The following is a 71,017-nucleotide window of genomic DNA, read 5'->3' on the forward strand; positions in this document are numbered from 1 at the left end:
AACGATGGCATCCAAAGGATAAAAACCTGTAAGTAAACAGCAGTACTACTTTATTTGTAAAAATAGAAACAAAAGTTGTGACTTATTGATTTTGGTCACAAAATGCAGCATTAAAATGCAGTTTGTTTACTTTAGAAGTGAATAATTTCCCCAATACTGCTGTATGGTAATGACTTTCCAAAAAAAAACTCCCATAGACACAGGCTCATTGTTTGGTCTAATCTTCTAAACAAAATAGGAAATACATCATGCAAACTGCTGTATCTTGGTTTTATGGGGCAAACCACGTGTTAACAGATGAAATTTTGTTTAACAAATATATTTGTTTTTAAATCAGCTGATAAAACATATCCATGTCGACAGCTCTTTTCAAAAAGACTGGCTCAATCGAAGATGAAGAGAACCATTTAGCAGGTATTAATAACATCATATTTTATATGTTTGCAAATTGAATTACTTGTTTTTTAAATTTTGAGATATATTTTATATAGCTGGCTATGCTCATATAGATAATAGATTAGAGGGGTTATTGTTAAAATGTCTTTACTTTGGACAATATACACAGTGTACTGTACTGTATATTTGATTACAATATTACAATACAATTAGAAACACTCAATTAGACAATTGTCTCATAATAAATATTTAGAATAAACAGCAATTATTTAAAATGTTGTATAATTTGTTTAAATTGTCTGTAACATTCATTTCCTAACACATAAAATGATTTAAAGGTTCTTCATGAAACCTTTATTTTTAAGAGCGTAAGCCATAGATGTCGCTACTATAACATTTAAATTTTTGGATTTTACGTCATGTTTTCTGATAACATTACCTGATTATGCTATTATGATACAGGATAAAATCAAGTTACACTTTATTTCGATGGTCCACTTTAGACATTCTACGAAATATAATTTTGATTAGAAATCATCAATTTTTTTTATTTTAGTAGACTGTTAGGTTAGGGATATGTTGTTAGGGTTCTGGTTAGTAGAATAAGTTAACATGTAGTAAAGATACTTATATTCAGTAGAATGTCTGTTTACCATCAAAATAAAGTGTTAGCATATATTAAGCAGACAGTTTACTAATACTCTAATGACTGCTAGTTGACATGTATAGTTGCAAAGTTACTTATAGTTAGTAGACTTATAGTCTAAAGTGGACCATCGAAATAAAGTATAACCTAAAATTATCATGTTACATATTGTTTGAATGAACCACACATATTATGGTCATAATTTGCATTCAGTTGCTTGTCTGCATAGTGTAAAATGTGTTAAAATGTTATAGATTAAATACAGTAGATTGATATTCTTATTAATTGAGAAAACAAGACAAAGCAATTAACGTTTTGTGTGAGGATTCAACATGAATAATATATAATTTCTATTATATTTCTAGACACTATGCTGTGGTTCATGCAATTCTTTCTGCTTCTGGGTAAGAGAACTCATAATACACACTGAAACAAATCTTGGTCACTGGTAAATTTTTTGCACAGTGAAAGCTTCAATTTCTCAGAACTATTAATTTTTTTTTTTTTAACAATTTAATAATCTATTGAAATTTGGATCTTTGACTCTTTAGCAGGTTATACAATTGCCACTAGTACAGATGAAATCAGGTTGGTGAATGGTGTCAACTCCTGTTCTGGACGAGTGGAGGTTCTCTATAATGGAACATGGGGAACAGTGTGTGATGATTACTGGGATCTGTCAGATGCTGCAGTGGTGTGTAGAGAGATGGGCTGTGGGAATGTGATAGAGGCAAAGAGTGTTGCTTATTTTGGACAAGGATCAGGACAGATATGGATGGATGATGTAAACTGCACTGGCACTGAGACTTCACTAAAGAACTGTAGGACAAGTGGATGGGGAAGACATAACTGTGTACATGGTGAAGATGCTGGAGTCATCTGCAACTGTGAGTTAAAAACATTTATAGTTGAAGGCAGCACAAATTTAATATTGTACATTTTCTTTTTTAAGAAATGACCCAAGAGAGTTAAATAGAAGAGATCCTAAACGTCTTTTTCTTTCGAATGCCATATGTCATTGCTCTTTTTCAAATAAAAGAATGCAAACAAATATGTGTGGGGGAAAAAACAACTTACTTGTGTCTTTATATTATTTGTGTGGATAGTAGCTATAAGGTTGGTGAATGGCAGTCACTCCTGTTCTGGAAGAGTGGAGGTTCTCTATAATGGAACATGGGGAACAGTGTGTGATGATGGCTGGGATCTGTCAGATGCTGCAGTGGTGTGTAGAGAGATGGGCTGTCGGGATGTGATAGAGGCAAAGAGTGTTGTTTATTTCGGACAAGGATCAGGACAGATATGGATGGATGATGTAAATTGCATTGGCACTGAGACCTCACTGAAGAACTGTAGGACAAGCGGATGGGGAATACATGACTGTGGACATCATGAAGATGCTGGAGTCATCTGCAACTGTGAGTTAAAAACATTTATAGTTGAAGGCAACACAAATTTAAAGGTGCTCTAAGCGATGTTGGGTGACGTCACATCTTGTTGACGTTCGAAGTATTGTCAAACAAAACGGAGGATAGCTCCACCCTCCCTCCTCCTCATCCCGTCCCCTCCTCCTCCCTTCCGTGCTTCCTGAAACAGTCATGAACATAAAAAAACAAAAACAAACTGGATTTACCTGTCCAGCAAAAACAGAGCCACCTGAATGTCGGATTGGAAGCCCTTCTGCCGGCAGAGTTCTCGCCACCTTTTGAACGCTTTTCCGATGTAAATTCGGGACTTCGCGTTCCTTCTCCTTTTCCCTATTCTTTGTTATTTGTTCATCGGAATGTCGTCTCTTTGGTCGTGTGTCGGCCATATAAAAATTCTCAAGACAATACAATTTTAACGTTAGTCGTTGTTAGGACATCTCTCCTCTAGCTAACTTCCCTCTTCATGCTTCTCTCTCCTCCACTCCCCACACACCCCCCTTCATGTGCATGCACACTAAACCCCCAACCCCCACCCCCAAATCATTCTTGTCAGTTATTGGCTGTTATGTTTGTTATGTTTCGTGGCCAAGGCTGGGGCAGTTTGTTTTTCTTGCCATTTGTGGAGCCTGGGCTGTCTACAGAGACCGCGTTTTTTTTTACAGTGTGTTCGGGGACAGGCAGGTAGCGGATAGTGAGGAGATGTTTGCTGGATGTGACAAAACATGTTTCATCCTAAAAAAGGTGTGACATCGCTTAGAGCACCTTTAATATTGTAAGTTTTCTTTTTTTACTTTAATATTGTAAGTTTTCTTTTTTTTTAAGAAATTAAAGAAATAGAAGAAATCCCAAAGGTCTTTTTCTTTCGAATGCCATATGTCATTGCTTTTTTTTTTCAAATAAAAGAATGCAAGCAAATATGTGCAGAAAAAAAACAACTTACTTGTGTCTTTATATTATTTGTGTGGATAACAGCTGTAAGGTTGGTGAATGGAGACAACTCCTGTTCTGGACGAGTGGAGGTTCTCTATAATGGAACATGGGGAACAGTGTGTGATGATGGCTGGGGTCTGTCAGATGCTGCAGTGGTGTGTAGAGAGATGGGCTGTGGGGATGTGATAGAAGCTAAAAGAGGTCCTTATTTTGGACAAGGATCAGGACAGATATGGATGGATGATGTTAAATGTGCTGGGAATGAATCCACACTGAAAAACTGTTCATCAAATGGATGGGGTGTAAACAACTGTAACCATCAAAAAGATGCTGGAGTCATCTGCCAATGTGAGTCAAAAACATTCTTACAATTAAAGTATATAATGATTATAATAATAAAAAAATTAAAAAAAAACTATTTTGTCTTATTTGCTTATTTGTGTGGATAACAGCTGTTAGATTGGTAATGGGTGACAACTCCTGTTCTGGAAGAGTGGAGGTTCTCTATAATGGAACATGGGGAACAGTGTGTGATGATTACTGGGATCTGTCAGATGCTGCAGTGGTGTGTAGAGAGATGGGCTGTGGGGATGTGATAGAGACAAAGAGTGTTGCTTATTTTGGACAAGGATCAGGACAGATATGGATGGATGATGTAAACTGCACTGGCACTGAGACTTCACTAAAGAACTGTAGGACAAGTGGATGGGGAAGACATGACTGTGGACATCATGAAGATGCTGGAGTCATCTGCAACTGTGAGTTAAAAACATTTATAGTTGAAGGCAGCACAAATTTAATATAGTACATTTTCTTTTTTAAGAAATAACCCAAGAGAGTTAAATAGAAGAAATCCTAAAGGTCTTTTTCTTTCGAATGCCATATGTCATTGCTCTATTTCAAATAAAAGAATGCAAACAAATATGTGCGGGAAAAAACAACTTACTTGTGTCTTTATATTATTTGTGTGGATAGTAGCTGTAAGGTTGGTGAATGGCAGACACTCCTGTTCTGGACGAGTGGAGGTTCTCTATAATGGAATATGGGGAACAGTGTGTGATGATGGCTGGGATCTGTCAGATGCTGCAGTGGTGTGTAGAGAGATGGGCTGTGGGGATGTGATAGAGGCAAAGAGTGGTGCTTATTTCGGACAAGGATCAGGACAGATATGGATGGATTATGTAAACTGCATTGGCACTGAGACTTCACTAAAGAACTGTATGACAAGTGGATGGGGAAGACATAACTGTAACCATCAAAAATATGCTGGTGTCATCTGCCAATGTGAGTCAAAAACATGAATAAAAATGAGACCACTTATGCCAGGTTCAGACTACACAATATCGTCCGATTTTGGCAGCCCGAGGGTGTCGTGGTAATTCGTAAACGACAATGGTCATCTTCTATACTCATGAAGTGATCATTTTAGAGGCGCTTCAGCAACCTGGTGAGCACTGGAACTAGCATTAAGCTAACATGATGCTTCAGTGGCTATTTCTGCATTCTCGATGACATCACACACATTGTTAAAGATGGCAAGCAATGATTGGTCGGGAAGCAACGTGTAGTTTGACATGTTTTTGTCTACGACACAACAAGAATTTAGGAGTCATAATTGCATAATCTGACACAGTGACTATCGTAATAGATAAAAATATTGTGTAGTCTGAAACTGGCATTACACTGTACCATCCAGAACATTACTAGTCCTTGTTTAAAAATCAAACTAATGTAACATTATCATTATTGTCTTTGAAAGATGACAATTTATCTTCAACAACTGCAAAAACAAGCCCAAAAACAAGCTCAACAACAGAAGTGAAGTCTGCAGCTGCTGTTTCTGCCACCAGTTCTCTAAGAAACAACTCTTTCGTCTCTTGTACGTGAAAATGTACCTCTTTTGAGCAATGTGCAAACCTTTCAACATTTTTCCAGCGATTTTTAAACATATTGCAACATGTTTTTACCATATTTGAGATGTGTGTTAAATTACTATAGAAACAAACAGAGCTTGACTTTAACACCCACCAACCCGGCAAATGCGGGTGATTTCAGCAGTGGCGTATAACGCAGTCACTATGGCGGGTTGAATTTTATATATAATATATACATTTTTCAATTGTAATTTGTAGTCTTTTAAAAAGGCATCTGAAATAATAAACTAAGTGCAATGTAGTGTTGTCAAAAATATAGATTTTTCGATACATAATCGATACTGAAATATCTGAAATCCTTCCTATACTAATTTTCCACAGAATAGATATACAATACCAGCTGAGATTTTTTGCCTCATCTCTCCGACAGCAAGTTGACACACAAACCCGCCTCCCTTCACTCACACGTTTAATTTGCTCCGGATGAAAATTGTTGGTGTTACAGAGCTTGAATTTCTGCACATAATTTTACTCACTCCTGCAGATTTTGTGCTCACACCTAAGTTCGCGCACATAAAGCCGCCTCTCAGTAAACTGAGTTCTTTTTCGCTGTTTACTGCACTTAAACAGTCAAATACACACAAAATAATGTCAAAATGCCGGTCTTGGCGAGTATTCGTGTAAACACAGTCAGTTATGTTAAGTGAACGTAAACAGTTGAGAAAGAAAACACATGTGTAACAGTATAATGGATTCGTGCATCAAGTCTTAAAGTGACAGCAGCCTAATATACCTACTGCCAAATTATGAGATAATATAAAACAAATATCTATATGGCAGTTTTCCCACATCGATGCCAAAATTGTGGCCAGTGAAAATGCTGAGTGGCTAGTAATTTTGGAAAACCATTTGCCACGGTGGCTGGTGAACAAAAAAGTTAATGTCAAGCCCTGGAAACAAATATATTCGGCTAAATAATTAGCAAAGAACAAAATATGAATATTTCCTTATTATAATATCATAATAAAATGACAGAGATTCAGTTTCATGTCTATTTCAGATCACTTTACCTATATCAACGAGTCAAAAAGCTGGATTGACGCACTAGGATACTGCAGAATTCACCACCAGACTTTGGTGCACATTTTAAATGCCACAGCACAAGAGTACATCACACAGATGCTGCAGGGTAAAGACATCCCCAATGGAGTGTGGATCGGGCTTGAACGGAGTATGCTCTTCACTTGTTCGCCCTGGCTGTGGACCGGTGGGCCATATGTGGACTATGCATCATGGCATCAAACCTTTCCAGTGGACCTAGGGAGCAGGTTTTGTGGAAAACTTCTTACAGACAAACAGAACACGTTTGGATGGGTGGATGCTTGCTGCCATGAGCAACTTCCTTTTATTTGTCAGGTCAGTAGTTATTGGCTTTTTCACTGCATGCATGCATTATTGTGCTTTTGATCATAAATAGCTGTGTGTACAGTTTTCATATTTTATGTTTTGTCCATCTTTAACTGAATGCTCAATACAGGTTAAATTCCACAAGACATGTCTTTAAGAGTGAACGGAGCCTAAAATAACTCTCTTTTGTCATGTCTCATCAGGGATGAAACACTAGGTGGAGCTGTTTCCAAGTTTGGAGTCGTTTGCTGATGATCACAGAAATTGAGTCATGATGCTTTGATAAGAAAATTTCGTTTTGATTTTAAACAAATTATATTAAAATGCAGCCCTGTTTGGTGGTGTGGACTTACATTTACATTACAAAATAATACATCTCTCTGTTTCTATTATCTCTTAAATCTTTAATAATGCATGCAATGACTTTTAAACCAGCCTTATGCATGGGTGATGGAAAGCTGCCTAAATATATATTAGAATCTACGTGAAAATGTGAATCTTCTTTCTTTGTTTTGTCATAGTTTATACAGTTTATGATCTATATCATTTTATTAAAGTAAAAGTTAGTTCTGTGTGCCATAAGTTTATTATTTGAGATTGTGCTTATTTCTTTCAAATGTTTTTCTTTTCCTTTGTTATCCATTTAAATGTATTTAATTGCAGTAAGATGTTAGTGTCATGCAGAATTCATAACTATTTAAATAATGGTTTTGAAATGTTTCTCTAAAGATTTTTGATTGGTACTATTAATTGGTGGTAACAAATTATTTGCATTACAAAATGTCTGCATTTGCGTATATGAATATTTTCATACAATTTTAATAGTTTATATTGAAATGAAAGCTAATAAACCTTTATTTCAAAATAAATCTTGAGCAGTTAGATTTTTTTATGTAAATAGCATAATTTGGTTAAGATGACTTTCTGAAAGTACTGTATATATATTTTGTAGAAGAAAAATATTATTTTAAGATTTGTCGTGATAATAGGCATATGAAGAGTTCAGATGCAAAAGCCTCTAAGTGCCATCTGAAATTTTCTTCTAGAATGATCATTTTATCAAGCTCGTATATTTAAGTTCAGTAATTTAACTTAAATGACAATTAATAGGTAATTTTCATTCCCATTTAAGTGAAATTACTGAACTTAAATATAAAAGCCGATACCATTCATCAACCTCGGACGGACGGGAGGTCCATTTCCAAAATCTGGATGAATTATAAAATGTATCACACAAACTCATAACATACGTCTTAACAATCATTTTAATCTTTCAAGAGTACCCTGAAAAAGAATGTGGTGTAGAAACAATTCACTTAAACAATTCACTTCTTCATACCTAGCATGAGAAGGAGCCACAAGGAATTTAACATTGTGCCTGAGAGAAATACAAAATTATTAATTAGACTGTTTTACCAAAAAAACAATTAAGCGAAAGTCTGTTCTATTGTTTAAAGGCACAATATGGGATTTTTTCTCCACTAGGGGTCGCTAACCTATTTACAATAACAAAGGCGTGGATTGATGACGCAACATTTGCTATGAATTATGGATTTTGTCGTCAACGTCAAGCCGACCGATCAAATAATGTATATGGATGACTGAATACATCGATGCTTTTATCATGACTGTGATATGAAGCAGTTCGGGATTGCTAAGAGACAGCTATCAGCTCCAAACGCGATGCGAGTCCCGCGGATATAAAAGGAATATGGACATTTCATTCTACCGAACTACACGCAGAATTACTACTCACAGGTCAGTTTATTAGACAAATTAAACTTGAGAGGTAACGCAGCGCTGTTTCACTCGGTCTAACATTACACTATCACACTAAACAGCATTTATTTTGAATGTGTTGAAATGTATGTGTTAACGTTAGTTTGTCTGTATTAGACTAGCAGTAAGCTAGCTAGATCAACATTAGAATAACATACAGATCATATTCTAACATTTTATCATTGTTGAACTATATAACCTTGATTAGTTTTATGTAAATGTGCTCACCTGTTTAATAAAGTACATGTAGGAGTTGTCGAAGTCTCGGACGTGGAGCTCTCGTTTATATAGTGTCCATGGGAGCTCTCGACATCTCGAAAACACCGCGCTGATATTGATTCTCGGTTTAGTTCTCCTTTTTTATCCAAAGTCTGCTTGCCATGGTCCATAATGTTTGAACGAAACAACAACAGCGTGCAAATAGACATTGCGAACTACACAGTTGTCCGCGTCAGTTTGGTTACTATCAGAGGGCTCTGGATCATAGCTCTGGTTGCCATGGCAGCACGAGCGGAAACCAGAGACAACACGGATATGACGCCATTGACGGCGACAAAACGGAAATAAAGACACGGTCCGTGTCTTCGAATTAAAATATTAATTTCTCTGGATTTAGAAGTTAATTGGAACTGTCGGGATAATGTAAATACACAACTTTAAAAAATATATAACATAGATATAGTGATTTTTTTATATTTTTAAATTAAAAAAAATAGATGCAAAATCCTAGATTATAACACAATACCATCATCATCACATTTATTTTTTAGGCAGCAAACCTATTTTATTGTGCTGTGATTTAGCATCTTAATAGCAGATTCAATATATAGACAGTTGAATAATTTAGTATTACAAAAAAAGATTGAGGGAAAGCGTTTTGGTAAACATTTGAGGCACATAAAATCAACTTTAATTACACAAATTGTCAGTATCTAATAAAAAGGCAATGGCTATTAGATGTCTTTAACCTGTTAAATTGTCAGACCTTTCGGAAGCGTCTTCGTCTCCGTGATGGTGTGAGATCAAGATAAGGATGTTTCCAGGTGATTGTATTTCTATGTGGAATCATCTGCCTTCTTGGCTCCTCCCTTCAGATGACATTACATGACAATGATGAGCATAAGAAAGAAAGCTCTTACTGTACAACAGTCCATCTTTCAGAGTCACTGAGAACACAACCCTATTAAATGCTCAGGAGGTGGATGATTCAATTAGCCATGAAACCAGGAGTGAATTTTTCATCTGCAATACATTGCAGAAACATGCACTGTTGGATGTAAGAACAACATGTATGTTGTTTTATTTCAATGCAAATCCACTCAAACGTGTGGGAATTATTGGAATGCTCTGCTTTGTAAATTCCCTTTCTTATATAGCTGTGAAGAGGAGATCTATCAGTATTCAAAAATCAAAATATCTTGATGATATCCTTTTGATGGGTTAGTTTCATGGAATTTCCTTTACAAAGACATGCAAAGCATATGGAAACAAAATGTCAACATTCTTGACAACTAGAACCCTAGATTTGTTTGTATTTCCATGGACACCCTTGTCAACCCATCATACCAGAGAAGTTCATATGCATGAGACAAAGTACTGAACTGGAATAAGTTTACCTATTAGATGCAACAAAAAAAGTTCCTTCACATTTCAGGCATGGAAAATTCTTAAAAACGCTTGGTTAAAAACACGCTCACAGAGCAAGCCAAAAAGTTCAGAGAGTCTGTAACTTACTAAGCTCATATTACATATATATGTCCCTATAAACAAATTACATCCTACAGAGTTTTCCTTAGAATGGGTTGTTTGCATATTGTTCAGGTTGAGTTGTGCGCAGGTATTGTGTTTATCAGGGCCGTGCACAGACAATTTGAGGGGCATGTGTTGAAACTCCCTCCCTTTGTTTTTTTGTTTTGTTTTTATATTAAGACTATTAAGTAAGCCTACATAAAAGGAAGAAATGGTCACATCTTCATGACAAATTCAACAACACAAAATAATACTCTCAAAAGCTTTAGATTTATTCACTATTAATAACAACCATAATAATAAAATAGATAATATAGATATACAGGGTTTCAAGGCTACTTTACTATATTTAATAGTAAATATTATTATTTTTTATAATTTTTTTCTTTCTTTTTTTTTCTTCTTTTTTTTCTTCTTTTTTTTCTTCTTATTATTTAACCTTAGCCAGTTGTCGAAGAGTTCTTTGAAACGTTGTTCTTCAGTAAAGTTACTTGATATAAAAAAAAGGTAGGCCGTAGATCTTTATTTACTGCTGGATCTCTCTACTGAGAGCTTATGCTCTACTGCATGCTTATGCTTCTCTGTAATGGACAGTCTGTATTCATATTTGTGGGCATAATTGTCGGTGGTGGTAGTTATGTTTTAGGCCTATAATACAATTTTACCTAGTAGCGTGTGTGTGTATGTGTGTGTGTCTAGCAGAGACAGAGCTTTTAAGTGATATTGATGTTGGTCTCGGGTCGGGTTTGGGCTGAAAAATTGCAGACGTTTTCGGGCTAGGGCCGGATTAGGGCTTGAACACCACGTGCCAGGTCTCGGTTAGGGCTGGTTGTTTTGCCCCGTGCAGGGCTCTAGGCAGTATGCTAGCTGGAGCCATTTACCTCCAGTCTTTGTGCTAAGCTAGGCTAACGGTGAGTGCGTCAGACAGAGTTACGGCACGCACGAAGATGAAAATGGTATGTATGGACTTATCTAACTCTGGGGGATACGGTGAATAAGCTAAAGTCCCAAAAAGTCGGCGTGTTCCTTTAACATTTTACAAAAGTCAAACTCAAATGCAGTTACGGGGTCTTTGACCAGCGAATGAGTGCAAATGTGCATTTTGTCCGTCATTAAAACGGCGCCGGCGGCATCACATTACATTTTCATCAACAAGTTACAAACTAGTTTGTTGTTGCTATATGGGCGCTCAGTTTTTCCTGTTGTAAAATACATTTGGCCAAAATCTCATTTTATAAAAGATGAAATGTTACTGTATGCACAGGCTATTTAAGGGTAGGCTATGTATTGACTATGACTAGATGGCAAATGCTACACCTCTCTCTCAGGTCCCACAATGTCAGTCAGACATCAAATAAATAAAATATGAGCCTTTATAGACATAGTGTTTAGTACTTATTAGTACTTAACTACAAGATCTTTGTTTTCCCTTGCAAAACTTCAGAATCAGCTGCTGTCTACTGTGCGGCTGCTGTGAAACTTCAATTCATTCGAGAATTCAGTCAAGATATAGGGGTCGGAGTTATCAGGCTTACTGACAGTTTGAGGATCAAACAAGATTTACACAAAGCTCTTTTTAAGAACTTTCATTGGCTAAATATTTCTAAAACAGACAGACAGACATAAAGGGTGACCAATAGCATTGATTTATAAAAAAAAAATTAAAAAAAACACCACCACCACACACACACACACAAAAAAAAGGCATGGAGTGTAAGAGCATGTGCTCTGCACAGGTTGAGCCTTACCTGTGCACGTGCCTGGTGTGTATTATGTAAAGCGGGTGCCAGTAACTCTGGACTACCAAAATTCCAAAAAGAGAAAGCAAAATTCTCTCCTGAGAATTTACATTTGATCTTTCTCTTGCATATGTAACAGCAACATTCGAGATGCATCACACAGTGCAGCTCACACCTTTCTTTTACAGTTTTATCATCTCCCCCTGCTCCCCCTCTTATTATCCTCCTCACCTAAAACTCACTAAAAACCTATGTTGCAATGTTAAATGTGTACAATAATAATTATACATGTTTGGTATCATTTGAAATGTCTCAGTGCGACTGGTACAAAGGTCTCATTCCCAAAGAAGTAAAACAAAAGATAATAAAGTTTTTAAGAGTTTAGAGATAACTTTCTTATATCTACCTCTACAACCATTCCTTGCAATATAAAATGTACAATATTAAATTTGTTCTTCAGTTATGAATGTTTTTGACTCATAGTCACAGATGACTCCAGCATATTCATGATGTCAACAGTTGTGCATTATCCTACAGTTCTTTAGTGAGGACTCAGTGCCAGTGCAGTTTACATTATCCATCCATATCTGTCCTGATCCTTATCCAAAATAAGCTTCATTCTTTGCTTCTATCACATCCCCACATCCCATCTCTCTACACACCACTGCAGCATCTGACAGATCCCAGCCATCATCACACACTGTTCCCCATGTTCCATTATAGAGAACCTCCACTCGTCCAGAACAGGAGCTGGAACCATTCACTAGTCTGATGTCACTGCCAATAGTGACAGTTGTGCAGCGTGTACGTGTTAGTCACAGATGCAGATGAGTTTTTCTATTAGCTCTTAATGAGGCTATGTTTTTTATGTCAGTATGTTGGTCTCCTTACCCAGAAGCAGAAAGAGTTGCACAGACCACAACATTGCTGTAAATATATTTCACATTGGGTAATGTGGTTCTTAAATATCAGCAATAATGAATGAAAGCATGAAAGAATCTGAATGTTTAAGCATCTTGTAATACTATAAATAATAATAATGTATCACACAAATGCAATGTTTACAGTTACATTTAGTGGTTACACTTTATTTTAAAGTGCCTTTATTGTTACAGTGTAATTCATTTAAGTACTCCGAGTAATATTAATTAACAACATGTACTTAGGCCCGGTTTCACAGAAAGGGCTTAGATTAAGCCAGGATTAGGCCTTAGTTCAATTAGGACATTCAAGTAGCTTTTATAAATGTGCCTTAGAAAAAAACATTACTGATATGCATCTTGAGACAAAACAATGGCACTGACATATTTTAAGATATGCCAGTGGAAGTTGCTTTCAGTTAAAACAGCTCAAACATGCATTTTAGTCTCGGACTACCTTAAACCTTATCTGTGAAAACAGGGGATAGGGTTAAGATTAGGGTTTGGTTTAGGGTTAGTTTATTATGCATAATTGACTGTTATTACTGGAGCAAGCACATGCAACCTGTAACAAAGACACTGTGAAATGACACTGTAGCCAATCTATTTTTTGAATTTCATATGATGGACAGTAATTATGTGTGGACTGTCAGTATACATGTAAGACAAAAAATATTGAAACAGCCCATTACATGAATGCAAAAGTACATGAAAAACACTGATGATAAGGTAGTACCTGGTTAGATGGCCGTCTGTGATTTTCCTCTTTATCTAGGATTGAGTTAGTCTGTTTGAAAAGTGAAGATGACGTGTGACAGTTATACTGACTGCGTACTGTCATCCGAAACAGATTCATATAAATGTGAATTTACATTTAATTGTGTGCATTTTTTTCTGCACCCAGTAAATGACACTGGCATCCACATTTGATAAACAAAACATCTAAGCCCGTTTATCGGTCCAAATGGGGGTTTCCGCCAGAACGGGTGAAGGTCTCTGCGTGTTACAGTCTTTCCGCGTGGCAAAGTAATTTAAATATAAGAAGGTACACAAATATATGGTTAAAAAATTATATAATTTATATGGATAATAGCTGTCAGGTTGGTGAATGGCAGTCACTCCTATTCTGGAAGAGAGGAGGTTTTCCACCATAGACAGTGGGGAACAGTGTGTGATGATGGCTGGGATCTGTCAGATGCTGCAGTGGTGTGTAGAGAGATGCATTATACTATGCATTATATCATAAATAAATATATGGCAAAAAGTATGTGTTGTATTGCTTCAATATTTTATTTGCTTTTTATCACCAATCAGTTATGGCGGTATTGTCAAGGTTTGAGGATAATGGATAAGACTTCAGGAGGCAATGTTGGTCAGACATGAGCTAAAGAAGTGTCACGGGTAGTTGAGGTAAACAGATCAAAATGATGGACTTTACATACAATAGTCCAAATAACAGGCGAACAGGATGACACACACACACACACACACACACACACACACACACACACACACACACACACACACACACACACACACACACACACACAGTGCTCATTTCATCATCGATACACAACGATATTGTATTTTATACAAAACCATTAACAAATCTATAAATTATAAAGCAACTCATTCTCCTCTTGACAACATACACTTCCTTTTTGAACACACAGTTGATTGACAACTGCATTCTACAACCAATTAAAATTCTGAAAAATTCAGGTGGTGACATCACATTTACATTTAATCTGTATAGTGGTATTTATTTAAATTGAGTCTCTTTCTTAATAATTAATTTAAAGATAAATGTTCAACATCAACTTTGTTAGCTCCATCAACTGAAATAGTCTGAAATACAACTGCTATTTCAAAGCTTTCGGCAAAACATTTTCTGCTAAACACCAATAAATCTTACAATGATTCTCCATTTCTTCATTGGGTGATGAAATAAAACGATGGCATCCAAAGGATAAAAACCTGTAAGTAAACAGCAGTACTACTTTATTTGTAAAAATAGAAACAAAAGTTTTGACTTGTTGATTTTGGTCACAAAATGCAGCATTAAAATGCAGTTTGTTTACTTTAGAAGTGAATCATTTCCCCAATACTGCTGTATGGTAATGACTTTCCAAAGTAAAAAAAACTCCCATAGACACAGGCTCATTGTTTGATCTTATCTTCTAAACAAAATAGGAAATACATCATGCAAACTGCTGTATCTTGATTTTATGGGGTGCGTTTCAATGGATACAATTTTGTTTAACAAATTTTTTGTTTTTTTAAATCAGCTGATAAAACATATCCATGTCGACAGCACTTTTCAAAAAGACCGGCTCAATCTAAGATGAAGAAGAGAACCATTTAGCAGGTATTAATAACATCATATTTGATATGTTTGCACATTTAATTACTTGTTTTTTTTATTTTGTGATATATTTAATATAGCTGGCTATGCTCATATAGATAATATATTAGAGGGGTTATTGTTAAAATGTCTTTACTTTGGACAATATACACAGTGTACTGTACTGTATATTCGATTACAATATGACAATACAATTAGAAACACTCAATTAGACAATTGTCTCATAATAAATATTTAGAATAAACAGCAATTATTTAAAATGTATCATTTTTTTGTCTGTAACATTCATTTCCTAACTCACAAATTAGTTAAAGGTTCTTCATGAAACCTTTATTTTTAAGAGCATAAGTCATAGATTTAACTTTTTGGATTTGACGTCATGTTTTCTGATATTCAACATTACCTGATTATGCTATTATTGATACAGGATAAAATCAAGTTACACTTTATTTTGATGGTCCACTTTAGACATTCTACAAACTATAATTTTGATTAGAAATCATAAAAAAAAAATTTGAGTAGACTGTTAGTTTAGGGATATGTTGTTAGGGTTCTGGTTAGTAGAATAAGTTAACATGTAGTAAAGATACTTATATTCAGTAGAATGTCTGTTGGTGACCATCAAAATAAAGTGTTAGCATATATTAAGCAGACAGTCTACTAATACTCTAATGACTGCTAGTTGACATAGTTGCAAAGTTACTTATAGTTAGTAGACTGTCTAACGTTGACCATCAGAATAAAGTATAACCTAAAATCATCATGTTACATATTTACATGTATGACTGTTTGAATGAACCACACATATTATGGTCTTAATTTGCATTCAGTTGCTTGTCTACACAGTGTAAAATGTGTGTTAAAATGTTATAGATTAAATACAGTAGATTGATATTCTTATTAATTGAGAAAGCAGTTTAGAAAACAAGACAAAGCAATAACGTTTTGTGTGATGATTCAACATGAATAATATATCATTTCTATTATATTTCTAGACACTATGCTGTGGTTCATGCAATTCTTTCTGCTTCTGGGTAAGAGAACTCATAATACACATTGCTAAAAATGTACCAGTGACCAAGATTTGTTTCAAAGTGAAAGCTTAAATTTCCCAGAACTATGAATTCTAGTTTTTTTTAAACTATTTAATAGCCTATTGAAAAAATAACAATTTGGAACTTTGACTCTTTAGCATGTATAGGTTATACAATTGCCAATAGTACAGATGAAATCAGGTTGGTGAATGGTTCCAGCTCCTGTTCTGGAAGAGTGGAGGTTCTCTATAATGGAACATGGGGAACAGTGTGTGATGATTACTGGGATCTGTCAGATGCTGCAGTGGTGTGTAGAGAGATGGGATGTGGGGATGTGATAGAGGCAAAGAGTGAAGCTTATTTTGGACAAGGATCAGGACAGATATGGATGGATGATGTTCAATGTGCTGGGAATGAATCCACACTGAAAAACTGTTCATCAAATGGATGGGGAGTAAACAACTGTAGCCATCAACAAGATGCTGGAGTCATCTGCCAATGTGAGTCAAAAACATTCTTACAATTTAATGATTATAATAATTTTAGGGGAAAAAAACAATTTTGTCTCATTTGCTTATTTGTGTGGATAACAGCTGTTAGATTGGTAATGGGTGACAACTCCTGTTCTGGACGAGTGGAGGTTCTCTATAATGGAACATGGGGAACAGTGTGTGATGATGGCTGGGATCTGTCAGATGCTGCAGTGGTGTGTAGAGAGATGGGCTGTGGGGATGTGATAGAGGCAAAGAGTGGTGCTTATTTTGGACAAGGATCAGGACAGATATGGATGGATGATGTAAACTGCATTGGCACTGAGACTTCACTAAAGAACTGTAGGACAAATGGATGGGGAATACATAACTGTGGACATCATGACGATGCTGGAGTCATCTGCAACTGTGAGTTAAAAACATTCTTACAATTTAATGATTATAATAATTTTAGGGGGAAAAAACTATTTTGTCTTATTTGCTTATTTGTGTGGATAACAGCTGTTAGATTGGTAATGGGTGACAACTCCTGTTCTGGACGAGTGGAGGTTCTCTATAATGGAACATGGGGAACAGTGTGTGATGATTACTGGGGTCTGTCAGATGCTGCAGTGGTGTGTAGAGAGATGGGCTGTGGGGATGTGATAGAGGCAAAGAGTGGTGCTTATTTCGGACAAGGATCAGGACAGATATGGATGGATGATGTAAATTGCACTGGCACTGAGACCTCACTGAAGAACTGTAGGACAAGTGGATGGGGAATACATAACTGTGGACATTTCAAGGATGCTGGAGTCATCTGCACTGGTGAGTCAAAAACAATCACTGAACTTAAATGTATAGTTTTTATAGTTTTAATATTGTACATTTTCCTTTTTTAAGGAATGACCCAAGAGAGATAAACAGAACCAGTCTTGTTCTTCCAAACACTATGTGTGATTGTTCTTTTTCAAATAAGATAATATTAAGGCAAATGCACAAAAACTAACTTGTGTCTTTATATTATTTGTATGGATAGTATCTGTCAGGTTGGTGAATGGAGACAACTCCTGTTCTGGACGAGTGGAGGTTCTCTATAATGGAACATGGGGAACAGTGTGTGATGATGGCTGGGATCGGTCAGATGCTGCAGTGGTGTGTAGAGAACTGGGCTGTGGGAGTGTTATAGATGCAAGTCATGCTTATTTTGGCCAGGGATCAGGGCCAATGTGGTTGAATAAAGTACAATGTATTGGGAGTGAATCTACTTTAAAAAGATGCAGATCAAATGCAATTGACTCCTGCAGAAATGATAAAGGTGCTGGAGTCATCTGTCAATGTGAGTCATAAAACTTTAAACAATGATTTTAATATGACATTGTCTAATCAACCCATCTTAATAGACATAAAAATAAATTTATTTTCTTTAGCTCCTGTCTTATTGAGAAATGGCAGTCATCCGTGTTCTGGAAGAGTGGAGGTGCGCCACAATGGAATATGGGGAACAGTGTGTGATGATGGCTGGGATCTGTCAGATGCTGCAGTGGTGTGTAGAGAACTGGGCTGTGGGAATGCAACAGAGGCAAAGAGTGGTGCTTATTTCGGACAAGGATCAGGGCCAGTGTGGATGAATAACGTGAGATGTAATGGAACAGAGTCTACACTGAAGAGCTGTGTATTAAGTGGAAGAGTTCAACAGAACTGCAGCCATGAAAAAGATGCTGGTGTTATCTGTGGAGGTGAGTGAATAATGTCTTATAATATCTTCTGACTAATATAAAACTTAAATAACAATGCTGCATTTCTTAACATAACAGTTGATATTAATGACATACAAACAAATGAATAAAAACAAAATCATGTCTGTCTTATTAAAGCCCATACACACCAAGAACGACAGCTATAATGATAACTATTAACAGAACGATAACATTCTGTTTACTATAAGCGTGCGCTGCAGTGCTCTTTAAAGTCAGCATGAAACGGAAGTTGCGATTTCTTCCATATTGTGATGAATATCTGAGTGAAACGACTTCTCAAACAAGAAAAAATTACTTGATTTTGTCCATGGGGAATTGATTGGATGATTGGATGTTTAGGGTTATGGATGCTATTGGTCGATCTCATGTGAGTGACAGGTTGCCCCGCCCTCGTGCCAGTAAACGTCATTAGAGAAGAGAAAATGTCTCTTGATGTTTCTGCTAGAGGGAGGAGAAGTTATTTTGATTAAAGATTACGAGGCCACATGAATAAAAAAAAAATATGCATGGATAAATCATTTCTAATAAATACTGCAATGTTCATTACAAAAAAAGAAATGTCAATTTTTATTCATTCATTCTGATTGGCTTTTCTGAAAGTTTTTCCAACAATATTGTTTCTCTGTGCCGTTATTGTTAGTTGCGGTGTGGACTCTGCTATTCTTTTATATTTAAAATGATATTCAAGATCGTCCTATGATGAGACTATAGTCAACTCTGTTTCTGACTTGCTTGTTTGTTAGCCAAAATTAAATTGCAGAATGGTTCCAGCTCCTGTTCTGGAAGAGTGGAGGTTTTCCATAATGGAACATGGGGAACAGTGTGTGATAATGGCTGGGATCTGTTAGATGCTGCAGTGGTGTGTAGAGAGATGGGATGTGGGGATGCTACAGAGGCAAAAAAAGGTGCTTTTTTTGGGAGCGGCTCAGGACCAATATGGATGAATAATGTAAATTGTTATGGGAATGAGCTTACTCTAAAGAAATGTAGATCACATGGATGGGACATAGAGAACTGTACTCATCATAAAGATGCTGGTGTCATCTGCCAATGTGAGTCAAAAACATGAATAAAAATGAGACCACTTATGCCAGGTTCAGACTACACGATATCGTCCGATTTTGGCAGCCCGAGGGTGTCGTGGTAATTCGTAAATGACAATGGTCATCTATACTCATGAAGTGATCGTTTTAGAGGCGCTTCAGCAACCTGGTGAGCACTGGAACTAGCATTAAGCTAACATGACGTTTCAGTGGCTATTTCCACATTCTCAATGACATCACACACATTGTTAAAGATGGCAAGCGATGACTGGTCAGCAAGCAACGTGTAGTTTGACATGTTTTTGTCTACGACACAAGAATTTAGGAGTCAAAATTGCATAATCTGACACAGTGACTATCGTAATAGATAAAAAATATTGTGTAGTCTGAACCCGGTATTACACTGTACCATCCAGAACATTACTAGTCCTTGTTTAAAAATCAAACTAATGTAACATTAATCATTATTGTCTTTGAAAGATGACAATTTATCTTCAACAACTGCAAAAACAAGCCCAAAAACAAGCTCAACAACAGAAGTGAAGTCTGCAGCTGCTGTTTCTGCCACCAGTTCTCTAAGAAACAACTCTTTCGTCTCTTGTACGTGAAAGTTTACCTCTTTTGAGCAATGTGCAAACCTTTCAACATTTTTCCAGCAATTTTTAAACATCTTGCAACATGTTTTTACCATATTTGAGATGTGTGTTAAACTAAGCAGTTACTATAGAAACAAACAGAGCTTGACTTTAACACCCACCAACCAGGCAAATGCGGGTGATTTCAGCAGTGCGTATAACACATGTCACTCCTACTAGCCACTATGGCGGGTTGAATTTTATGTATAATATGTACATTTTTCAATTGTAATTTGTAGTCTTTTAAAAAGGCATCTGAAATAATAAACTAAGTGCAATGTAGTGTTGTCAAAAATATAGATTTTTCGATACTGAAATATCTGAAATGCTTCCTATACTCATTTTTTGCAGAATAGATATACAACCAATATTGACACACAAACCCGCCTCCCTTCACTCACACGTTTAATTTGCTCCGGATGAAAATTGTTGGTGTTACAGAGCTTGAATTTCTGCACATAATTTTACTCACTCCTGCAGATTTTGTGCTCACACCTAAGTGTGCGCACATAAAGCCGCCTCTCAGTAAACTGAGTTCTTTTTCGCTGATTATTGCGCTTAAATACACACAAAATAATGTCAAAATGCCGGTCTTGGCGAGTATTCGTGTAAACAAAGTCAGTTATGTTAAGTGAACGTAAACAGTTGAGAAAGAAAACACATGTGTAACAGTATAATGGATTCGTGCATCAAGTCTTAAAGTGACAGCAGCCTAATATACCTACTGCCAAATTATGAGATAATATAAAACAAATATCTATATGGCAGTTTTCCCACATCGATGCCAAAATTGTGGCCAGTGAAAATGCAGAGTGGCTAGTAATTTTGGAAAACCATTTGCCACAGTGGCTGGTGAACAAAAAAGTTAATGTCAAGCCCTGGAAACAAATATATTCGGCTAAATAATTAGCAAAGAACAAAATATGAATTTTTCCTTATTATAATATCATAATAAAATGACAGAGATTCAGTTTCATGTCTATTTCAGATCACTTTACCTATATCAACGAGTCAAAAAGCTGGATTGACGCACTAGGATACTGCAGAATTCACCACCAGACTTTGGTGCACATTTTAAATGCCACAGCACAAGAGTACATCACACAGATGCTGCAGGGTAAAGACATCCCCAATGGAGTGTGGATCGGGCTTGAACGGAGTATGCTCTTCACTTGTTCGCCCTGGCTGTGGACCGGTGGGCCATATGTGGACTATGCATCATGGCATCAAACCTTTCCAGTGGACCTAGGGAGCAGGTTTTGTGGAAAACTTCTTACAGACAAACAGAACACGTTTGGATGGGTGGATGCTTGCTGCCATGAGCAACTTCCTTTTATTTGTCAGGTCAGTAGTTATTGGCTTTTTCACTGCATGCATGCATTATTGTGCTTTTGATCATAAATAGCTGTGTGTACAGTTTTCATATTTTATGTTTTGTCCATCTTTAACTGAATGCTCAATACAGGTTAAATTCTACAAGACATGTCTTTAAGAGTGAACGGAGCCTAAAATAACTCTCTTTTGTCATGTCTCATCAGGGATGAAACACTAGGCGGAGCTGTTTCCAAGTTTGGAGTCGTTTGCTGATGATCACAGAAATTGAGTCATGATGCTTTGATAAGCAAATTTCGTTTTGATTTTAAACAAATTATATTAAAATGCAGCCCTGTTTGGTGGTGTGGACTTACATTTACATTACAAAATAATACATTTATCTATTTGTATTATCTCTTAAATCTTTTATTAATGCATGCAATGATTTTTAAACCAGCCTTATGCATGGGTGATGGAAAGCTGCCTAAATATATATTAGAATCTACGTGGAAATGTGAATCTTCTTTCTTCGTTTTGTCATGGTTTATACAGTTTATGATCTATATTGCTTATTAAAGTAAAAGTTAGTTCTGTGTGCCCATAAGTTTATTATTTGGGATTGTGCTTATTTCTTTCAAAGGTTTTTCATTTATGTGTTTTCTTTCCCTTTGTTAAATGTATTTAATTGCAGTAAGATTTTAGTGTCATGCATAATTCATAACTATTTAAATAATGTTTTTGAAATGTTTCTCTAACGATTTTTGATTGGTACTATTAACTATCAAATTATTTGCATTACAAAATGTCTGTATTTGCATTATGAATATATTCATACAATTGTAATAGTTTATATTGAGATGAAAGCTAATAAACCTTTATTTCAAAATAAGTCTTGAGCAGTTTTTATGTAAATAGCATAATTTGGTTAAGATGACTTTCTGAAAGTAGTGTATATATTTTGTAGAAGTAAAAGATTATTTTAAGATTTGTTGTGATAATAGGCATATTTGTTATGTATTATTATTATTATAATAATTAATAATAATAATAATAGGCAAATAATAATAATTATAATAGCCTAGTAAGTTTTTTTTTAATAACAATAATGGTTTCCCCATCTCTCTCTCTCTCTCTCTCTCTCTCTCTCTCTCTCTCTCTCTCTCTCTCTCTCTCTCTCTCTCACACACTCACACTCACACTCACACACACACACACACACACACACACACACACACACACAGAGCGACACGCATCACAGACGGTTCCTCCCATTTCTGGCAAGTAGATGAATAGGAACTAAAGCCGGCTGCCTCCACACATAGGCATATCTCCCATGCGGATGCGTTAATATTTTTCCCGACAGTTTTGCAATAAAGAGCGTCTTTTCAAACGGAAAATATGTCGACAAGACCGGGATTCTACCGGCAAGAACTAAACAAGACTGTCTGGGAGGTGCCAGAGCGATACCAGAATCTCACACCGGTTGGATCGGGGGCATATGGCTCCGTATGGTGAGTCCAGCAGGCGAGTTTACAAACACTACTATGAGTAAGGTTTGGCTAATGAATATTAACGACGCAACCGATGATTGGCTGAAACGACTTCAGACCGCTGTCGAAGGCGTGGTTTGTGAATATTACCTCTGGGCGCTCCAGGAAAGTTAGCAAGCAACGTCAGCGTGGAGAAATTAATATTCATTAGCTTAGCCTTCGTCATAGTAAGATTCGTAATTCAGCGTCCAAGAAGAGGAGAGGGTGAGGCAGGAATAAAGCCTGAAAAAACAACATCCGGCATGCATCTTAAGAGAAAACAATAATCTTACTTTTCCCACAATGATAATTAACCACTGGCAGGAAAATATTGAAAATGATATTTGTTAACATTGCTGTTTATATTATTTTGATTATAATGTGATGAAGGCTGCTGCTCCTTTTGTTTACTGACATGTGTCAATCATTCCTGGAGCTGTAATGTCTGTCTGACTTGTGTGGCGTGTCTGTAGATAAGTAAAAAAAGGAGTGATGCTGAACTGACACTTGAATTATGTATCTGGCAATCCATCAAGAACAAAAAGGCAGATCTGAAAGAAAACAGGTGTTCGCAGGTAGTCACATCAATTGTATTTATATACAGACTGAGCACATTACTAAGGCTTCAGATTCTGTTTAGTTAGGTTATAAACAACCTTCCAACATGCCCATCTGATATGACGATATTGCTCTAGTTAGACAACATGCTAGGCCTATTCAGTTCCGGTAAAGTGAGACCATCGAGTTTTGCCCGTGCCACACCCCCATCTGCATCTGATGTCCATCTGCATGGGAAAACATCCAGATATTTCATCCTGCCATAATGCACTCATTCCGAGAGATCAACATTGCACTCTGTATCATCTCAACTGCAACATTAGAGCCCTCCAGCCTCTCTCGTGCTGTGACTGACTGAAACGGTTGCCATGGTGACGCAGCTTCTGGCTTCAGTATCTTCCCATTTTCACCATACTAATTGCAAATATTGTGAACATGTCAGTCAGTTTATACTCAAGTCAGCCATGTCATTTTTGAAGTTCCAACAATAGTTGCATAGTCATCCGCATAATATGCTAAATTAAGTTTGCAAGTGAACATGTTTCTCTTCCTCTTCCCAACTTTTCTATTTTTTTAATCAAACCAAGTTTCACAATTGTTGTGTAATCAGGCATTGCCGTTTCCGCTCAGCATTACATCTGCAGGCTACTGTTGCGACAAGAGCTCAGTTAGTCAAATCAGTTATGGTATTCTTCAATAGTTATCACAGAAAGAAAATCCACAATGGCTTAAAGAGGCACAATATCACAAATATTGTACATATGAATTCTATCTATACAGCAAAATTTCTCAACTAAACTTGCAATGACTATATATCACATTAAGAGTTGCTTCATCTGTTTTGGGCTTTTTTAAGCTGCTGGCTTTCAGGTCCTGTTTGCTTCAGGCAGATGCTGAAATTAGTGTACTGAAAGACATTGCGGTTGACAATGTTAAATGGAAGCTAACTAACAAATATACCAAACCTAAAGGCATCTGGAAGAAAAAAATAGCAGAGGAGAACACTGCTTGAGGGCATCACATGGCATCCTGTTTCAGAAGCTATTACCAGGTTTTTTTTCCCATTTGTTTGGGAGATTTGCCAGCTCTGAAAAATGACGGGATGCAGCTCATTTCATTGTCAGTGATGCAGATGCCCCACAACATCCTGAGACCACCTGAGACCTAATTATTTCATTATCGTATTAAAAGATGCACAACACTAACAATGGATTTTACACAGAGGATTTAATTGTTGCTGATTGGATCCCATGTCGACTTGAGGTTCAGTTATTTCTAACAGCCTGGGGATATGATTATAGAGACATTTCAGTGTATCATCTGACATGAGAGGCTTGATTAAGCTATTGTTATGTATTTTATTAATAATAAGCCTTGTCCCATTGTGCTTTAATAAAGTATGCAAAACCAACAGTGCAATATTCAGACCTGTCCGCACAAATCCTTATTTAAATGTCTGTCATTTTATACCCCAAGAAACTCTGTCACACGCACTAACGCTTTCTTACTCAAATGAGCTGTGAATTTGCATTGTTCACGTTAAGCCTCTATCTATTGTGTGATTATTTGACTTCTTCACAGCAGAGCTGATTTATTTTAAAGGAAGGGGGCAGGGCAGACCTGGTGTGTGGAAGGGTTGAATCAAGGGATGGGAGCGTCCCAAATGGGGGTTGGGTGCTTTTGTCTTTAACAGAGTCAGAGACTTTAGTGTGGCCATAAAACAAAATAATGAAATTAAATAAAAATACATAGCCTATATTGCACGATTCATTTGTAGATGCATGATTCTGTTTTTAAAAGAGACTTTAGTGTGGCACTAAAATAATTAAATAAAACAAATTAAAATAAAATAAAATATACATTGTATGACTTATTCGTAGATGCATGATTCAGTTTTTAAAAGAGACTTTAGTGTGGCACTTAAATAATAAAAGAAAACAAAAAAATAAAAAATAAATATATATACATTGTATGACTTCGTAGATGCATGATTCAGTTTTTAAAAGAGACTTTAGTGTGGCACTAAAATAATAAAATAAATTTGATAAATAAAATAATAAAAATAAAATGCATATTGCATGATTCATTTGTATATATAAAACTCAGGGACTGCATTTCACATCTTGATTAATGAATATTGAAGAATTCCATCAAGCTCTATAGACCTGCCAGATGTTTTGATTTATTTTATTTAATATACTAAAGTACATTAAAAAATACTGAGTTTCAGCAGGAATTTTTTACTTTATTCACTGACGCAATTACTTTTGCTTCCCTTTCACCTAATGTCTCAGCTGCCCTTCTGAAACATTAAAATAATTAGCATGTCTAATCAGTCTCAACTGATATGACTCTAGAGCCTCTGAAAGGTGAGACAAATGTCCATTTTACTATGTACTTAATTACTTCTGAGTCTTGCACTCATGTTCGACATGTTTCTCTAGAGCATGTGGTTAAATAAAGAACATATGAGTGCTTTCATAAAGAGCCAGCCTAATAAGGGCCTCTGCTATGAGGAAGTAATATTTTGAATGAAAGGTCAAATTACAAATCATGTTGTCATAACAAAAATCCTGTTATCATGGCAATTGTCTCAGCAAAAACATTCGTTCTAAATTTGATCAAATAATTGTCTAACTCTTTTTCATTCTCTAGCTCAGCATATGATGTGCGTCTTCGTCAGAAAGTGGCTGTTAAGAAGCTCTCCAGACCCTTCCAGTCTCTCATCCACAGCAGAAGAACGTACAGAGAACTGAGACTGCTCAAACAAATGAAGCACGAGAATGTAAGTCCTCCGAAAACACATGCAAACACATGGGCAGAAGGGAGCAAGCAAATCCCAAATGTCCATTCCTGCAAACCACACCATTCTGAGATCCTCTTTAAGTCTAGAGCCACGTGTGTCACTCATTGAAATGTTCTTGTCATCCAGGTTATTGGACTGCTGGATGTTTTCACCCCAGCAGCTTCTCTTGAAGAATTCAATGAGGTGTGAGTGTCTGCCCAGTGACAATTATCTGCATTTGAGAGCACATAAACTAGCGATCAGATGTCAGTGGAGCTAAAAAGGCCTATTTGATTAGATTAACCATCTGCACTTGCAGCTGACCAGTTATCAAACAATATTCTTTTGCATTTGCAAGTGATTTAAAAAGACTCTGTCTCTCTAGCTATCTTGTGACCAACCTGATGGGAGCGGATCTCAACAACATTGTCAAATTTCAAAGACTGTCAGATGAACACGTACAGTTCCTCATCTACCAGCTTCTCCGGGGCCTTAAGGCAAGCACATTTTGCGTTCTTTTTTTAACAAACACACATATAAACTGAAGCAAACAGATGTTATGATCAGTTATGAATTGCAGCGTTAAACTCTCTCTTTATCTCTCCTATCTTCTCATGGCTTGACTTTTTTCCCTCCTCACAAACAGTACATCCATTCAGCTGGCCTGATCCACAGAGTGAGTACTTTTCCTTTACTCCTCCACAGTTTTTGTTTAGCATCCACTTTACAGGCCGCTGGGGTCTTTACAAAAAAGTATGCCATAGTAACTGTATAATAGAAAATATTTGGTTTTAGTAGTTTTAACAACGTGCAATGGCATAATTCATATTTTAACAATATGCAATTTCACAATTGTAATTTGTATGCATGTCTGCAGGACTTAAAGCCCAGCAATGTAGCGGTGAATGAAGATTGTGAACTCAGGGTAAGAAAAACTCAGTCTACAAGCACCATGCTCCTGCATTACCACAATGCATTTCCCTGGTTCTAATTTATTTTAATCAAAACTGTCAGATCCTGGATTTTGGATTAGCCAGGCAGACAGATGACGAAATGACGGGTTACGTGGCGACTCGCTGGTATAGAGCACCCGAGATCATGCTCAACTGGATGCATTACAACCAGACAGGTAAAACGGGCTTACCTAGATAGGCGGTGATAGATAGATAGATAGATAGATAGATAGATAGATAGATAGATAGATAGATAGATAGATAGATAGATAGATAGATAGATAGATAGATAGATAGATAGATAGATAGATAGATAGATAGATAGATAGATAGATAGATAGATCTGTCTTTATGTTCTGTGCAACTGGTTGATTAAGTACGGTCATATCTGTTTTACAGTGGATATCTGGTCCGTTGGATGCATCATGGGTGAACTTCTGAAGGGGAAGGTTTTGTTTCCTGGCAACGATTGTATCCTTCGTCCATGAGCGCCACTTAAACCGTCTCTTAGTGTGTATGTGTGTGGTTTTTGAGTGAGTCTTGCTTCCTGTAAGGCAGGTGAGGAAAGCGCAGCCTAAGTGGTTCAAATTACATTATAAGCTGACTGTAAGGAACTAGAAATCCGGTTTCTATTCCAGACTTCACTTTCAGTTGGGCAACTTGGGATGAAGACTTTTTTAGGCCTGGTTTCACTGTTAACATCCAATGCATTCATACAAATACATCTAGGTGGATCTAAATCAGGATATGATGCTGATCTGTATAATCTTTAACATAATTTCTTCAGATATTGATCAGTTAAAGAGAATCATGGAGATGGTAGGCACTCCCACAGCTGACGTTTTGAAGAAGATTTCCTCCGAACATGTGAGAAGAGACCAATAGTTTGGTTATTGGTTTCATTTATAAATACTAAAAATGCATTCATGTTCTTGATGGATGATAGATGAACTGAAATTCAAAGCAGAGTTTAACCTCTTGATTTTTTTGTATTATGCATCCAGGCTCAGAAGTACATCCAGTCTCTTCCGCACATGCCCCAGCAGGACCTGGGGAAGATATTTAGGGGGGCAAATCCACTGGGTGAGACTAACACGTTATTTTACGATCGAGTCTGTAATAAAGTAAAAAAACAAAAGTGGTTACACTTTATTTTAAGGTGACGTAGTTACTTTGTACTTACTCAAATAAGTACTGAGTAATATTAATTAAGTGCATGTACTTACTATAGAGATGCGGTTATGGTTAGGTTTAGGGTTAGTTACTGTTATTACTATAGTAAGTACATTTAGTAACGTGTAATTACGTCACCTTAAAATAAAATGTTACCAAAGATGTGAATTAGTAAGTTCTAATTGTTTTACTCCTTTAGCGGTTGATCTGCTGAAAAAAATGCTGGTATTAGACTGTGACGGGAGGATCTCAGCCAGTGAAGCACTGTGCCATCCATACTTTTCCCAATACCACGATCCTGAAGATGAACCGGAGGCACCTCCGTACGATCAGACCCCTGAGAGCAAGGATCGCACACTTGAGGAGTGGAAAGGTGAGAGGGAGTCTTACATTACATGTTGTTACACTAAACACCGCCACGCTGAAGCGATTTGTTCACTCAGAAAATCAATGTAAACACGATCTGCTGAAATTGACACATTGTAATCTACAATCAACACAATTTTTAAAAAATTGTCACATTTTAACTTAAATTTTAGAGCTGTCCAGTGACAATGGTATTCAGTGTCTTTTTCTCCCTCCACAGAGCTGGTGTTTGAAGAAGTAAACAATTTCAAAGATCCTCCCAAAAAAACTGAAAGTCTTCAGGTTGAACAATAAAACTGAGCGGAACTACAATCCAGGAAGATACCAACCTCGCAACTGTCCGTCCTTCAAACATACCAACTATAGATGGACAAATGAACAGACTGCAGTCCAAACAGAGACAATGACCATGTATTTCCAAGGCATGATGCCCTTCTTGTATGTGGGTGTGTGTTCATACACCCATTTAATTAAGAGCAAAACATGACTGGTATTGTTGGAACATAAAAAAAAGTATTAATATTACAAGGTGCATGTTGTGTGTGTGTGTGTGTGTGTGTGTGTGTGTGTGTGTGTGTGTGTGTGTGTGTGTGTGTGTGTGTGTGTGTGTGTGTGTGTGTGTGCAGAGTTGTGAGTTTTGAGTGTTTTTTATATTTGATGTGAGACAGGTGTTTAGGTGAAAGCAGGGTACCTTTCGTACAAGACCAAAATAAATTAAGTAGAAGGAGGAGAAGGCCACACTGGAGAAAAATATGTTTACAATATTGGACGGAGTGGGATGTGTGTCTTAAAAAGTTTATATATGCATCAGTGTACAAAAGTCTCTGCATAAAATCAAATCAGTTACACAATCTGTCTTAACTCATTTTGCATTTGCAAGGCTATTTGAATATAACATACCTCAAACGCATCATGTGTTTTCGCACTGATTTACATGTTAGGTAAAAATATGAATGAGTTGTTTTGTTTAAAAAAAATTAATATATGCTGTACAAACAACGTTTCAAACTGTTTGTCTATTTTCAAGTTTTTTTAAAGTGCCAGTAGGCAGTTTCATGCTATTTATGGTAATATTTAATAGGCTTCCACAAGTCAGTTGTCAATATTCATATACTGTATGTTTGGGTCAATCTCACAAAACCCACCAAGAACTGTCAAGGGGTCATATTTCATCCCAAAATGAAAAAGATAGAAGTAATACAATTTGCATAAAGAACATTATTTCTAGGCTCATTCAAGATTTTTTATGTATTTATTTATTTTTGCATTTGTGACATTATCATATTGGGAACTGAGAGAAATGTGCTTGATTGCCATGAAAACAAAAAAAGCACATTTCTAAAGTGAAAAAAAAAAAAACATGAATATATATTGTTTTGTATATATATATATATATATATATATATATATATATATATATTTAATATATATATATAAATTCAGGAATTTTAAACTATAATAATTTATATATGAACATAATGACAAATAAACGGAGCAATTCCAAGAGGGTCCTCACACCATCGGTGCTCGGGCCCTAAAAAGTTTGAAATGACCCGGGTCAACAGCTCTTTATGTAGGCCAAAATATAATTTATATAATATAATATAGCCTAATATACGTTTTTTTTTTTTTTTGAAAACAATTTTAAGCCAGTCTTCTGGACGTTTTTTTTCTTTTTTTTCTGTCTATTAAAATTAATTACACAATATTTGAAAAGCATTTGGGTAAACGTAGCAGATGTTTACTCAGAATGAATGTGTCTTGTTTTTTGGAAAATAAGAAACTGCATTTTAGGAAGTGGTCAAACAAGTTGGCGTCACACTTATTTCTCAATGTGTTCTCAACATGTTTCGGAAGATCCTGAATGACAACAACTAGTTGATGTCATGAAACTAGTTAATTACCATCATCTATAGTTAAATGGGTAAAATGGGTGTGGATTCTCGCATTTACATTTTGTGCAAATGGCCATTAGCCTATCAACAACTACCCTGCCTTCAGCACAGAACAGTGTATTAGTTTAAAATACAGCTACTAAAGTACTTGGGACAAACCGACAAAGTACTTGTCACTTTTGTAATGTTGTTCAGATGTTCTGATCCTATTAGCACTTTGCCCTTACTATCCCTACCCTCCTCCTGGTCTCATGTATGCCTTTTAAACAAAGTTACTGCCTTCAACGGTTTCAGTGGGACTGGATGTGTCTTTCTCCCATTGTGAGTCCGAAAAGTCCCACCAGCATGTCCTGCCCCTCACCCAACTCTCTTAATAAAAACTAACTCTTTTCCCGAAACCCATCAACGTGTTGGTTATTTTAAAACTAAAGGGCGTCCGTTAAACCTCATTTACAAATCTGATAACATGCCGAAAAAGCAGCTTTACATTGTTCTAGTGTGGATTCAGCGTGTCTCCAGTGCGTAATTGTGGAAACTTTGAACCGCCCCCAAATCTGCCACCGCTCTACCAAGTTGCCTTCCGTTTGCGCTCTTTCTGTGAGAGCTTCTTAAATCAAAATTCTCGGCTAAAAATGAGAACGTAAAAACGGCAGAAAGATATACTTTCAACAACCTCTGAGAATGTCACTGCGAACCAGGGCAGGATTTTATCGCCAGGACATTAACAGAACCGTTTGGGACGTGCCGGAGAGATACAGAGATCTTAATCAGATAGGAACCGGAGCATACGGAACGGTCTGGTAAGTATATTGTTAGTATTTATAAGTTCATAATTCTTTAAAGTGTCAGAATTATTAAATTCACGTCAGGGGGTCGGCTTTAAAAATAATTTCTGTTTCGTAGTTTTCGGAATTTAGGGCAAAGATTCGTCTTGCGCTATAAAGCTGTCTTAAAGATTGTGGTAACCTAGCCTATATTCTACAAATATTTTACAAATCCATAAATAATATCCATATTCTAAAAGGAATGCGTTCGAGCGGCGTATTGTTGCTATGGTTACTTCAGGCGAACGCAACTTCTGTTGCACTCCGACTAACTTATAAAGTTAACTTTTGTAGCTGCAGAAAGTTTTATGAAAATGCATAGATTTAACACCCCCAAAACTTTTATTTGGAGCCCCTAAACTCCCCATAAATCAAGCGTTTTTGTTTAATTATAGGCTGTTAAAATGACTTTACATGCTGAAAGAATGCAGTAGGCTACTAACTCTGTAACTTCATTAGAAAAGAGGATATGTCTAAAGGAAGCGGTGCAATGAACGAAAGCTGATAGATTGGCCTTGTTTTTTTAATTATGTCATACAATTCCAACCGTTTTCTTCATTTTCCTGGCCTCATGGCTTATCTGGGCGAAACTGTGAAACCTCTATAAACTTTTCTCTCTTTGCAAGACAAGAGGTTGCGTAACAAAGCCTCCCTGCTGATGCCATTGTCTGCGTTTAACAAGCAGAAGTTGCCGAATTAAAGACATTGTGTTGGTCTTCAGAAGGCTCTCCACTTTAATAGATTCTTCACTTGTCTAAGTTGCTCAAGTTTCAGATTGAGTAATGAACCTGTTGCGCACTACACTCAATCCACAACCTCTTTGCTGACCACATTTTAGGGTCCAGACGTAGACGTAGAAAAATGCCCACATAATGTCCATGGATGTCTACTTCACTGCACTTTAACGCCACAGTAATCTTATGTAAAGTGTTATAAGAACATGTGTCAAAGACTGATCTTCCTACTTTCAATCTATCCAAAGTTCCGCCATTGACCGTAAGACAGGAGTGCGTGTGGCCATCAAGAAACTCCACCGGCCGTTCCAGTCCAGACTGTTCGCCAAACGCGCTTACAGAGAGCTACGACTCCTCAAGCACATGAAACATGAGAATGTAGGTTAACTATTTTCCTTAGCCCTGTTTTTGCCTCTATCTCTATGAGAAGTCCGATTTTTATATTCACTTTGTTAACGTTGTTCATGCTCCCTAATATCTAATTCTAACCAACTGTACAGGTTATTGGGCTTCTGGATGTCTTTACCTCGGAAATCTTGTTGGACAGATTTCAGGATTTGTGAGTCGATTCTTTAAGCTCTTAAGTAGACATTATAAATGTACTAGATTTTTAAGCTACACTCAGAAAAAAAAACAAGGTACAAAAGTTGTCTCTGGGGTGGTAAGCTTTAAAAAGGTACACCTTTGTGCCTAAAGAGTGCACATCAAAGGTATTGGTGCCAAAAGTACATATTAGTACCTAAATGGTACATATTAGAACCTTTTTAAAGGGTACCATCCCAGTGACAGCTTTTGTACCTTTTTTATGAAAGTGCACCATTAACAATAATAACTAACATAATATAGATCATTAGCAAACGTTTATTAAAGTACTTATACGGTTCAGTCATTACAGACCAACAGTGGAACAGCAGGTAATGCCTATTTTCTCTCAGTTACCTGGTGATGCCGTTTATGGGAACTGATCTGGGAAAGCTGATGAAAATGGAGAGACTATCCGAGGACAGGGTGCAGTTTCTGGTCTATCAGATACTGAGGGGTCTCAAGGTTAGACACAGACATACACACCATCACATTTGTGAAACACTCTGTGCTTCTTTATAGTTTTGAGGTAACTATAAATCTCTCTGTCTTGGTCTTTTCCCACAGTATATTCATTCAGCCGGGATCATTCACAGGGTATGTGACCTCTGAGAGTTTAATAAGATGCACAGAGGGGGTTGGGTGACCACTTCATTCAACCCTGGCATTCTTTCATCCTCTGTCCATCCCTTCTCTTTTCTCCTCTCTGAGAAAATGTATGGAGGCGTGTATTGATGTTTCTTTATATGTACTAAATAGGAGCTATTTATTTTCTTATTAGATGTATTATTAGTCTTGTGTTTTTTGTAAATGTGTACTTTGGTTGTCGTTCCTCAGGATCTCAAACCAGGAAATCTGGCAGTGAACCAGGACTGTGAGCTGAAGGTATTAAACCAACTCGGTCTATGGTGCAATATAAATGAAGAATGTCTACAGCAACTTTCCTCAAAAGCTGGAGTTTTTAATGTAAGATTACAAATATTGGTCCCCTCAAAAATCTTGAAATGTGTAAAAAAATATGTGTTCAGATCCTGGACTTTGGACTCGCACGTCAGGCAGATTCAGAAATGACGGGTTATGTGGTGACTCGTTGGTACAGAGCACCTGAGGTTATCCTCAACTGGATGCACTACTCACAAACAGGTGTAGTTATTACATCCCTAACCACTAGATGGCACTGTAGGTCATCACAATGGCACACTAGAGTCCTGGGCTGCATCCAAAATCGCATACTTCCCTACTATATAGTAGGCGAAAAAAGTGTGTGACTAAATAAATGTCCGATTTTGGACGCAACAGACATTCATTATTGATAAGAGATGTACGTACTTTTATTGACTGATGTGATCAAACATTTTTTTTCTGTTTTAGTTGATATCTGGTCAGTGGGCTGCATCATGGCGGAGATGTTGCTTGGAAGGCCACTTTTTAAAGGAAATGACCGTATCTTTTTCCTCATTATGTAACTGAAACAATTTCTGCTTTCACATGTGCTAGTGTTTTGATGATTAGCCGAATGCTTTAACTTAATGGAAAAATGATGTTGTTTTTTCACGGCACATTTCCATTTACAAACAACTGAATTGATATAGCTTTCACCCAAAATGCTTTACTACTATCCACAATAGAGATTACACAGGTTTAACAACAGAAAAGGACTTGTACTGTCTCTATTCTTTCGCTTAATCCTTGACATAGACTTGTAGACTTGGACCAGCTAAGAGAGATCATGAAAATCACAGGAACGCCAGCACCAGATTTCATAATGAAGCTACAAAGCCAAGATGTGAGTGTATTACAGATCAAAAGAAACACTACTTTACATACATTTACACATGGAAATGCACAATCGATGCTTGTTTTTTTAAAAATCCATCCATACAGGCCAAAAACTACATCAGAGGTCTACCTAAAGTCCCAAAGAAAGACTTAAACACTTTTTTCTTCAAAGCCAGCACAGAGGGTAAGCTATTTAATTTCCTTGCAATGTTTCCATCTACCCTTTTTTGTGCACATTTTGGGACATCACATAAAAAACCCCACTACATAGTAGTTGGTTTTTTGCACATTTTTAGGAATATGCAGTCAGTTGAGGCAGACAGTTGTTGTATCTGACAAGAAGACGTGCATTAACTTCAATGGAAATACATTTACCGAATAAATTCCTCAAAACACCCACACAAAAAACGTACTTGACTTTGCCTCAACTGTGGTTGTGACTAACCAGTGGACCAATTTCATGGCACAGCATTTCAAATGTTGGTTTGACCATTCTATGGAAACATAGCTAGTCTTATGGGTGAATTGTAAGGTTTATCTAAGAGTTATTTGTCAAATGTGTGTGTTTTTCAGCGGTGAGTGCTCTGGAGCAGATGCTTGTTCTGGATCCAGAGAAACGTGTGAGCGCTGCAGAAGCGCTTGAGCTCCCCCTGTTTACGGAGTTCAGAGAACCTGAGGAAGAAACGGAGGCCCTGCCGTATGACCACTCCATGGACAACACAGAACTGCCTCTGGAGCAATGGAAACGTATGAGATCTTGACAGTTAAAGGGATAGTTCACTTTGAAATAAATTTTTGGTATGTTTTAGCTTACCTCAAGGGCATCCAAGATGTAGGTGTCTTTTTTTCCGCAGTAGTTTCAATTTTGATATTTTTAGGTCAAACCGTTCTTGTCTGTCAGTCATATAATGCAGGTCTATGGTCACTGTCTCAAAGAGCATGCACAGAGTCCAAATTAAAACAATTCCCCGTCGTCCAAATTAAACAATTCCCCATCGTAAGTACACATTGATGGCCTAAGACACGAAACGAGCGGTTTGTGTGAGAAAACGAACAGTATTTATATCGTTTTTACCTCTTATACACAGCCATGTCCAAGTGATCTGATCTGACGTGTGCGCAGACTGGTGCATAGATATATACACTAGATGTCGCCTTGTCTACGGCAGTTCATTGGAACGAATGTCTTTATATGACTGCAAGAACGGTTTGACCTAAAAATATCAAAATTGAAACTACTGCGGAAAAAAAGACACCTACATCTTGGATGCCCTTGAGGTAAGCTAAAACATACCAAAAATTAATTTCAAAGTGAACTATCCCTTTAATAACTAAAATAAGAGAATTGCTAGGTTTCATTTCTTTGCGTTGAGATTAAGGAAGAATAATCCCAACTAAGTCATCTCTCAAAGTTATGAACAAACGTTCTTCCAGTAACGTTAATAGAATGTTTTTTTTTGTTTGTTTTTTAAGTTACCTGATCATTAATAATGTTCTCAAAATGTTAGCACAAAAATGTCATTTATTCATTGTTCATGGAATGTTTTCTTTTTTTTTTTATCTGAAGCATTTTAGTTGGATAATTTTAAGTGTAACTACTTGTTTCAGAATGTTTAGAAAAGGTTCAAAAGTAACATTCCTATGTTTGCAAAATGATGAATTGGAATGTTCCCTTAACGTTCGCATAATCAAGAAAAAACATTTAATTTTTTTGTTTTACAGTGTTTGTTTTACACAGTTTTGAACGTTTAGAAATAACATTTTCATAACTGAACAGGAACATTACCAAAACATATTTAGAACATATGGTTGTTAGCTGGGGGAGGTGACCAGCAGAACCACAACTCAATTCTTCATTCCGATTCATTGTCGTTTCTGTCTCTCACTTTGCAGGTCACACTTTTACAGAGATCCTATCATTCCAGCCACCCGTCACAGAGATCAGAGACCCTAAAGAAACATCCCTCTGAGAGATATCGCAGATACACACACTACACATTTCTCATGTCATTGATATGCATAAATGTGTGACAGAGAGAGAGAGAGAGAGAGAGAGAGAGAGAGAGAGAGAGAGAGAGAGAACAGAAAATGGAATGAATGTAAACTGTATGACTTTGTAAGTAAATGTTAGTGAGTTTGTCACAATGTTGCTCAGCTCATAAGGTTGTGTGAATTATCTTTCTTAAACGCCTTGAATATGCAAAATCCATTTTTCCTGCAACCAAAAGCCCCCCAAAAACATTGTATCTGAGTGCTTAATGATTTCAGTGTACCAGTAGACAACATATTTACTTTACCGATCACTTATTTAACTTATTAATGCAATAGTTCACACAGAATATGCCACGATTAGCACATTTAACACCACACTTCTTTTTTTTTATTAATGAATAAATCCATCTTAACGAATGTCTCATTATTTGTTATTAACAAAACTGATTATTTGATTATTTTTCAATAAATAATGTGAGGTAATATATTTATCTTCTCTCAGTGCAACAACCCTTAGCCTTTCCTGAGGAAACATACATAAGTTTAGCTTTTCAAATCAAGCACCCAACACAAAACTAAAATAATAATATTTGCTTTTCTGCTTATATAAAATAGTCATATTTAACAGAGCTCTACTTATCTATGTTTACTGCTAAAGGCGGATTATGTACAATTTCTCCACAGGCGATAAAATGTCCTAATACTGGCTGATCAAAATGAACAAATCAACACAGTTATGCAAGTCACTTTGGCTGAACTATGTAAAGGATGCTCCAGTTTCAATAACATAAGTTTAATTTGACTGGCATAAATTGTAAGATATTTTGGAGCAGAAATGGCAGGGAGGTTTGTGCTTTAGCTGTAACCAAGCTTTGTATTTGTTCGATCACGTGGTTGCACCCATATTGTATTATGGATCTGAGATATGGGGCTTTGAGCCAGTGGAGTGTATTGAAAATGTTCAGTTATCTTTTTGTAAAAAACTACTGTGTATCAGTACAAGTGTGAGCAATGTAGCTCTTTTGGGCAATCTAAGCAGATTTGTATATTTTATCCAAGAAAATGTTATAACATGCTTTTCAATTAGATAAAGTAGGTATAAAACATGGGTTTCCTGCATTAGAGTTCTGTTACATTTTTATGTTTTTTCAATCAGCGATTGAGAGAAAAAGCACAATGCATGGTATACATCAGTTCTAAAAATAAAAAAAAGTTGAATAAATATTCACAATGCAAGTCCTTGATGGTAGAAGAGAGCTACATTGCATCTGTATAACATACAGCTGGTACGATCATTGTTCCTGTTCAGATGCTCAGGTCATCATTTAGCTATAGAAACAGGCAGATGGAGTAATACTCCAGTGACAGAGAAGAAGTTAACTTTGAATACATTTTGTGATGGAAGACGAGAAGCATTTGTTGTATGATTGTTCCTTGTATGTGGATCTGTGTAAGAAATATTTGGGTGACCTCGCTCTTGTTAGTAATGTTTGTATTGATGTGTCACATGTTTGTGATTCGGAGTATGCATGGAGATTGGCACTGTATATGGAATGAAGAAAAGAGCATCTGCCATGCTATTGTGATTCTGTGGAACAATGGGCCAAGTATTCCCAAAATCAACTTGAACTTGAGGTTTGTGTTTTATATATGTAAAACTCAAAATTAAATGGTAATCCTTTTTTAAAGACTTACTTTCTGTGCTTTTATACTGGCTCTCAAATATGACAAGTGCTGGCAAATAAAAACAACTACAAATTTCTGCTAAGTAAGGTAAAGATTATTTTTTAAGGACAGCAGGAGAAATCCCCCTAAAAAGGTCAAATCAGTCCCACCTGTTCAAACATGACTGGATCCCACTTGTTAAGTAACAAACTGACCTTACATTACGTATGTGACCAAAAGTCCTGGGGTCTTTATAAAAGCTGTAGGTTTGTCTTAAGTTGTCTTGTAATTTGACAACACCATGAAGAGATCGGCTTTATTTCTACTGCTGACGGGTCTCTTGGCCAATGGACAAGGTAAGAAACTTTAAGAAAGACTGTTTGTTTTTATAAATTAATAGATTAGCTTGTTGTTAAGTGTTTGGTCTGAATCAAACTCTACAGAGTTACTCTGGGAAAACAGCTATGATCAGCCTCTAGATTTTAAGTGCCCTCCAGGAAAGTCGATATCATACATAAAGAGGTGAGTAGAAAGCAGATTTTACTTCGGAATAGGTATAGATCTGTGTCAAAATATTACTAAATTTAAGTGTCAAAATATCATGGGCCACTCTGGTCCACAAAAATACAGATTAATGAATATAGTCGTGCCCAAACGCAGTTTACACTAAAATCATGGATGTTATTGGCCATAAAATATAATTTATGTATAATTTATTTAGCTTGTAACCCCAGAAAAAGTGGGCAAAACATTAATCTGTAAGGATTAAAAGTATCATATTTGGTTTGGAAAGGAATAAGAGTTAATATTTCATTTTAACAGTAACATTGTCATAATGAAATACAATACTTTAGTACTTATTTATAATCAGAACAATTAATAATTAATTTGTCCCTCACTGTTTCCGTGCCTAATGAAATCGAAGCCAACATCATAATCACCACGAGGACAGGTTGTGGGAGTTTGGCTGTAAAGACACCTTTAACTCTGCTTCCGACTGTTTCTTGTCACCTTACGCCAATGATTTTGACCAAGTGCTAAATTTTGAGTGTCCACCACACCACATCATTACAGGAATGAGCAGCTACCACAACAACAAGCACGAGGACAGACGGTGAGCTCTGATTTGTGACTGGTTTTGACTTTTTGCCCGAGTTCTCCTGAGCTGACGTCATTACCATTTTTTCCACACAGGTGGCAGTTTCACTGCTGTAGAAGTAACGGCCACTGTACTGCTAACTGCGAGTGGACTACTTATGTGAACTGGTTTGATGAGGCCTTTCACTGGACCGTGCCAAACCCAAACTTCTTGGTGGGTGCTCAAAGCTACCATGAAAATAAACACGAGTAAGTACAGCTCCTCAAAATAATACAACATGAATATTGTTAATGTTAAGTAAGGAGCAATAGTGATTATCAATAAATAAACCTCAACAGGAAGCATCTGAAAGAGTTTATTTTACGCTAATGACCGGCTAGCTGAGCATTTTGAGGCTGCTTATCAAATAAATACAAGGGCATGGTCAACTGAAATGACTGTGGTCATTATATAGTGCAGAATGCCATGATTGACCAATCAGAATTAAGGATTTTAGATGACACAATGAAGATGAATAGTTAAAAAATTCAAAAAGCAGATTTATAATATTTTCAGAGAGAATAAAACCTTCTCTTTTTTTCCTCTCTTAAATATTCGGTTAATTCGAATATTGATAAAGGTTTTAAGTAGACAGTGTAAAGGGTGATGGAAATATGATGTGTGAAACTGCATATTCCAATACTTAAAGGAATTTTTTTCTGAATGTTTTTTCAGAGACCGGCGCTGGATGTACAAGTATTGTGCCAAAGTGCAATGCTGAGACTCTCACAAATCCCTCCAAATGCAAATACACTTAAATCTGAAATAAACAAAGATGGAAAGATAATGTCATTATTGACCAACACATTTGAGAATAAAAATGATTATAAGACTGCAAATATTCAAGTGTCATTTTTTACAATTATCAATAAAATTGTGCTCCAGATGTTTTTAATAAATCCAATTCATAAAATGATTATTGTTTGAACAGTACTAATATATACAGCATGACTACTTTTGTCTGAAAAGGACTGTGGGCCCTATCTTGCACCCAGCGCAATTGAGTTTGTACACCGACGCATGTATCATTCCTATTTTGCACCCGCGCACAGCGGACTTTTCCCTCCACAGACGCACGTTGGTAAACTAGCAAATGCATTTGCGCTCCCGGGGGAGGTTCAGCGCAAAGAGGCGGCGTGTTCCGGCGCAAACGTATTTTGCAGGTTTAGAAAACAATTCCGCCACTAACCAGGAAAAACCTAGTCAAAAGTCAGTGGCGCGTTGCGCATGTTATTCATATGCTATTTAAGGGCGCATGCTTGGCCATAATCATTGCGTGTGCACTTTGCTTATCTCATCTTCACACAGACGCAGCAGTTCTCATTTTTAGAAAACCATATATTATTACAAGGAAAAATATTACACGAGGGAAATCATTGTTGTGTCCATGAAGATGTGAAAAAATAGGCAGAAATCTAGCTTACACATTTACCCAAATTTTTATATGCCTGTTTAACCGAAGCTGATTTGGGTGGGTTTCTCCTATCCCCATACAATATCACTTTTCTGTCTTTAACGACCCTGACAAGAACGTCGATCTCCTCGGCTGTGAAGCGCTCCTGGCGTGTGCCTGGCAAATCCGCCGTTATAATAACAATCCGCTATGGAACAAGCGCGCCTGCTCTTAAAGGGAATGTGAGATGTCGCTCTGATTGGTTTATTTCACGTTACGCCCAAACCACACCTATGAATAATGAAGCTACTTCAGACCAACCCATTTTAGATTTGCTTCGGGCGCAAGAGTCATTTATCCCGCCGGTATAATAGCAACAGCGCCGAGACCCGCCCACAAAGTTACTTGCGTTTTGCGCTTGATACTTGCATTTCAGATCGTTAAAATAGGGCCCATAGATACAGACGGTTGGTCTGGGAAAGCCCCCGGGAACGCCCCGTCACGTGATGTGAATTTAGCCCGTGGGGGAAAACATTGCCTTGGCGCTCATTGAAATACACGGGACAATCATGCCGAAGAGTTGCTGTGTCGTTTTCTGTACCGCCAATAAACAAACAAATTATGAATTGATGTTCATAACTGCACAAACCTATGGCGAGTGAGCAGGAGCACGCAATCCAATGGGAGCGCTTGACGCCCTGCCAGACTCGAGCGCGCCAATTTGGACGTGACAGAGTATAAATTCAGAGAAAACTCGCCATATGACAGGTCTATATCGACTGAAGCGAAACACCTGATATGAGCGAAATAGCACGGCAAGGCAACGCAGTACTCGTTCCCTTATCTCTAAGGTAACCGAGGTTACGCAAGTAATCAAGTACGTTCCCTTACGAGAACGTTCTCTCGTACTGCGTTGCAAACGCTGTGGGAACCCAATTTAAAACGCCGTGCTTTTCGCCCTGACTACTCTAAGAATCCGGGGAGCCCCGGGACTATGACAGAGTAGTCTAAATATCACAGACCAGAGCGTCGGGTCTAAAATGATATGCAAGTATAAAGTGAAGCACAAAGCCACTCAGAAATATGTATAGGGCTGGGTCAAAAGAGCCAGGGACCTAGAATATTATTCCCACATAGAAAATGAAGTCACAACAGTGTGTCTGAGTTCCACACCGGCCTGGGTCCATAGAGCCAGGGCCTAGATGGAGAGAACTCGTGCCTGCAGAGCAGGGACCTCTAGGTTATAAAACCTTGCAAATGTGGATGGAGCGGACCAGCCGGCCGCCGCACAAATGTCTTCAATAGGGACTCCACTGGACCACGCCCAAGAGGAAGCCATGCCTCTTGTGGAGTGAGCTCTTACACCTATGGGGCACGGGAGGCCCAGTGAGGTGTATGCCAGAGCAATAGCATCCACTATCCACCTGGATAGCGTGAGTTTTGTGACCGGCAGCCCTTTGGTGCGGCCCCCGAAACAGATAAAGAGCTGTTCAGACTGTCTGAAAGAGGCCGAACGCTCCAAATATATTCTCAGAGCTCTGACGGGGCAAAGCGTGTGAGCATCACTATCTTCTCCCGAAACTGGGAGGGCAGATAGCGAAATAACCTGGGCTCTGAACAGTGTTGAGAGCACCTTTGGTACATATCCGTGTCTTGGCTTAAGGAAGACTTTAGAGTCGTTAGGCCCAAACTCAAGACAGGAGGCGCTTGTGGAGAGCGCTTGTAAGTCCCCCACTCTTTTTACTGATGCCAGTGCCAACAGCAGGGCGGTTTTAAGAGAGAGGAGTCTTAGATCAGCCGACTGAAGTGGCTCAAAGGGGGGTCCCTTAAGAGCCCGTAGAACCAGAGAAAGGTCCCAAGCCGGCACTGAAGGTGGCCGAGGCGGGTTAAGCCTTCTGGCTCCTTTAAGGAAGCGAACTATGAGGTTGCTTTTTCCTAAAGAAGAGCCGGCCACCAGCACGTGGAAGGCTGTGATAGCTGCCACATATACTTTGAGCGTGGAGGGGGAACGTTCCGCGTCCAGCAGCTCTTGGAGAAAGGAAAGTACCATTGGTACTTCACAAGTGTGTGGGTCAAGGTTCCGAGCTAAACACCAGCTGGAGAACACTGACCATTTAAGGTGGTAAAGGCGTCTAGTAGACGGAGCTCTAGCCTCCATAATGGTATTCAGCACACCTTCTGGGAGGTCCCGGGGTACCTGTTGAGTGGCCATGCATGGAGGGCCCACAAGTCGGGACAGGGGTGCCAGATAGTCCTGTTTGCCTGCGCAAGGAGGTCGCTCCTCAGCGGGATTGGCCACGGAGCTATCACAGACAGTTGCATTAGCTCTGGGAACCAAATCTGGGTTCGCCAGAGGGGGGCTACAAGTAGGACTGCGCAATTGGTGTTCCTGATCCGTTCGATGACCTGGGGGAGCATCGAGACCGGGGGAAACGCATAAAGGGGGAGGCTGGGCCACTCGTGGGCCAGCGCGTCCCTGCTCTTTGAGAAAAAGATTGGGCAGTGACAGTTGTCTTCTGAGGCGAAGAGGTCTACCTCTGCCTTCCCGAAGACCTCCCATAACAGGAGAACTGTCTGGGGGTGGAGTGACCATTCTTCTGGGGGAACATTGCCCCGAGAAAGCATGTCTGCTCCTGTGTTCATCGTGCCCGGCACATGAGCTGCCCTGAGTGAGCGCAGGTTGGTTTGAGCCCATAGCAGTAGCTGTGTGTCTATGGCGAACAGGTTGCGGGACCTGAGGCCGCCCTGGCGATTTATGTAGGAGACACTGACATGTTGTCCGTGCGGACCAAGACGTGGTGTCCCGCCAGATACGGGAGATAGAAAAACCACTCTCATCTCGAGGCAGTTAATGTGTAGGCGTTTCTCCGAGCTCGGCCAGAGGTACAGGGCTCCCCAACCAAGGTTGGAAGCGTCTGTCGAAATGACCCTCCTCTCTGAGACCAAACCCATGCTCACACCCTGCTGGTACCAGCTGGTGTTTTTCCAGGAGTCCAGAGCTCTGATACAGCGCTGGTCCACCCTGATATTCAAGAGATCCGAGCGCCATGCATGGGGTGGTACTTGAGGTGCTAGCCACAGCTGAAGAGGACGCATACGCAGTAGGCCTAGTTGGAGTACTGATGATGCTGAAGCCATAAGGCCCAAAATCCCCTGAAACGTTCGGAGGGGTACATAGGAGCCCTCTTTGAACGACGCGGCAAGCCGCTGAATTGACAGAGCCCGGTCCGTGGTGGGCCATGCTCTCATAAGTACGGAGTCGAGAACTGTACCCAGGAACGTGATACGTTGGCTGGGAGACAGTATACTCTTGGAAAAGTTTACCCTGAGCCCAAGACATTCTAGATGGCTGAGGAGCCAGGTTTTGTGAGTCAGTATGAGCCAGTCGTCAAGGTAGTTCAGAATGCGCATTCCCCGCTGTCTCAGGGGGGAGAGAGCTGCATCCATGCACTTCGTGAATATACAAGGCGCCAGTGCCAGTCCAAATGGAAGGACTGTGTACTGATATGTCTGCCCCTCGAAGGCGAATCTCAAGAATGGCCTGTGGTGGGGGTTCACTTGGATGTGAAAGTATCTTTTAGATCCACTGAAAAGAACCAGTCTCCTGGGCGAATTTCCGCTAGGATGTGTCTGGTTGTAAGTATTCTGAATGGCCATGACATGAGGGCCTTGTTCAGATGTCTGAGATCTAAAATGGGTCTCAAGCCGCCGTCTTTCTTCAGAACGAGAAAATAACGGCTGTAAAACCCCGACTCGCTTTGTGATGCGGGTACTATCTCGATAGCCCCTTTCGCCAGCAGACATGAAACCTCGGTGCGGAGGACATGAGCTTTGGTGCTCCTTACCATGGTTTGAATAATAGCGCGAAAGCGCGGTGGTCTGCGGGCGAACTGAAGCGAGTAGCCGCGCTTTCTAATGTTCATCACCCAATCTGAGACTCCGGGGATGGCCTGCCAAGCCAGAGCCCGATGAGCCAGAAGTAAAATCATATCTGACGGTGGAACGCCCAGACTTGGGGGCCCGAACCGCCGTTGGTTTATGTGGGAGAATTTGCTCGATTTGTGCTTTGTGTGGGTCGCTGTTAAAACAGCGTTTGGGTGCAGGGGTGCGTGACAGATGACGGGCCCATGTTCTGCATTTAATACTGCTCCAGCCGCCTGAGATGAAGAGGGGGCTGTGAGAAGCACTCGAGCAGTCTTCGGGGTTGGTCCGGCCGCGGCGGGACATAGACCCCTCTTTCTGCCGGCTAGGACGGCTTTTTGGGCTCGTGGTCGAGCGTGAGCTTCGGCCGGGGGCCCTGGCGCTTGGGGAACAGGTACCGTTCCGCTGGCTTCAGATGCTGGCTGGTTTCAGCCGCTGGGCAGGGCTGATGAACCTGCGGTGCTGTCTTTTCTGGCTGTGGCGTGCTCCTGGGGCGCCGTGAAGCCGAACTGGAGCGCTTCGGGAGGAAGTGCGTCATGGGACTGGAAGCCTTTTGGGCTTTGGTGAAGCGCTCTGCAAAGCTGCTGACTGATGGGCCAAAGAGACCAGTTTTGAAGACCGGTGAGTCGAGGAAGGCGGTCTTGTCCGCGTCCCTGATCTCAGTCAGATTCAGCCATAAGTGGCGCTCCATACTACTAGGCTGGCCATGTTGTGGCCGATGGCCTGAGCAGTGGTCTTTGTTGCCTGTAGCGCCAAGTCTGTAGCACTTCTGAGGTCTTTGAAGGCGTCCGGATCAGGGCCTGACTCATCCATAGTGCGGAGGAGCTTAGCCTGGAACACCTGAAGGGTCGCCATGGCCTGTAGTGCAGAGACGGCTTGACCGGCGGTGGAATAAGCGCGGCTGGCCATAGCCGAAGTAGTCCTGCACGGCTTGGACGGGTGCACCACTTTTGAACTCCAACTTCCTGCAGTGGGAGGGCACAAATGCGCGGCGACCGCTTCCTCAGGTGGCGGGAGCGTCACGTAGCCCTTTTCCTCAGCGCCGTCAACAGTGGAGAGCGTGGTAGAGGAAGAAGAGCGCAAACGCGCTGAACAGGGCGCGCGCCAGCTCTTAGTGAGCTCTTCGTGGACCTCAGGGAGAAATGGAACGGCGCGCTGCCAAGGGGCCGTTTGGCGCCCCGGCAGGTACCACTCGTCGAGGCGGCTTCTGGCGGGTTCAGCTGGTGAAAGCCAGTCGAGACCCAGTTCGTCGACAGCGCAAGACATGACACGGAGAAGCTCGGCGTCTATGTTCGCTCTGGTGTCGAGACGATCACTCTGAGAGGAGGGGCGGGGTCCGCGAAGCCCGACCAATCCTCACTCTCAGATGCCGCCACTGAAAGTGCGTCATCCAGTTCCTCAGCAGATCTGCCAAAGGAAACGAGTCCCGCCGCAGCAACAGAGGGGCGTTGGTCGCTTCTGACGAACTGAACTGGAGAAGGAGGTGTAGGCGAGGCACGTGGGGAAGGACCCGGCGTGCACACGCTGAAATCACCGAGTTCAGGGATCCTCTGATCGCGCCGCTTCTTCCTACGGGGCTTGCGGGGCGCCGAAGACGGAAGGTGGGCGGGCTCACTCTCTGAAGTAGCGAGAGCGAGTCTGGATCGGAGGACAGCCACAGGCATGCTGTCACAGTGATGACAGCCGCCTTTAGTGAGCACAGATTGCGCACTGGGTGTGTCGGTCTGACACATGCAGGGGAACCCCGCAGGAATCGCAGATGGGAAGCGGCATTTGTAACAACGCGCTTCCACTGTTAAAACCGCGATTTGCTCTTTTAGAAAGCTTGCAAAGGATATTCGCCGGATGCCACAGGGAAACGCTTGCTGGCGAAGTCTGCCGACGGCGCGAAGTTGTTCTGCTGAGAGGCTGTTCTACGGCGAGGCGGCTTCCAATCCGGAGAAATCAGCGACAAGGTGTGTCTCAGAGCTGAAGGAGAATAGATCTGTCATATGGCGAGTTTTCTCTGAATTTATACTCTCCTGTCACGTCCAAATTGGCGCGCTCGAGTCTGGCAGGGCCCCAAGCGCTCCCATTGGATCACGCGCTCCTGCTCACTCGCCATAGGTTTGTGCAGTTGCCGCAGCACAGCCAATCAGCTCACTCGCTCTCACTGTGCAGCTGCAATGCGTTTTAAAATAAAGGCTTCAATATTCTCGAGAAAAGGAGTTTTCCCACAGCGTTTGCAACGCAGTACGAGAGAACGTTCTCGTAAGGGAACCAAAACACTCGCCTGAGCGACGATCAAAACCGAGGACATGCATTTTTGTCTGTCTTGAGCCAAGGATTCCAACGATATAAGACACTTGAGCCTAATTAAAAAAAAAATTACAATTACAATAGGGTTTCAGCACTACGCGCTTGAACCCTTAATAAAAGAGAGGAGATTTGACATGGTGCAGGAGTCACACTTTACAAAACAGTGTCTAAACTACTAAAACATCATTCTCCAATCATTTTATCATCTGTGATGTTGCATTTCGCTTGCCCTCCTTGTTGATACAAAGACTCAATACTCTCTCTAAGTTCAATTGACCACTGAAATAAATTAGATGAAAACAAAGATGAAAACAAAAACTGTGGCTGATCTCTGAAACCACAGAAACAGTACGAGGATTTTGCACTTTCTTTGAGATTAGTATGTGGCGGTACAAAACATGACAAGTTCTGTCGTTATGACTGTATTTACATATCAAAAGTTGCATTCTAAAAGAAATCAATACCACCACCAGACACATTCTATGGAAGTATAATGTTCTTAACATACAAACAAAGGGAAAAAACCCTCTTTTTCTTGCGTAGGACATCGAATCAGAACCAAGTCACAGTAAAGAATCCAAAATGTACCTGATGAGTGATGCTCAATCCTGATGAAACAGTTTTGCCCCTGGATCCAGAGAATTCAGCAGTGACGGGAGACTATGAGGAACATTAGGAGACACTGTGAGGAACATTAATTGCTTTTTGATCTGAAGAAAAGTTTCAATAAGAATTGAACACAAAAAGAAAAAACAGTTGTCAAGTATTTTAAGTTGGTCTTTTCATAAAAAACTAAACAAAAAACAAGTTAGAGTGAGCATGTTTTTTCAACGCTAAACATAGCTAAATAACAAGTCACGAAAGAACCATATCAACAGTCTTATTGATTGCATTTTTCAATAAGTGTGTAGTGGCATAGAATCAGTCATGACTTCACAGCAATTTAAATATGGCAAAAGGAACACTAAACAAAAAACATACACCTGACACATCTGGGGAGTATTACGTTATTAAAAAAAAAAAATCTTCTTTTTTGATATTTTATCTTGGAAAGTGTAGACTACTGTTTACATAGAGTGCGTTTTAATCGGTGTACATGAATTCTGGCATGCACTGTTAAGGACAGTATAGGACCCTGGATCACTACACATTTGGACACTGATGACTGATGATTTGCGGCGACATGACATTCTCATTGTACAACATCACTTCTTATGAACAACAGCAGAACTGATATCTCTAATTATATATTTTTAATGTTATTTAAAGTAGCCTACACTTTGCTGGTTACAAATACGAGCAAAATTTCAGCCCTCATAACTCTTTTCAGTGCTGCGATAGTTGTGTTCTGTCGTCCGGTTTGTTTTTCCAACAGCATATAAGGGTAAGATTTTACGGATTTATGAATGAACCGCTCGTTTTAAAACAATAGGTTACTGTCGTAACCCCGGTTCTCTGAAACATCGAGTGGAGAGATCCACCTATGGGAAGAGCATCCGTACCTGACCTCTGCAGAAGCATCCAATTGCACCAAGTCTGGCTAGACAGACAGAAGCGCGCAGCCAATGCCAAGTAAGGCCACACCCCTTACCCAGGCATATATAACTTCTCTGCGGGCTGCTATTCCTCAGTAAGTATATTCGCTTCTCGTGCGGCAAGCGGGGCAACGCTGGTGGATCTCTCCACTCGATGTTTCAGAGAACCGGGGTTACGACAGTAACCTATTGTTCTCTTTCATCATCTCGTTTCGAGATCCACCTATGGGAGAGACATGGACAGCTCCCCGATTGCCCAATACACTCACAGTGAGGTTCTGAAGCCAGAGAAGGACGGTCACCTCAGAGAGGCGGTGCCTGACACGTCCCCTACTCATGAACCTGCAAGGATGACTCCACACCTAACTGCTGTGGATAAGCAGGGCATGAAACATGCATGTGACACATACACGATAACCCCAGTACACCAACGCATATAATTACACTTATGAATGAATAAAAAATGCTTGGTGACAGGAATGAGCATGGCCAACCAGCCCATTCATTCCTTATTGGTTCTACCCAACGAGGTTACAGGAAAGGGTTAAGAAGACCCCACTCCTAAAACTGAATGTGCTACCGAGGTTCTGGTGACATCCAGCCGGTAGTAACGCACAAAGGTATGAGGAGATGCCCAACTAGCAGCGGAGCAGATGTCCTGCAGTGACACTCCCCTAAACAAGGCCCAAGAGGCGGCTAAGCCCCTTGTGGAATGCGCCCTGATGCCCCTAGGGGGCTGCACTCCCTTTGCTTCATAAGCCATAGTTATAGCGCCCACAAGCCAATGTGAGAGGCGTTGCTTCGATATGGGACTCCCTCTGTGCGGTGGGGCCCATGAAACAAAGAGCTGGTCGCTCTTCCGGAAAGCACCGGTCCTAGTCACATATGTCTGTAAAGCACGGACTGGACACAGAGCATTCAGCCTCTGATCCTCCGAGGAGGCATAGGGTGGAGGGTGAAAAGCGGACAGCTCCAACACCTCCGAAGTGAACGCAGGAAGGCACTTCGGCATGAAGGCCGGGTTAGGCTTAAGGGAAACCTTATCTCCACTGATGGAGAATTTAGTGCACGAGGGGTGAACCGAGAGTGCATGTAGCTCACTGACCCGTTTAGCAGATGCCAAAGCCAAGAGCAAAGCTGTCTTGAAGGACAGCAACTTAAGGGAAATACTCCCCAGAGGCTCAAAAGGATATTGAGACAGCGCTTCCAGCACCATGGAGAGGTCCTATTCCGGAACAGTTTTCCTGGTGACTGGCAGAGAGCGGCGCGCACCCTTCATAAATCTGCGGATTAGAGGGTGCTGCCCGACAGTAGAGCCCTCAAAACCCACATGACAAGCTGAAACAGCAGCTAGGTAGACCTTAATAGTGGAAAAAGACCTCCCTTTTTCCATAAGGCCTTGAAGGAAACACAAAATATCAGGCACAGAGCACTGATAAGATGTGAGACCACGCCCATCACACCACCCTTCGAACACTTGCCACTTACAGCCATAAAGGGACCGTGTAGAAACGGCCCTAGCATTCTGAATAGTGGCAATAACACTCGGCGAGAGCCCCAGTGCATTTAGGTTCGTCCTCTCACGGGCCAGGCCCAGAGAGCGACCCTGTCCGGGTGGGGGTGGAAAATCTCCCCGTTGGCTTGGGACAATAGGTCCGTGCGAAGGGGGAGGCGCCACGGCTCCGCGTGTAACAGAGAAATTATCTCCGCCAGCCATGGAGCTTTGGGCCACCTGGGTGCTATCAGAATGAGAGACAGGCACTGCTCTCTCACCCTGGCCAGAGTAGGCATTATCAGGCACAGGGGAGGAAAAGCATACAGGAGCACTTTGGGCCATGGGTGGGCCAGTGCATCTATCCCGAGGGGCGCGTCCATGTCCCTTAGCGAGAAGAACATAGGACACTGGTAGTTTTCGCGCGAGGCGAATAGATCTACGGTCGCCCGTCCGAATCTCATCCATAGCATCTCCACTATCTGCGGGTGAAGACGCCAATCTCCGTAGATTGCATTTCCCCTCGATAGAAGATCCGCACCTCTGTTCAGAATACCCGGAACATGAGTTGCGCGTAACGACAGGAAAACTCGCCTGCTCCACACCAAAAGCTTGTAGGCTAGAGCGTGAAGTTTCGACGAGCGCATGCCGCCCTGACGGTTGATATAAGCCACGGCCGTGGTATTGTCGCACCGTACAAGAACGTGATGTCCCTGCAGGCGAGGCAGAAAATGATTCAGAGCTTTCCAGATGGTCAAAAGCTCTAAATAATTTATGTGTGCTGAACGCAGTCTGCTCGGCCACAGACCGTTCACCGTTCTGCCCTCCTGGGTGGCACCCCAGCCTGTTAAGGACGCATCCGTCGTCACAACTTTCCGCATCGTAACCGCCCCCAGAGGGGTTCCCCGTGCGTAAAAGTCTTCGCTCTCCCAGTGACGCACTGCTGCCATGCAAGCGTGTGTCACTGTTACAAAGCGGCAAAGATCGCGAAGCGGGCTGAAATGTAGTGACAAAACCCATTTCATGAACGCTCGCATTCTCAGAAGTCCCAATGGCACAACTTGGATGGATGAAGCCATGAGACCCTGCAGCCTGAGGCATGTGCGATACTGTACTCTCGCCCCTTCTCTGAACTGAGACAGACAGTCCATCAGAGAGCGAACGCGTTCTTGGGAGAGACGCGCTCGCATGGAGACTGAGTTCAGCTCCAAGCCCAGGAAAATGACATTTTGACTGGGCGTAAGATTGCTCTTGCTCACATTCACTCTGAACCCGAGGGATGTGATGTGCGCGAGCACACGACCGGTGTCCTGCAACACCTTCTCCTTTGATTCGGCTATGATAAGCCAATCGTCTATGTACGTCAGAATTCTCAGCCCTGATATTCTCAGCGGTGCCAAGCCCGCCTCCACACACAGACAGAATGACCGGGGGCTTAGACTGAGCCCAAACGGAAGAACTGTAAATTCGTAACATATGCCTTGGAAGGCGAAACGAAGATATTTCCTGTGTGGGGGGTAGATGCTTATGTGAAAGAACGCATCTTTCAGATCGACTGATGTGAACCAGTCGTTCTGCTTTATAGCACGGGCGAGTGAGCCCTGTGTCAGCATTCTGAAATTGTATTTCCTCAAATGTTTGTTTAACACTCGCAGGTCCATGATAGGGCGGAGTGAGCCGCATTTCTTTGGGACTAGGAAATAACGGGAATAAAAACCCTGATTCATCAGATTGGGGGGCACCACCTGAATCGCTCCCTTGTTTAGGAGAGAGGATATCTCCTCTTTCAGAATGTGTGCGGCGTTTTCTTCTGTGTGAGAAAAGAGAACGCCGTTGAAAAGCGGGGGTTTCATTGTAAACTGCAGCCTGTAACCCTTGGTTACGGTACGCATCACCCACTCGGGAGCTGAAACGGTTTGCCAAGCCGCTTCGTGACTCGCGAGCGCCCCCGCCCGGGCCGGAGCGGAGCTGTGTGGACCCAGCTGGTTTATTAGTGATGCCATGGCGCCATCTAGTGGACACACTAGGGGCGGCATGCGTGGGTTCGGAGAGATTTCCGCTCTCTGCAATGAGATGAGATCTCTTTGCGGAGAGAGGGCTTCTCTCCGAAACGAATTCATTTGATTCGTATTTTTTTGTGTCTTGTGTGTTTTTTGATTTTGTGTGAACACTGGGGCCGAAGCCTTTATAGACAGAGTGAGGGGAACAGAATGAGAGCGGTGTGGTGCCACTGTACTTAAACATTCCCTCACAACGCGTCCCCTGAACATGGGGGGAAAAAACACATTTCTTGAACACATAACCTGGGCAGTCTCGAGAGGCGGTGAGCTGACCCAGCCTCGGGAACCCCTGAGTCTTTTGGACGGAGGTCCTGAGCAAAGAGGGGAGTCCAAGGGGCTCGCGGCCCGTGAACATGGACTCAATGCCCCCATCCGGTGAACATCAGGCAGGCCGCTTTCGTTTCACGTCGGTGGGGGTGGGATTAGTTGGTCTCCCGGTCGCGGCCGCGGCGGGAGAGGATTTCCCCCAGTGCTTGTTAGTAGGCGCTGGGCTGTTGTGCCGTGGGGGGGGTTTGTTGCGGGGCCTTTCTTTGCCCTGACGAAACTGTCGTCCCGTGGCAGGTGGGTTAGGCAAACGCGCAGGGGGTGCCTGGCGTGGGGCCGCCTTCCGAGGAAGGCACAGCTTGAAAGCTTCATCCTCCTTTTTCTTATCGTCACATCTCTGTTGCATCAGTGCGACGGCGGGACCAAAGAGAGCCCGGCCGGGCTCTACCGGTGCACCCGCGATGCGCCGCTTCTCACTGTCAGGGAGTCCCGACAGGTTAAGCCAAAGCGCGCGCTCTCCCACCACGGAGAGCGCCATTGAGCGCCCGCAAGCTTGGACGGCCTGCCGGGCGTTACGGAGGACGAGATCGTTCACAGTAAGGATCTCCTTCCACAGCACTTCGGAAGGATTTCCCTTCTCTAGCTGTTGCCCTAATTCGTCCAGGATCTCCGCCTGGTAGGCGGAGAGGAGAGAGGAGACATTTAGGGCTCTGACGGCCAAAGCCGAGGACTTGTAAGCTGCCTGGTGAACGGAAGCAGCAAAACGGTCCATTTTGTTTGGCAAGACCGGCTTAGGGGGAGCGAGCAGCCCACCCTGAGCGGGGTTAAGGTGCCTGGCGATGGAAGGTTCAACAACGGGGGGGTCACCCATACCGTTAACCGCCATATCCTTGACTTCGAGTCCCGTGAGGCCGTGTTTAAAGTCGAGCGGGTCGCTCCAGTAGTGCCTCATGTGCTTCGCACACGCCGGGAGAATGGGGAAGAGTTGTCTCCTCGGGCCGGGAGGGGGTCCCAGCACTTTCCCATCATAAATATCTCTCTCCTGGTCGGTGGCACTCTGCGGTGCCGGCCAATCGATGTTGAGACGAGCGGCCGCTCGCTCACACACTTCCAGGAGGATGGTTTGAGGCAGCGCCGCGTGGGCGCTAGCCTGGGGAACACCAGAGGGCGGGATGGCCTCCTCGTCCTCTGAGACCCCGAGAATAGCCGCATCCTCCTCTTCCACCGAACCGGGCGGTTCGAGGGCGAGGTTACCCGCGAAGATGTCCTCTTCGGGGAAAGCGGGATTGGGCTGGTCAGCCCAAACAAGAGAGGTGACGCCCCGGGAGGCCCCCGGTAGCGCGTCGTCGTCATCACCGTGTCCACCGTCCGAGTCAGTCGGGCTGAGCTCGGAGCACTGAGTGACTGCCACCTTAAGACGGCGTTTTAGCAACTTCCTAGGCAGCATGAGACAAAAGGTGCAGTTCTCCGGGTTCTCCAGGGCTTCCTTAGCATGCTTGAGACCCAAGCAGACCACGCAGAACTCGTGGAGGTCCTTAGCGGCAATAAGTGCACCACACGCGGCCGGGCAGGCCCGTGATAGGTTGTCACCTAGAGAGGCGGTAGGCTTAGATAGCGACATACCGGAGAAGAAGTCAGAGAAATCCGTAGCTGGCAGTTTCAGTGGGCGGAGGAACGGTGAATAGCGAGAGCGTGGGCGGCTCCGATGCAAAAACAGCAGGATTGAAAAGACAACTGTCACGTCTGGCGGAGGCTGATCTAGCTGATATTTCCTCCTGAAGACACGAGGTGAGCAGTGAAAGAAACAACCGAGCTGTGAGACGCAGAGATCGCGAGAAGCGAATGTCAACTGAGGAATAGCAGCCCGCAGAGAAGTTATATATGCCTGGGTAAGGGGTGTGGCCTTACTTGGCATTGGCTGCGCGCTTCTGTCTGTCTAGCCAGACTTGGTGCAATTGGATGCTTCTGCAGAGGTCAGGTACGGATGCCCTTCCCATAGGTGGATCTCGAAACGAGATGATGAAAGAGAACCTTCCCGGTCTACTTACAATTGTTATGACACCCGCTTCAAACATTACAGTGCTCATGATAACTTTATTTAACTCTTCAATAAGTAAATCCACTTCACCAAAGACGTCACTTCCTTACATCTACAAATAGCCGTTGAAATGGTCGATTAATAGGCTTGTTTGAGATGCGACTTGCCTTGCCTGAAATGTATGCGAGAGTAGGCGGCTGCAGTGAAAGGAGGAGTGAAAAAAGAGCAGGCAAGCCGGACAGTTCGCTCTTCACGCAGTGGAACTGACACCTGTGAGATCAAAGATGGATATCGCGGGATTCACGGAATTCACGCTTGTTGCTAATAAACTGGATGAAATTTAAAGCGACACTATGTAACTTTTCAACCTTCATAATATATTTCCAAGATCCTTGTGATGGTACATCGACTTAGGTTGAATGACACGTCTGCCATAGCCTGACAGGGTCTGTATCGCTTTTACTGGCACTATGTAACTTCGGTGTTCGGGTAGTAACAAGAGCACAAAAAGAACTACAAAATTCGACTGCTTTACGGCATACGTCACTTCCCCCACCACTTCGTCAAATTTGGACGTGAGAGGCCAACCAGCGTTTGTTATCGGCTTTCGTGCGTATGTTTTTGTCATGGGGGTTGTTTCATGCATTTTCTCAGATCGGATAGCTATCCGATCGTGAAAAGTCCAGGTTTAAATGCCCTCCGAAACGCATTTGAGACGGATTTGAATCCGATCCCTCAAACCACTTCAGGAGGAGATCTGAGACGCATTCCAGACGAAACTGGACAAGTGTAAATGCATATGGTTTTTGAAACCACATATGTAAATTGTACTCTTCCCAAAAATGCTAAAAAAAAAAACGTGTGAGAGCGTTGCATAGGCTATTATGTTATATCCAGATATGACGACGCGCTGGAACACGCATCACCGCAGATGAGCAACTGCATCAAGCCAACGTGCAAACTATCGCAAATCAAAGTGAAAGTAAGTCGCAGACGCTTAACACACAATCTTCATCATTAAAAGTAAAGAAACGAAATGATCTTACCAGGGCTGTTACTGCTCTCTCTTATTGCGGTCTTTGATTTTGAAATTTTAGCTGATGATCTATAAAATGCAGCTCATATCTCGGTGACGTGCACTCCATTAAATCTGCATATAGCGCGAGAATTGAAGATCGAATTTAAATCCGTTTCGCAAAAATAGATTTGTGACCAGGTGTAAATGGAATCGTTTTGATAAATCAGATAGCTATGCCTCACGAATTAGTTTGCCAGCTGAACTCAGGTGTTGTGAGGTGTATTTATCACGTCCTGAGGGATATATCAGACGACGCTGTTGACGTTGATTCCTGCGATTATCATGAGAACAGCTTTCAATATCTCACATAATTATCATAAATATGCCTAACGTAGAGGTTGTAAATAGTGTAAACGAGCACAATTTGCAAACTATTATGATAAATTGCAATAATCATGTCTAATGACATCATAACGGCCAATGTTATGAAATAATGCGACGTACATTTAACTTAATTGATGTTATCTGGCATTTTGTAATGTTTACATTCCAATAAAAACAACACAAATTAAATCATACAGTAGGCCTAGACTATAGACTATTTACTTGTGATTTAGCTGCAATCATGTAAATTTTTTATATTTACGACAGTGCAAGTATTCCACAGCGACTCTAGGGGTCGCTGTTTGACAAAAACACAATTTCTACTCAGTGTGGCTTTTAGTTCTGTTGCTATTATATGAAAATAAATATAATGAACAAGACACCCAAAGTAGCCTACTTATTTAATTCCATTCCAAATACATGTTTATCAATCTTTTTTGACATAGGCCTATGTGTGTTTTTTATTTTATTTTTATAAAAATTACATTGCATAACCCATATAGATCGTACTGTCAGATAGTTTGGAAATATTCACACATAACGTATACACATAAAACATGAAATCAGAGTTTTAAAATCAACATTAAGCTGTGTCGTCAGTAAGTCGTTTCCCATCATGCTTTTGATCAGCGCAGTCGGTGGAGAGCAACTGCGCCCGACTGCAGAATCCGACACGTGCTTCTTGCGGTCGCGAGAGTTCCCTTACGAGAACGTTCTCTCGTACTGCGTTGCAAACGCTGTGGGAAAACTCCTTTTCTCGAGAATATTGAAGCCTTTATTTTAAAACGCATTGCTGCAGCACAGGCGAGAGCATCATAGCTCGCGCGAGTGAGCTGAGATAGGCTGTGCTGAGGCAACTGCACGAACCAATGGCGAGAAGGCAGAGGCGCGCGAACCAATCAGAGCGCTTGGCGCCCTGCCAGACTCGAGCGCGCCAAACAGGGCGTGGCAGAAGAGTATAAATACAGAGAAAACTCGCCATATGCCAGATCTATCTCCTTCAGCTCTGAGACTCACCTCGTCGCTGATTTCTCCAGATAGGAAGCCGCTCGTCGTAGAAAAGCCTCTCAGCGGAACAGCTTCGCGTCTCGGCAGATCGCCAGCCAAGCGTTTCCCTGTGGCATCCGACGAGTATCCTTTTTCTATTATTACTAAAAGAGCAAATAGCTGTTTTCACAGCGCAAAGCGGCGTTGTTTCAAATGCCGCTTCCCATCTGTGATTCCTGCGGGGTTCCCCTGCACGTGTCTGATAGACACACACAGTGTGCTGCCTGTCTCGGTCCTGAGCACGCCGAGTCAGCGCTCACTAAAGGCGGCTGTCTACACTGCGATGGCATGCCTGTGGCAGTCCTCCGATCAAGGCTCGCTCTCGCTACGTCAGAGAGTGAACCCGCCCATCTTCCATCTTCGGCGCCCCACGAGCCCCGTAGGAAGAAGCGGCGCGATCAGAGGATCCCTGAACGTGGTGATTTTGACGAATGCACGCCGGGTCCTTCCCCGCGTGCTTCGCCCACACCCCCATCTCCAGTTCTGTTCGCTCGAAGCGACCAACGCCCCTCACGGGAAGCGGCGGGACTCGTTTCGTTCGGCGGATCTGCTGAAGACATGGATGACGCAGTTTCTGTGGCGGCATCTGAGAGTGAGGAATGGTCGGGCTCCGCGGACCCCGCCCCCTCCTCTCAGTGTGATCGTCTCGACACTAGAGCGAGTGTTGACGCCGAACTTTTCCGTGTCATGTCTCGCGCTGTCGACGAGCTGGGACTCGACTGGCTTTCCCCAGCTGAACCCCCCAGAAGCCGCCTCGACGAGTGGTACCTGCCGGGGCGCCAACAGGCCCCTCGCCAGCGCGCCGCTCCGTTTCTACCTGAGGTCCACGAAGAGCTCACTAAAAGCTGGCACGCGCCCTTTTCAGCGCGAACGCGCTCCTCTTCCTCTTCCACGCTCTCCACTGTCGACGGTGCTGAGGAAAAGGGCCAGAGGAAAAGCGGTTTTTCTAGCCCTAAAAACCTTCCTTCCATACCTGGCAGGACACCACGTCTTGGTCCGGACGGACAATATGTCAGTGGTCTCTTACATAAATCGCCAGGGCGGCCTCAGTTCCCGCAACCTGTTTGCCATAGCCACACAGCTACTGCTATGGGCTCACACCAACCTGCGCTCGCTCAGGGCAGCTCACGTGCCGGGCACGATGAACACAGGAGCAGACATGCTTTATCGGGGCAACGTTCCCCCAGAAGAATGGTCACTCCACCACCAGACGGTTCTCCTACTATGGGAGGTCTTCGGGAAGGCAGAGGTAGACCTCTTCGCCTCAGAAGACAACTGTCACTGCCCAATCTTCTTTTCAAAGAACAGGGATGCGTTGGCCCACGAGTGGCCCAACCTTCCCCTTTATGCGTTTCCTCCGGTCTCGATGCTCCCTCAGGTCATCGAACGGATCAGGAACACGAAGTGCGCAGTCCTCTTGGTAGCCCCCCTCTGGCGAACCCAGACTTGGTTCCCAGAGCTGATGCAACTGGCTGTAATAGACCCGTGGCCTATTCCACTGAGGAGCGACCTCCTGGCTCAGGCGAACAGGACTATCTGGCACCCCCGTCCCGACTTGTGGGCCCTACACGTGTGGCCACTCAACGGGTACCCCAGGACCTCCCAGAGGGTGTCCTAAATACCATTATGGAGGCTAGAGCTCCGTCTACTAGACGTCTCTACCACCTTAAATGGTCAGTGTTCTCCAGCTGGTGTCTAGCTCGGAACCTCGACCCACACACTTGTGAAGTACCTAGGGTACTATCCTTTCTCCAGGAGATGCTGGACGCGGGACGCTCCCCCTCCACGCTCAAGGTGTACGTGGCAGCCATTGCAGCATTTCACGTACTGGTAGCCGGATCTTCTTTAGGTAAAAGCGACCTTATAGTTCGCTTCCTTAAAGGTGCTAGAAGGCTTAACCCGCCTCGGCCACCTTCTGTGCCGGCCTGGGACCTTTCCCTGGTTCTATGGGCTCTTAAGGGACCCCCCTTTGAACCACTTCAGTCGGCTGATCTAAAACCTCTCTCCCTGAAAACCGCTCTGCTGTTGGCACTGGCGTCAGTTAAAAGGGTAGGGGACTTGCAAGCGCTTTCCTCGAGCGCTTCCTGTCTTGAGTTTGGCCCTAACGACTCTAAAGTCTTCCTTAGACCAAGACATGGATATGTACCCAAGGTGCTCTCAACTCCGTTCAGAGCCCAGGTTATTTCGCTGTCAGCCCTCCCAGTCTCGGGAGAAGACAGTGACGCTCACACGCTCTGCCCCGTCAGAGCTCTGAGAATATATCTAGAGCGTTCCGCCTCTTTCAGACAGTCTGAACAGCTCTTTATCTGTTTCGGGGGCCGGACCAAGGGTCTTCCGGTCACGAAAATCACGCTATCCAGATGGATAGTCGACGCCATTGCTCTGGCATACACCTCACTGGGTCTCCCTTGTCCCATAGGTGTTAGAGCTCACTCTACGAGAGGCATGGCCTCCTCGTGGGCTTGGTCCAGTGGTATCCCTATCGAAGACATTTGTGCGGCGGCCGGCTGGTCCGCTCCGTCCACATTTGAAAGGTTTTATAACTTAGAAGTCCCTGCTCTGCAAGCACGAGTTCTCTCCATCTAGACCCTGGCTCTGTGGACCCAGGCTAGTGTTGACTCAGACACATGGTTGTACCTCGAGTTATGTGGGTTTTTTACTCAGGTGACTGGCCCTTTCGGTCCAGCTCTATGTACACATTATGAATATCTCTTAGGCCCGACATTCTGGTCTGTGGTATTCAGGCCACTCTGTCATAGTCCCGGGGCTCCCGGGGCTCCCTGGACTCTCAGAGTAGCCACAAGACTAATAGCACGGCGTTTTAAAAAGTGTTCCCACAGCGTTTGCAAGTTCTCGTAAGGGAACGTACTTGGTTACTTACGTAACCTCGGTTCCCTTAGAGATAAGGGAACGAGTACTGCGTTGCCTTGCCGTGCTATTTCTCTTGCATCAGGTGTTTTCGCTTCAGTCGATTAGACCTGTCATATGGCGAGTTTTCTCTGTATTTATACTCTTCTGCCACGCCCTGTTTGGCGCGCTCGAGTCTGGCAGGGCGCCAAGCGCTCTGATTGGTTCGCGCGCCTCTACCTTCTCGCCATTGGTTCGTGCAGTTGCCTCAGCACAGCCTATCAGCGCGCTCGCGCTCGCATGATGCTCTCGCCTGTGCTGCAGCAATGCGTTTTAAAATAAAGGCTTCAATATTCTCGAGAAAAGGAGTTTTCCCACAGCGTTTGCAACGCAGTACTCGTTCCCTTATCTCTAAGGGAACCGAGGTTACGTAAGTAACCAAGTACGTTTTTTGACATACGTCAGCATGACATCAGAGCAAGGCGGACCGCACTCGGACACATTTCTAACCGGCATGCATCTCGCGCTGATCGATTCTGCGCAGATTTTGCTCATCTCAAACAATTAAGCCTCATATTCGACAGCATAGAAATTGATCGACCACATAAATATACAGAACTGGTGCTGCTAAACAGAACGTTTAAAGAAAAAAATTCTAAAGATAGCTGCGTGCTTGTTTCTCTGGCGCATATAAGGTCAAAGCAAAACCGCTAGTAAATTCACAGAAGATGATGTCATACATACATCGATCAGCTGCGCAGGCGCAGCGCGCTTCAAGTCGAACACGTTTTATTTACGAGTAGTGAGTTGCTCTCGTTATTTATGTTTATCTCTTCAGAACTTCCGTTAAGAGAACGCATCGATGCTCTCTGGTTTTCACTTTCACGGTGCATTGTGGGACTATTTAGTTTTAGGGAGCGAACGTTTCAGTGTCCTGACCGAACGTGGGAGCTTATTGAGACGCACCATATCCTCGCGTTATGACTGACTGACATTATTTGATAAACATTTAGGACCTAGTACTGATGTCAGAGCGCGTATTGTTTTCAAGTTCATGGTTCAAGTCGAACAAGCCTGAAGCCTGATGCTTTGAATCTTTTTCCGAAACAATCAGAGAAAAGCTTCAAAGATTCAAGAGGCTTCATTTCTCCATCCCTAGGACCTAGTTTAATCTATTCAGTTCAAATAAAGTGTTGACATCGCTTTAAAACAAATGTTGTCTAAACTCTTACCCAGCTTTGAACCCGTTACGCTTATTTAGTGAATCCTCTAAAGCTAGTAACGGCAGTCAAAGGTGTGCAGGTGAGTGCGAGTGACGTCACGATAATTAACGCATGCACCACATCACGTGATGTTTATCTGCCGGGAGACGAAGCAGGTAGACGCATCATGTGATGTACTGGATGTGTTTAATTTGCAGCATGCACAGTAATTTGTAATAACGGGTAGCCTATAATAATAATATTAATAATAAATTGTTGTTAGAGAGATAAATATTCAGTCGTTAGTGATTAATTAACAAAAGTAAATATTTAATTAACAAAAGAACTTCAACAAAATTGCAAAAATGAAATGTTTTTATGTAATTAGCAGGCTATAACTTCATAACTGCATATACATTAAAAAAACAGCGACATAACATAGCCTATATGCTCATGCACATGTTTTATAAAGTAAGTTACACAACTAGCTAATACTTTCAATTAAAAAAAAACTGAAAAAATGTAAAATCATAAACGTTTTAAAATTTGAATGTTTAAGACTATAAAATAAACTGTCAGCAATATTCAATTAACATGCAAATGAGGTTCACACCCATCTACCTGCTTCTCTGATTTTACCAAAAGTGACAGTAGCCTACTGTAATAAACATGCCCTTTGAGCATTTGCCTAAATCAGACGTTAAGCTACCTTTCCTTTCATGAAATGTACATTTGGGTGTATTTTTGAAATTTCAAAGAATTTCTCAATTTATTAATGAATAAAAAGGGGGTGAATGTAGTAACAACATTTAAACACTGTAACATTCAAAACTTTGAATTTTTGGCACAATCACTGATTAATTAGAAGTTACTGATCAGACAGTTTTATAAGCTCAAAACTTACCCAGAAATACAAAAGGTGTAGGCCTATATATATATATATATATATATATATATATATATATATATATATATATATATATATATATATATATATATATATATATATATACAGTGAGGGTTAAAAATAGTTCGAAGTGAAGTCAAAACTAATTTCCAAACAGAGAAATGATCAGATATTATACTACCTACGACCACAAAGTGGCAGTACAGACCAAGTTTGTATCGAAACAAAGAGAGTCACACCATATACTGGTGACCTAACTGCTAAAACACTCCTCTCTACTGTAATCATTTTATCATCTGCATTGTTGCAATCTGCATGCCCTCCTTGCCCTCTTCCTTGCTTTACTTTCTCATTCTCTCTCTGTTTTTCCTCCCTCTCCTTTGAGTCTTTTCATCTGACCTTGGCTGGAACTTAATATTTAGCTTGTAAAAGTCACATGAGCCGAGGAAACAAACTAACAAACCCACTGTGTTATTGTGTGGAGTTGAGGAAGCAGGTTGCAGAATGCCACAGATGGTCTTGGTGATGTATGTCTAGCAGGTGGAACGTGGGATAGATGGGGCTGGTTCATGGCCACTGTGTATCTGGCTAAAACAGAGCTGATATCCACACACACACACACACACACACACACACACACACACACACACACACACACACACAACACACACACACAAAACGTTTGTCAGTGTGACCGGATACATTATAAAAAGGAACATCCGCAGAGACAGACACTCTCATGCATTATTAGATTATTCTCTTGTATTGTCCTATATGACAAATGTCTTTCAAAAGAGATCATTCTGGCAATATTGTGCTTTCAATCACTTTTCCTGTGCATTTTGTGCAAAATGAAATTCTGCTCTTTCTGTTTGGTGTGTGTATTCGGTTCCCATGCCTCTGCTTGTCTTTCACACGTCTCAGATATCCAGCAAAAAGTGAAACATCTCTCATTGTCAAGGTCTCATGGGGGATAGGGGGAGGTGTTAGACAGAGAAAGAGGGGAGAAACAGAAAAATAAAGAGGAGAATAAAAGGAATAGATGCCAGGGAGGGAGGGCGGAGGGAGAGAGCGATAGAGAGAGGGAAAATGTGTCCCTGCCAGGACTCACGTAGACCCACAGCTGCAGAGCCTTTCTGATCCCAGTACCTCCCTTCACCCCTCCGTCACACGAGTGTGTGTGAGAGAGAGAGAGAGAGAGAGAGAGAGAGAGAGAGAGAGAGAGAGAGAGAGAGAGAGAGAGAGAGAGAGAGAGAGAGAGAGAGAAGCGCCCTTCTATTTGTAGGTCAAGCTGTTTAAATAACCTGATTGTCTGGGAGGCACCACACAAACTTTGCAACCAACATGTATGCGTGTGTGTGTGTGTGCTGCTTCTCATAGTACAGTATAGTGTAAAACACACCAGCTGAGAATAGACATCTATTACACACATACATGTAGAGCAGTGTCTTGTATGACATCAGCCTGTCTCTAGCTGTGCTGAGTTGCTTATTTGCCTAATTTTGATTGGTTGCTGCTTTGCTCTTTTCATTACTGGATTATGGTGATTGGTCACTGGTTTGCTTTGTTGATGAATGGCTAGCTCTTATTGGTTGCAGCTTTAAAACTGTTAGATTTTCATTACTGAAATGCAACTACCGGTATAAAGAAGCAAGCTACAAAGTGTTATGTAAGAAATATAATCATTAGCGATAATTATACAAAAATATTTGACCACAGAATGACCACCAATTTGAATTAAAAGGATAGTTCACCCCTCCCAAAAAAAGAAAATTCGGTCATCATTTTCTCACCCTCATGTCATTCCAAACCTATTAGACTTTGGTTAATCTTTCGAAAAACAAGTTAAAACATTTTAATGAAACCTGAGAGGTTTCTGTCCCTCCGGGTATTAGAAGATCCAAAAAAGTTATGAAGGCATCGTAAAATGAATTTATATGAATTGATCGGTTTAAAATAAGACTTGTTAGGAGATACAATTGCTTTATCCACCTCATTTTGTGATATTCGAGTTAATTTTGGTTTAGTTTTTTGTTGTTATATCTCATTTGTGTTTTGATGATAAACCGCAGTCTTATGGGTTTGGAATGGCATGAGGGTCGTGGTGAGTGATGTGTATTTTTATGATATAAGCATCTTTTTTTTCTGCTCACGGCATATCCTCACACGTCTGTGTTAACTGAACAAACCGAGTATTATTTGTGCACACTAACACTAATTAGGATGCAACACAAACAAGCTCCATTATGCCTGACTATGTGATTTCGGCAATCCTATAAGATCATTACAAATCACACTGTACAACATGCATGTAGACATTACGATGATGCTTTGTAGCATTATTATTACTATTGAATCGTAGGCTACGATGCAAGTTAGTACAGAAGAATAATACGTCATCAGCATGTGTTATAACAAATAAAGCATGATGAATCACACTGTGGTAATTGTGGTTTTGACAGTGTGTGCGCTGAAAAAAAAGAGGAAGCGAGAAAAGAGAATATGCATATGGCTAGGGAAAAGAGACCAACTTGGCATGACAATTTTGCAAATGGAGTTTTGTCGCGTTGATCAATACGCCACTTCATGTTGCATTTTTATTGGCTGTAGTCCGTCGACTCAGTAGGTTGTAGCAGCAAACACACTGTGAATGATCATGCTAAATTTTTGACACCGTCATAAAATTATCGCAGGCTATCTTTGGTCGCAAGACCGTGACAACAGCCGTCTTTGAATCTCTCTCACTTTACGACACAGTTTAGGAGCCACAACCACAGAAATCGACACGATTGGTCATCTTTCGTCTGGGACAGCCCAAAACCGTGCTATGTGTACCGGATAATAAGCCAGCTTGGGTGTGATTGCTGGAACAGAAACAGTGTGGTAAAGTCATCTGGATACTGGTCTGATGCATTAGAACATTCTGTGATCAGATCTATCAGCAAATGCATTGGTCTCCTGCCCCCTTATGATCTATTACACAGAGACGTGAAACACTGCAAAGACATCATTTCAGAGCAATAAATGACAGCTGAGAAAGTTCAATAACACTCATTAGTGTTAAAGCATTCCTCGTTTGTAAAAGCATCTGCTAAATGACTAAACAAAAGCCAATGTCGCAGCAGCTTAAACTTCTGAAATTTGAAAGCACACGCTGACTGAAGCAGAAGCCTTTTTTTAGACTGGGTCATAATTTCAAGGTTTCCTAAGAGGAGCCTAACATCATCATCCTGGCAGACGGTGATGCCAGCTGGCTGTCTGGGAACTGGTGATTCTGACATTGATAGGCTCTTACAACAGTTGGGCATCTGATTTGACACATTGTCTCAAAAGATGAGGAGTATCTGTGAGAAGAGAAGATTCATCCAGACACCTGTAACTGACTTGCAATCTGATGGCACATAGTGCATGAATCTTCTCAACAACAATGATATTTTCACTCTTTAAAAAAGGCTTAATGGCTTCTTTAGACATTGCATGACTGAATCAGAGTCATTGCAGTTTTTCATATATATATATATGATTTTTTTTTTCATGTGTTTGAAAGAAGTCTCTTATGTCCACCTACACTGCATTTATTTGATCAAAAATACAGTAAAACACTAATATTGTGAAATATTATTACAATTTAATTTGGTTAGGCCTATATTTTAAAATGTAATTTATTCCTGTGATTTTCCTCCAGCCTTCAGTGTCGCATGATCCTTCAGAAATCATTCAAATATGCTGATTTGCTGCTCAAGAAACACTTATTATTATCAATCATGTTATTATCAAATATTTGCTGCTTACTGTTTTTGTGGAAACTGCGATACACTATACCATTCCAAAGTTAGGGGTAAGTATAATGCATTTTAAAATATATTAAAACAGAAATGTTATTTTTGGTTGTAAAAATATTTTACAATTGTACTGTTTACTGTAAATTATTCTGTAAATGTGTAAGTAGGCCCACAATCAACTTGGATGTTTAAGTCATTTCAACTTAAATTACATTAAACTGAAACTACACACAAAAAATTTGTTGAATCTTGTATAAAAAATGTGTCGTCATAACTTATTGGTCATATAATTTTTTACAGTGTTCTTTTTAAAACAATAAAAAACATCTTATTCCAAAATTTTGACCTGTAATGTATATTCCAAGTATATTTACAAATATAAATAAATAAATCACAATGTAACACCTATTAAATGAACAAATTATCACACGTATTGTACTTTGTTGCAGCTTGGATTCTTAACCACTGTTTACCACTTTCAGTTAATAAACCTGATATGAGGGAACTTGTCATTGGTTTAAGGATTTAATGATCACCTGTGTGAAGAAACTGTGAGAAACCCTGTTTACAGAAAGCCACACACCTTCAGTATTTCTCAATTCTCTCAGACAGAAGATTTTCTGAATGAAAATGCAGCAGGCTATGTTGACCCAGCTTTGCTGTGTTTCTCACTGCAGCTGGTTCCCGTAGCGACAGCAGACATGGCAAGCTGCACGTTACCAACGGCGCTGAGCTCAGCCAGTCACACTGAGGCAGAGTGCCAGACAGTCAGCTGACTAGAGCGAGCGAGCGAGCGAGCGAGAGAGAGAGAGAGAGAGAGAGAGAGAGAGTCTATGAAAGGATATGGCTGAGAGTTGTAAAGGGGCCAATTGGGGAAGAGAGAGAGTGAACGAAAGACTTTGTAAGGACGTGTTATGTAGTCTGCGGCCAAAAAGCAGAAATGGACTTGAATTGAAAGAAAGAAACGGAGAGGGCGACTTTGAAAGGGTGTGGAAAAAGAGCAAGTCAGAGTTCATACAATCCACATAATGACAGTATTTTTGTCCATCATTTAGCAGATCCAGCGTGACCAAAATGACTGTACAATGCGATATATAGATGATTGATTATATAAGACCCCTTAGTTGACATGAAATTCTTCTGCGAAGTGCAGTGTTACTATTGGAGTTGAGCATGTCACGTATTGGAGTTTTATCGCTAAAAGCAAAAGAAAGTCACATAAACTTTAACCTAAAATCTTGAGTCCATCAACTACCCTTATCTGTATCTATATGAGTGCTGCTTTTCTGCCTCACACTTTCTGCTTCAGCACAGCTGACATTCAAATAGGAACTGGTGGGATTTTCTCATATTTCTGTGCTGATTTTAGTGGAAAATTCTGGATTCAATCATGGTAAAAAAGCTGATATAATAATATTAGTCTTACTCGTAACTAGTGATGTAGTACTAGAGTCCGGTCTCGGACTCGAGTCCGGTCTTGAGACCGATTTCTGCTTTCTCGGACTCGACTCGGACTTGTTCCTTCAAAGACTCGGTCTTGACTCGGACTCGACCCTTCAAAGACTCGGTCTTGACTCGGACTCGGCATAGGCGGTCTCGTCCCCATCACTAGTCCACTAGAATACATACCACTAGAAAATTAAATTTGCTCTGCATGTCCTAACTATGATTAAAAAAGTCAGGGTGGGCTTAACATGTTGATGACAGAGCAGCACTGTTGAAGCAGTTTAGAAAAATAGGCAGAAGGTGATGCATGTGGTAGTGATTTTTTTAATGATAGTAAAAGCATAGTCCATATTAAGACGTTAAGACTGCTCCTCTAAACAATTCCCAATCTAGCTTAGTCTGTAGGCCTAACTGTTGATTATTAACTGGGGTGATATTAAATCATGAATATGAAAACTGACATGTTGTTATGGTCTTGGTCTCGACTCCTAAAGACTCGGTCTCGACTCAGACTTGTTCCTTCAAAGACTCGGTCTCGACTCGGACTCGACCCTTCAAAGACTCGGTCTTGACTCGGACTCGGCATAGGCGGTCTCGTCCCCATCACTACTCGTAACTAAAAGTATTATTAAATTAGCAGAAATATGTAAAAGAAACAAGCACCTGGGGGATGCGGAGATCTTTTTGAATGATGCTGTCATTATTCTGTGGAATTCTGTGGGCACAGATTCCACGTGCACCTGCTACCAACAACGATAACTATGATTTTTTATTTTTTTAGATAGTTATTCTAAATGTAAAAGCGTAGCAGTCTCCACACCACAACTATAACGATAACCACACAGTGAAACGGTATCGTTGGAATCACTTCTCTTTTTTTTTTTCAGCTGATGAACAATAAAACATTGACAGCCAATCAGAATCCATCCTGCTTTAAATAGCTTTGGCATTTAAGTGGTAGACAACATAAGCTGCAGTGTACGCCTATAAACAGAATGATATTGAGCAGGACGCTAATATAGTTATCATTATAGTTATTGTTCTTGGTGTGAACAGGCCTTAGTACCCTCACAATGACGGTTATATCATTCCTCCTTTCTCTCAAAACTCTCACAGCTCATGTACTCCAGAAGACCCCTAAACAAGATGAAGACCCTCTGGGGAAATTAAACAGTTTAAAAGGTCTTGATTGATCCTCCTACCTGTTCCACCCAGAATTCACTTCCAAGTCTTCGGAAATCCTCAGAGATACTAGATAACCCACATCTGTAACTCAAATATACAGATACCAGCACGTTATATGTACGTGTGTGTGAGTGTGACTCAAGATTTGATTAATGTCAGCTGTTAGACAGTAAGTCATCCCAGTTGCACTGAATTAAGGCTAATAACAGAGAACAATGCGTCTCCACCACTCCTCGTTTAGACTTCAGAAGCTTTAGAAATAAGAAACACAACTTCCTTTGTCTTCTGTGAATGTGTGTATGTCAACACCCACGCTGGGATGACAGCTTTTGGCTTGTCTGCGTGTTTAATATAAATGTCTATGTTGGAAAATTAGGGAATCTACTCAGAATCTCCCAGTACCAGGAAAACCTGTGGGAGAAGGGAGTGGTTGAAGGCATTAATCGTATTAATGTTTATACTCAACTCTTTCAGGTCCTGTCTTGCAAAAACCTACTGTAAATATGAATTATTTGCCTACTGTTGCCTATCATGGCCACGTGAGAAAGAGGGAGAGAAATCTTTTCTGACGCTAAGCCAGAATAGTCCGGGAGGTGGTGAGGGTGCGTTTCACCTATAAATCTTGAGTTTTCAATGCCGCTCAAGCAGCTTGTGATCACTCTTATCCCGTATGTGAACGGTAAAGGTGAAAGGATGTTCTATAAAGGCCAGTATCTGCTGACTGGTCTGGTCGCTCTTTAAATAGCCCACTATGTCCTACTCACCATGTGCACAATTATGTGTTTTTAAAACCTTGACACAACACTTTCACTCTCCCTGTGACCTCACCAGATGACACACACCTGTCAAACTCAAGTGTTAAAGTCGAGGATGAGCACATGATCAACATCAGAGAAATTCTGCTCTCTAATCAGTAAAGGACATGTAGGTCAAGGTTGTAGGAAAGGTGAAATTCTTGACTAGAGGACAGTGAAGGCAAGCGACTCTTCATGTCCGTTTCTGGACGTGTAAACCTGTCAAGTTCTAAAAGAGATTTTTACATCATGTCTAGTCTAGCCCACTAGGGTTATTATCATCGACTAAAACTAAAACTATAATAAAAAAAAAATCTTAACTGAAATAAAGCTGAAATTAAAGAAAATATAAACATTAGATGAAACACTTAAACGAAACAAAATTTTGAAGTGCTGACTTGGCAACTAACTGAAGCTGAAGCACTAAAATGACTTACTGGAAACAAAAATTAAAGTGTAAACCTAAAGTGTAAAAAAAACCTCTATATGTACTACAAATTAAAATGAAAACTGAAAATATTAAAATAAAAGCTAATTAAATTGTTAAAAGCAATAACAGTATATAAATAATACTAAAATAACACTGTTTTCCACTTGTGTTTTCATTTATTATTTACAATCTTTCTAAACACATCTTCCAACACACTATGGGTACATTTACATGACAACAATGTACTAAAAACGGATAAATTTTTTCCTTTTAGTTTTTCACATACAGACTACAATGTTGTCAAAATGATCCCCATTCACACGGATCCATGAAAACCACTAAAAACGCTGTATTATTCATGCCAGGCCAGTAGTTGGTGATGTCACTTTGTAAAGAAACACTATGCGCCTATAGAGTTGTTTTTTTTAAATGTATTAAATGCTGGAAGAAATTAAAACAAAAACAAAAAAACAACATTAACAACAATTATCATCATTGTCATAACCTAATACAGCAATACTCCAGAGTCCTTCAGTCTTTCAGTCCAGATTACTATGCGCCTAGAGTGAACACGTAATACGCATGCACATGATGTCACCGTTTCCACAAATTAGCATTTTTGTAGTTTAGACGATAACTGTATTGTTTTCCAAAGCTTGCACTTTGAAACCCGTTTTCAAAGGTTTGCGTTTTCAAGCCCCCAAAATGCCGTTGTCGTGTAAATGAACGGCCAAAATGCGTAAAAAGTTTTCTGCTTTTATTTGAAAACGTAAATCATGTAAACGCCCCCTAAAGCCCAAAAGTTCCAAGTCTTTTGTTATTCCAAACTCATATGACTTTCTTTCTCATTTGGGACACAAAAGGCACATTTCTGAAGAATATCCTGGCCATATTGTTCAAATTTACATTAAATGTACGTATTTGGCAGACGTTCAAGCTGCACGTCAATATGTTTCCCTGGGAATCAAACCTGATGTTAGCGTTGCCAGCGCTGTGCTCTCTAGTTTAGGAGCTTCTAGTTACAGCTTCCTGTAATAAAAGTACAATGAAAGTGAATGATGATCAGTCAAACTCCGAAATGACAAAAAAAAACTCCATAAAAGTATCATAAAAGGAGAAATATTCACGCTTCTCTTTTCCATATAAGAAAGCGAAATAAGTGCTGTTGAGCTCCAAAAAAGCACTATAAAAAAACATATTTAGTACCATATCATTTAAACTATTCTAGATGAGATCAATGGTATATTTCAAGCGCTTAATGTTATATTTTAAGCTATTTTTGAGGTAAAGACCTCAATCAGGATCACTGATCATTGATTAATGATTGAAATCTTGCATTTCAGTGTTCAAATCTCATTTGTATTCACATGCATTGAAGTTTGAAAAAATAAATAAAAAATTATATATATATTCTCCACACACACACACACACACACACACAAAATGCTTTGAATGACAGATGGCATCATCTGTAAATGATGACAGAATTATTATCTTGATTTTATCACTGTTGTGA

The 71,017-nt window shown here is 40.9% G+C and overlaps 5 protein-coding genes and 1 long non-coding RNA gene across 8 annotated transcripts in view; 5 read left to right on the plus strand and 1 right to left on the minus strand.

Annotated features, from left to right (window-relative positions):
* The window catches only part of LOC309496469 (scavenger receptor cysteine-rich domain-containing protein DMBT1-like), a 29,501-nt gene extending 22,468 nt beyond the window's left edge, over window positions 1–7,033 (plus strand). The window contains exons 19-26 of the mRNA XM_082166459.1: window positions 1,597–1,929; window positions 2,149–2,457; window positions 3,439–3,744; window positions 3,849–4,154; window positions 4,372–4,680; window positions 5,156–5,275; window positions 6,331–6,686; window positions 6,881–7,033. Coding sequence (XP_082022585.1) covers window positions 1,597–1,929; window positions 2,149–2,457; window positions 3,439–3,744; window positions 3,849–4,154; window positions 4,372–4,680; window positions 5,156–5,275; window positions 6,331–6,686; window positions 6,881–6,886 — 2,045 coding nt within the window. The 3' untranslated portion in view covers window positions 6,887–7,033. The remainder of the gene's footprint in view (window positions 1–1,596; window positions 1,930–2,148; window positions 2,458–3,438; window positions 3,745–3,848; window positions 4,155–4,371; window positions 4,681–5,155; window positions 5,276–6,330; window positions 6,687–6,880) is intronic.
* Window positions 7,034–15,166: 8,133 nt separating this feature from the next.
* LOC309497741 (scavenger receptor cysteine-rich domain-containing protein DMBT1) lies at window positions 15,167–21,864 on the plus strand. Of its 2 annotated transcripts, XM_082168041.1 has the most exons (11): window positions 15,167–15,232; window positions 16,225–16,263; window positions 16,422–16,763; window positions 16,857–17,162; window positions 17,256–17,561; window positions 17,773–18,072; window positions 18,164–18,472; window positions 19,237–19,545; window positions 20,017–20,136; window positions 21,160–21,515; window positions 21,710–21,864. In XM_082168041.1, the coding sequence occupies exons 2-11, from the start codon at window positions 16,230–16,232 to the stop codon at window positions 21,713–21,715; spliced, it is 2,388 nt and encodes a 795-aa protein (XP_082024167.1). In that variant the 5' UTR covers window positions 15,167–15,232; window positions 16,225–16,229; the 3' UTR covers window positions 21,716–21,864. The 2 variants fall into 2 exon arrangements, with proteins under 2 accessions (XP_082024167.1, XP_082024168.1); XM_082168042.1 differs by lacking the exons at window positions 19,237–19,545; window positions 20,017–20,136.
* An 885-nt stretch (window positions 21,865–22,749) lies between these two features.
* mapk11 (mitogen-activated protein kinase 11) lies at window positions 22,750–30,104 on the plus strand. Of its 2 annotated transcripts, none has more exons than XM_082167009.1 (12): window positions 22,750–22,996; window positions 26,228–26,357; window positions 26,505–26,563; window positions 26,743–26,854; window positions 27,004–27,033; window positions 27,235–27,282; window positions 27,372–27,486; window positions 27,710–27,781; window positions 28,098–28,177; window positions 28,315–28,393; window positions 28,683–28,856; window positions 29,070–30,104. In XM_082167009.1, the coding sequence occupies exons 1-12, from the start codon at window positions 22,884–22,886 to the stop codon at window positions 29,141–29,143; spliced, it is 1,086 nt and encodes a 361-aa protein (XP_082023135.1). In that variant the 5' UTR covers window positions 22,750–22,883; the 3' UTR covers window positions 29,144–30,104. The 2 variants fall into 2 exon arrangements, with proteins under 2 accessions (XP_082023135.1, XP_082023136.1); XM_082167010.1 differs by having other exon boundaries at window positions 22,785–23,009.
* A 1,106-nt stretch (window positions 30,105–31,210) lies between these two features.
* On the plus strand, window positions 31,211–37,072 carry mapk12b (mitogen-activated protein kinase 12b). Its single transcript, XM_082167008.1, has 12 exons — window positions 31,211–31,544; window positions 32,551–32,680; window positions 32,803–32,861; window positions 33,238–33,349; window positions 33,452–33,481; window positions 33,722–33,769; window positions 33,913–34,027; window positions 34,256–34,327; window positions 34,591–34,670; window positions 34,769–34,847; window positions 35,237–35,410; window positions 36,557–37,072. Exons 1-12 carry the CDS (start codon window positions 31,426–31,428, stop codon window positions 36,631–36,633), a joined length of 1,095 nt encoding a protein of 364 aa, XP_082023134.1. The 5' UTR covers window positions 31,211–31,425; the 3' UTR covers window positions 36,634–37,072.
* Window positions 37,073–38,525: 1,453 nt separating this feature from the next.
* Window positions 38,526–40,297, plus strand: LOC309496866 (hemagglutinin/amebocyte aggregation factor). Its single transcript, XM_082167011.1, has 5 exons — window positions 38,526–38,676; window positions 38,764–38,842; window positions 39,246–39,434; window positions 39,515–39,667; window positions 40,134–40,297. Exons 1-5 carry the CDS (start codon window positions 38,622–38,624, stop codon window positions 40,177–40,179), a joined length of 522 nt encoding a protein of 173 aa, XP_082023137.1. The 5' UTR covers window positions 38,526–38,621; the 3' UTR covers window positions 40,180–40,297.
* A 6,842-nt stretch (window positions 40,298–47,139) lies between these two features.
* On the minus strand, window positions 47,140–62,499 carry LOC309497786. The gene is made up of 2 exons (XR_014205710.1): window positions 62,332–62,499; window positions 47,140–47,730 (listed from the first exon to the last, which is right to left on the minus strand). It is a non-coding gene; the product is annotated as an uncharacterized lncRNA (long non-coding RNA).
* Between the last annotated feature and the right edge of the window lie 8,518 nt (window positions 62,500–71,017).

This window comes from Leuciscus leuciscus (genome assembly GCF_965113295.1).
Source record: "Leuciscus leuciscus genome assembly, chromosome: 4".
NCBI classification, from domain to species: Eukaryota; Metazoa; Chordata; class Actinopteri; order Cypriniformes; family Leuciscidae; genus Leuciscus; species Leuciscus leuciscus.

Coding starts and splice junctions, on each gene's coding strand:
- mapk11 (XM_082167009.1), top strand. CDS start 22,884: ATGTCGACAAGACCGGGATTCTACCGGCAAGAACTAAACAAGACTGTC. Junction 22,997..26,227: donor GGGGCATATGGCTCCGTATG/GTGAGTCCAGCA, acceptor TTCATTCTCTAG/CTCAGCATATGATGTGCGTC. Junction 28,857..29,069: donor CACACTTGAGGAGTGGAAAG/GTGAGAGGGAGT, acceptor CTCCCTCCACAG/AGCTGGTGTTTGAAGAAGTA.
- LOC309496866 (XM_082167011.1), top strand. CDS start 38,622: ATGAAGAGATCGGCTTTATTTCTACTGCTGACGGGTCTCTTGGCCAAT. Junction 39,435..39,514: donor AACAAGCACGAGGACAGACG/GTGAGCTCTGAT, acceptor TTTTCCACACAG/GTGGCAGTTTCACTGCTGTA. Junction 39,668..40,133: donor TACCATGAAAATAAACACGA/GTAAGTACAGCT, acceptor ATGTTTTTTCAG/AGACCGGCGCTGGATGTACA.
- mapk12b (XM_082167008.1), top strand. CDS start 31,426: ATGTCACTGCGAACCAGGGCAGGATTTTATCGCCAGGACATTAACAGA. Junction 31,545..32,550: donor GGAGCATACGGAACGGTCTG/GTAAGTATATTG, acceptor ATCTATCCAAAG/TTCCGCCATTGACCGTAAGA. Junction 34,671..34,768: donor TGAAGCTACAAAGCCAAGAT/GTGAGTGTATTA, acceptor CCATCCATACAG/GCCAAAAACTACATCAGAGG.
- LOC309497741 (XM_082168041.1), top strand. CDS start 16,230: ATGCTGTGGTTCATGCAATTCTTTCTGCTTCTGG. Junction 18,073..18,163: donor TGCTGGAGTCATCTGTCAAT/GTGAGTCATAAA, acceptor TATTTTCTTTAG/CTCCTGTCTTATTGAGAAAT. Junction 19,546..20,016: donor TGCTGGTGTCATCTGCCAAT/GTGAGTCAAAAA, acceptor TGTCTTTGAAAG/ATGACAATTTATCTTCAACA.